Raw genomic sequence first — 72,089 nt, 5'->3', positions numbered from 1 at the left:
CCTTATTCGGTGTATAGATCAAGATGGCAAGGACCCGTAGCGGAAACGTGAATGCAAATAGGAACCGAGATCAACCCCCAGTGATTGAGCAAATACCGGTTGTGGTAGCCGCTGCTGAGCCAATAACGATGGCCGGAGTACAAGCAATGATCCAAGCGATGTTGGATCGTCAAATGGAGGAAACCAAACGTTTGCACCAGCAAAATCGAGAGGAAGCGACCATTCATGTCGAACAGCCCGAGCTGAACGAAGGGCAGACTGAGGAGGGAAACTACAGTGGGACTGTTGGTCAATCCAACCCACCGATAGTTAGGCAAAACCACCAGGATGGAGGAAATGATGGACGTGGATGCAAATACAAGGATTTCATGGCGTCCAAACCACCGAGTCTATCAGGAATCCCGACGCCGGTGGAGTCATGAACTGGATCTCTGAGATGGAGACGATGTTTGAGAGTTGCGAGTGTAGCAACAGGCAGAAGACCGCTCTCGCGGTTCCTCTATTGAAATCTGGAGTACTAAGGTGGTGGAAGCTACTGGCCGATTCAATGCACAAAGGTGAAGCAAGCAAGATGTCATGGGAGGATTTTCTAGTGCAGTTGAAGATGCAATACTGCTCTGAGCAGGATCTTCTGGAGATCAACAACGAATTCCAGAATCTGAAGAAGGGAAGAATGAGCGTTACTGAATACGCTACAAGCTTTACTGAGAAAATGAAGCTTGTTCCTCACCTCGTCCCAACTGAACTCTCCAAGGTTAACAAGTTTGCCCTCAGATTACCAGCGGACTTTGGTCCAATGGTCAAGCAAAATACCACTCTGAAAGCCACCATCTGGGCTGCTAAAAATGTGGAGACCCAGATGCGAGAGAAGGGTCTGGAGAGAGTAGAGGTGGGAGAGAAAAGGAAAATTGAAGGATCTTCAAAGTCCGACGAAAAGAGAAAATTCTCGAAGAAGTTTGAAAGAGGAGGAGGAAGTGAAGAAAGATGGTGCGAGAAGTGCAAAAAGAAACACTCTGGAAAATGCGGTGAGGAGGTGACTTGTTTCAAGTGTGGGAAGCATGGGCATTATGCCAACGAGTGTAAATTCAACAAAAGGGTGTGTTACGAATGTAATGAGGAAGGACACTTCAAGCAAGATTGCCCAAAGAGAGAAGGGGCAACAAAGCCAAATCTGCCGCCAAAACCAATGGCAAGAGCATTTCAAATGATCCTTGACGAAGCAGCTGACGATGCAAGGAATCAGGAGTAAGGATGGATATATAGAGATCGAGTTATGAAGAAGGCATATAGATAGTGTCATATGATGTAGCCTATGAGAGGCATAATCTAGGGTGAACTTGAAACACCCATGTAATAGTTTCAAGGAATAATAAAAACCTTCGTTTTGATATTTGATGTGTTAAGCTGTTATGTGATTTTCTTGTATGGTGACTTGGAAAGACTGCGGGACAATACTTGGGACGAGTATGAGTAGGTGTGAATGGTAGTAGAGGCCTATACTACCAGAAGCACAAGACTCACACTTGGATCAGGGAAAGTCACTAGGTTACCAAGAAGCTAGTAATTGATACCGTTTTATTCAATAATGTCGTTACCATCGTTTCGGTAAATGACTAAGAAGACGATTGTTATTCCGACCCTAGTGGTTATGTCACATTGAGTACGACTACGATGAATAGGTTACGTGGTTCAGAGAACCAAGTTTGATGTAGCGTCCGACTTAAACCAAACGATTGAAATCAAAGCAATCAATAGAAGTATCGCGCTCGTTGTTAAAGAAGTTGGTAGCTAGAAATGTTACATGTTAAAATGTGATTATATCACATTAGACCATGAAGGAAGGCATATTCCATTCCGGAATTTGAATCTAAAAGACCTGAGTCTAAACATGCATCGCATGATGGTAGGTCATAATTTGGAGTCTAACCTGAGGTAGAGAGCAGGTGCACGGTCGAGTACTGCTTACAGTCAATAAGTCTGAGAGATAGAATTGAAGGAATATAGAAGTTATAATTATTACCTAGGATGAAGAGATGACATATAGAGTCATCATACAAGCCCTGTTTCGTTGATGATTCTGGGACGTAATCATCCTAAGGGGGAGATAATTGTAACGCCCGTAGATCCAGGCTAGTCAATTTAGAGGCAATAGGAGTGGAAAACGACTTTTTGACAAAAGATTATTAAGAATAAATAATTTTAACCAAGTTTTAGAATATGTCACAAGGTTTCCGTACATATAAAGAACGCCGAAATCCGAGTTATAACGAAGAAGTTATGACCCGTCGAAGTTTCGCGACGGAACCGACACGACATTGGGAAGCGTAAATAGTGAATTCACGATAGAGCGAGATTTAGCCTTAGCAATCTAAACGAAAGTCGTAGAATATGTTAAACTAAGAACATCGATAAAAAGAACGCCCAAATCTGACATCGTATGAATAAGTTATGATTTTTCGAAGTTTCAGATTAGCAGTGTACAACCCGAAATTCGAATATTAGATAGAGCGGTTTTTAGCAGACACAACCTGAACAAGAATCGAAGATCTCGTTAAGGTTAGCGTAACGAGAAAAAGATGGGCGAAAGCGGATGTCGAATGAAGAAGTTATGAGAATTTAACGGACCAATCCTGTCCCGGCCTGTTAATAATATAAAAAATTTAAAATAGAATCAAAATTAGCCGACGGAGTCTAAACGAAAGTTGTAGAGTACGTTCCCACCTTCGCGTGGATATAAAGAACGTCGAAAACGGAGCTCGTAAGCAAAAGTTACGAATTTTTAAAGTTGGAAAGTGAATTTGCGAAACTGATGCATGGATCGATCACGTGGCGCGTTCTGAACCGTCCATCGCTGAAGAAAGCCTCGCTTCGGATCTTGACACGTAACCCTCGCTATTACGCCCTGCGTACGAAGAAGTTACGCCCCGCGTAACTCCTGTCTGATCCATCCGAGGGTGCGAGACAGCTGGCTTCGGCTGGCATTCTTATCCGAGGACAACGCCCCGCGTAGCCTCCCTACGCCCAGCGTAAAGACCGAAGTCTGGCACTATAAATACAGGTGTGAAGTGCTCTGAACTTCTCACACATTTCTCATATCTCTCTCTCTAAACTTTCTCTCTCTAGCTCATCTAAACCCCTCTAAGCCCTAAATAAAACCCCTTAGCTCCCAAGGGAAGCCCCGAGGCTCCCGGAGTCCCGAGAAAAAGTGTCCTTCGGTTTCGAAACACTGCTCAATTAAGTTCTGGTTTTCGATAAAACTCGCTGTAAGTGAGCTACGCTTACACAACTTTTAAAATAGCTTTCAAATAATTATAGTAATGTTATTATGTCCTTAAAATAATTATTTGGGCTATTATTATGAGTTATATTGAGTGTTATTTAACGCTTATATAATAATAATAATAGTCAGACTATTAATTTGTCGCGGTTATCGTTAGACTAAACCCTAGTGGTATTGGTACTAGGTTTTATCGAAAGAAATTTTTTTGAGAGTATCAGATCGTTGTCCGAGTACTGAGTCACCACCTTTCAGGTGAGTGCATAGTTACTTTCAGCTTACACATACATATGAAGTATTTCATATAAATTACATGCTATGTGTGCATATTATCTGAATACTTGTTATCTATGCTGGGTGAACGATTCTATACAGGTTATAAATGATTTAAACTGTATATGTATTTTATATCTACAAAAAAGTTGGGGTAAGACATGGGTAGATGTAATAGATGAAATATGAGGTTGATGATGAGTTGAGAGGTGAAATAGACCGTGAGGTGAGGGTGAGAGGTGGACGATGTATGAAGCCTTTTTCCCAAAAGATGGTCCCATCATTCAACAGAGTATGGATGACAACCACGGACTATTCTAGACAGTTCAGTGGAGCACTAGCAGGCTCGCAACCTGTAGGTGTTGTGAACGACGTGTTCACTGGTGTACTCTAAAAACCCATTGATATGTATTGCGAGTGGACTCTCAAAAACGATATTGTCAATAAAACCCGGCAGAAGCGCCTAAAGAACTCTACCGGCAGAAGCGCCTAATAGAGAACCTCATAATCCCGACAGATGCGCCTTAAGGACTATTCCGGCAGATGCGCCCCATAGAGAATGTCATAATTTTGGCAACTGCGCCTTAGTGACAGAACTAGTAGTTGTGCTTGACAGATGGGTCATTTACAATGATGGAATTCATACCTATTCCTTAGGATACTCCTTAGGAATGAACAAGAAATAGCTGATTCTTAGGGTAGATCCTTAAGAATAAAGAAGATAATGGGGATGGGTAATTGGGTTAACTGTTTGATGATTAAACATAATAATTATATTATTTTGGGTTGAAAACCCTATGTACTCACCAGGTTTCCCAACCTGACCCACTCAGTTTATTTATATCACAGGTGTCGATATGAAGTGACATTACACTGAGAGATTAAAGAGATGTAGATCACTAGTGTAAATAAATGTAAGTTTCGTTTATGCTTATGTTCCTGTATTGAGAATGACATCCCAAACGTTTTAAAATGAATAAAATACGTTTCTTCGAAAATGTTTTGATAACGTATTTATCGTATTTTTCTGGGAACAAATTCCGCAGTATTTTTATAAAAAGAAGTACTCTGATTTTTATAAAGCATAAACAAAATCAGTTTTTTCTGGCCGTGAAAATGGGGATGACACATATTATGAGAAAAATATATTAAAGGAATAATATTGTTATTTGATTAATATAAGTCATATATTAATTAAGAATTAATTTGGTGACTTAAAGAGGTTAATTGAATAAAGGGGCATAAACTGTCAAATGTGTGATAGTTGTGTTTTGGGCTATGTATCCTTATGGATATGAGGGTGGACGAAATTTAGGGTTTGGGAACCTTAAATTCCTCCTAGCCTAGTATCTAGGAGGATCTTGGATTGCTTAGGGCCTAAGTTATTTAATTAGGGTTAAAGGTGAAACCCTAGTAGCTCATAGTATAAATAGATCCCTAGGGTGAGGGAAATCGGCACTCATGCAAGGCAAGAAACCCTAGGGCTGATTTCTCACCCTCCTCCCTCTCTCTCAAGATCATCTTCTTGCTAGTTGGTGTTTGTAAGCCATTAGAGGAGTGACAATTGTGACTCTAAGCTCCAAGAAGAAGAAGTATCAAGCAAGTAATCCAAGGTATTGTTCTAGATCCAATTTCATATGATTAGATTCAATTATTTACATTAGATCTAGTATTATAAGCCTTGGATTCAATGCATGTTCAATTAGAGAAACCTAGATCCAAGCAATTAGGGTTTGCATGTGCACATAGGAAACTTCTTGTTGCTCAAACCCATCAAAAAATTCTATATCCAGACTTTTTTGTTTTTCCTCTTAAGCCCGTTACTTCTGCTCTCTTGATCTTTTTTTCACCTCCAACTTCTCCTTTTCAAAACTCAAATGACTCTGAAAATTCAAATGATAAATTTTCAAATTAGTGACAACTCTATGTACTTCATCCCTTCTTCCCATTCCCGATGTATTCGACAGCAAGTGCCTTTTTTACGTCATATTCCGACCCATCGGTCGAATTACCTCTTCAAGCTCAAGCTTCCACTTCATTCAAATCAACCTTAAAATGTGCATCCAATGAAGTAGTGTAACTCGTCTCGGAAACTTTGGTTCTTTTCTCACCTCCTTCTTTGTTACCATAATCGTTTATCCATTTTAGGGACTTAAATAAAAACCTTTAAACATCGACAAACTTGAACGGCTTCTTATTATTGTCAATGAGAAAAATTTTAAGCGTCATCTCTAAAATTTGTTCACCGCATTTCTGTTAAGTTAGCAAATTGTTGTAAATGTCGTTAAATTTAGTAACATATTGGTTCATCTCGTGAAACATGCTACTATACTAATCTTTAATGTGATGCTCGCCACGATCAATCACCATAAGAAATTGCTCCCGTATGTGTTGCAAAAAATGTTCACCTATTTGTGTGTTACCTTTCTTGGATTCCTCTGAAATATTGACCCATGATTGCGTTAAAATCAAATCTTTCTCCGAGTGCCATGGTTGAGACATCATCTTCACTAATTGTCACACCCCAAAACTGGAACGGTAGAATCGTTCTGGGGTGGAGGACGTCATGTACAATATCAAAACAATGTAATATAGTAAATCAAGAAACAACATCCATTGCGTTAAATAGTATAGTTAATACAAGTGTTCTTCGTAAAGTTTAAATGACACCAAAAATGAACATATTATCAAAAGAATAAGACGAGTCTTGAATAAGCTCCGTCTTCGCAAAACATGGCCATCTGTACCTGTATACTGGTGACCTGAGGATACAAGTTATTTTGAAAGAGTAGATCAGTATTTAAGCTAGTGAGTTCATAAGCATTTTAGTGTCAAATTTTTGTATTATTTTGATGAAAATGTTTGTAAGTGTTAGATGTAAAATGTTTGTATATTCCCTAGAAAATCCTATATTTTCTTCTTATAATGAAATGTGGTCATCTACCAAGACCCGACTGTTTTGTATGTTTGTTTGTTAGAAAAAATGTATGTTTTCCCAAGTTTATAACTATCTTTACTAGAAAATAGTATGTATTACCTTTTTATGTGAGAATATCACCATATGAATGTAATGGAAAAATGAAAGTGTGCGATAATATTGTATAAAATAACTACTGAAACACTAACTACCTTAAAACCAATTAGTTAAATTAAGGTAAAATGTGATAAGGTTGTAACCATGCTGATTGACTGTTGTAAACATGACGACCTTCTGGCGTCGAAACGATGTGACATTTGTCAACCCTTGGCCTTGCCGGCTACGACTGTAGTTAACATTCAGGGTGTGGGATTGTCTGTCCCATATAGATCTATACACACAATGTCCGCTCTCCCTCCAGGAGACTCTGGTTGCAAAACATGACACAACAAGTGTATTGTTTTGCCATGAAGTAGTATCTCACACTATTGTTATCTTGTTATAATTATAGTGTACATGATCCTTTTGTAAATATATAGGTTCCTTTTGTTCTTGTTATAGTATGAATGATCTGACTCATGTTATGAACTGACTCATGTAAGTTTCATTATTCTAGAATAGTAAATAGTAATCCTCTAAACTATACCTATTATAGTATACTGGCATGCTTGTTGTATAACTGACATGTTGAAAGACTCACTTCTTAATCATAAACGATTAAGTTGAGTATAACTTAAAAATGAGGTTTAATATTCATATAAGTATTTTATATGTATAAGTATAAGTTAATCGACAGTCGGACTAGTGAATCCTACCCTAAGCCCACAACCAAACAAGGAACAGGAGTCAAGGTTGTTAACATTAGTCCTAAGTCCATTATAGCATATTTGTACTTAAATATCTATATGAATATTATTTTTGAAAGTAAAAGGGTTTTATACGTAATTTAAAAAGGGTTTTGAAAATGAAGTTTAACAGTGTTTGAAGACAGTAAAGTTCTTATGTTTGCAAGATTTCAAATGTATAACCAAACACAATTCAATTGTGTTTCGACTTGTATCCCCCCTCCCTTAAAAGCATTTAAAATAAGTAAAAGGTTGATTGTAGGGGTATAAACTCACCTATAGTGAGTGGTTCGAATGAAGGATTGATATAAGATGCTAATATGCCTAGTGAAATCCTAAGCACAAACAGATCCTAATAACACATATATGTGTACAATTAGTGTACATAACAACTAATCACGTATGGAAAACACCCTTAGGAACTAGGAATCACTCATAATGGAGTGTATCAATCACATATGATTGGTAAAAGGGAGTTTACGACCACACTTATGAGTGTTTGTAGCCATGGGTGTGTTTACGGCCAAGAACACTTGAAGTGTTCATGGCCCAAGCTTGGTCTATGAGGGGTTTACGGTCATGTATGAAGGGTTCACATCCATCATGATCTCATGAAGGGTTTACGGCCACCATGAAGGGTTTACGGCCGTAAAATCTTGAAGATCATGAACAATATGTTTGATTCAAGGTTGGAAAGTAAGTATTTCTAATGGATATAAGGTGGTAGAAGAGATATTCAGGATTTTGGGTGCCTTTGGGGTGTTCACGGCCACCAAGAACAAGTGTGTGTTCTTGGTGTTCTTGGTGAAAAGGATGAAGGTTTTAAGATCTAATTCAAAAGAGTTGGATTCATGGATGAAATCAAATGGTTTCACTTGAATGTGAAAGATATCCACAACCAATGAAAGGAATACTTACAACTTTGAAGAGAAATGGAAGTGTTGTTGATGATATTTGAGAGAGAATTGAGTGTTCTTGACTTGAGGATCTGAGAAATGAAGGAAAATGAAGGAACTTCATACTAAAGGGAGGGGTTCACGGTTGGCCATGGGTTTACGGTCGTAAACCCTAGTTTGTGGTCGTGGACTCCTTGTGATGGAGTTTCCGGCTTGGTTTCAACTCAACGAACTTAAGTTAACACATCCTAACACACAAACCTTGAATGTACTAGGCTTTAGAACACTCAAACAGACTCTTAACTGTCAGAATCTTGAAGTGAATCTACTATCTCTATCAGAGATAATCAATATGGGAACACCATGTAGTCGTACAATTTCTCTAATGTAAGTCCTTGTTAGTTTCTCCATCTTGTCTGTCTATTTGATCGGTAGGAAGTGCACGGACTTAGTTAACTTGTCTACGATCACCCAAATGGTATCGAGACCACCCGTTGTCTTGGTCAACTTGATTATGAAGTCCATTGTGATCCGCTCCCACTTCCATTCGGGTATTTTCGGTTGTTGTAGTAAACCTTGGTGCAAGTAAGACACTTACTCACGAAGGTAGCAATCTCTACTTTCATGTTAGGCCACCAGTATAACTTTTTGAGGTTAAGATACATCTTATCTGAACTTGGGTGGACGGAATATTGAATGTTGTGTGCTTTGGTCATGACCGAGTCTCTGAACCCACCGTGCTTGGGTGTCCAGATCCGATCCATGAGATATAAGGCTCCGCCACCCTTGACTTCCAGGTTTTTATCATTCCCTCTCAGGGATTCACCGGCCACATTTTTAGGTTTCAAGGCTTCTAGCCAAGCCTCAATTTGTGTGGACAGATGTGAATGGATAGTCATAGTCAATGATTTGACTCTACGACCAGAGTATTCTTTCCGACTTAGGGCGTTAGCTACTATATTGGCTTTACCGGGATGATAACGAATTTCGCATTCATAGTCATTGAGTAGTTTGACCCACCGTCGTTGTCTCATATTGAGCTCCTTCTGGTTGAATATATGTTGGAGGCTTTTGTGGTTTGTAAAGATAGTGATCTTCGTACCATACAAATAGTGTCACCAAATCTTTAGATCAAATACCACTACTCCTAACTCAAGATTATGTGTGGTGTAGTTGACTTCGTGTGTCTTTAGCTATCTTGAGGCATAGGCGATGACCTTTCCTCGTTGCATAAGAACATAACCAAGCCCTTGGTTGGATGCATCGCAATAAACCACGAAGCCTTTTATCCCTTTTGGGAGGGATAGTATCGGTGCGCTGCATAAGGCTCGCTTCAGAGGTTGGAACGCCTTCTCTTGTTTCTCTTCCCAGTCAAAGGTCACACCTTTCTGGCTCAATGGAGTAAGTGGTTTCGCTATCCTAGTGAAGTTCTGAATAAACCTGCGATAGTAGCCAGCGAGACCTAGAAATTGACGAATTTTTGTAGGCATCGTTGGAGCTGACCAGTAATAAATGGCCTTAATTTTGGAAGGATCCACATGAATTCCTTCTTCACTAACCACGTTACCCAAAAATTCGACACTTCGAATCCAAATTTCGTACTTAGAGAACTTCACGTAGAGCTTCTCCAATCGTAGTGTTTCTAAGACCCGAAGCAAGTGTTGGCTATGCTCATCTTTACTACGAGAGTAGATAAGTATATCATCGATGAATACTATCACGAACTTATCTAAGTAAGAACGGCATACCCGGTTCATTAAATCCATGAACATTGCAGGCGCGTTTGTTAATCCAAAGGGCATTACTACGTACTCATAGTGACCATAGCGAGTTCGGAAGGCTGTTTGGTATCATCTTCCTCTAACACTCGTAACTAGTGATACATGGATCTTAAATAAAATTTTGAAAAGTAGCTCGATCCTTGGAGTTGATCGAACAAGTCGTTTATGCAAGGTAGAAGGTAAGGATTCTTGACAGTAAGCTTGTTTAGTTCTGTGTAGTCGATGCACATACGGAACAATCCGTTTTTCTTCTTCACGAACAAGACCGGTGCTCCTCAGGCTGAGAAGCTTGGTCTAATAAAGCCCTTGGTGAGAAGTTTCTTCAGTGGACTGGATAGTTCCCGCATCTCAGCTGGTGCTAAACGATAAGGCGATTTGGCTACTGGGGTAGCCCTTGGGACTAAGTCGATTCTGAACTCGACTTGACGTTGTGGTGGTAATCCTGGTAGTTCTTCTGGAAAGATGTCAGGGAGGTCGCGTACTTTTGGGATGTCCTTTATGTTTTTCGTCTCTTGGCTCATATCGACTACATAAGCAAGGAATGCATGACATTCCTTTCGTAAGTACTTCTAGGCTTACATACTTGAGATAATACGAAGGCTCGTGCCTGGTTTGTCGCCATAGACAACTAGGGTTTCGTTAGACGGTAGATTTAGACGGACGGCCTTCTCAAAGTACAGAATGTCAGCATAATGGAGACTTAACCACTCCATGCCAACAATAACATCAAAACTTTTAATTGATACAGGCATGAGGTCGATTGGAAATGAGTGGTTAGCTAGAGAGAGAGTACATCCTAAGAAAATTTTGCTAGATCAGTCTTTCCATTAGCCATTTCTATGAAGAATGTTTCTTTTAGTGCTTGCGGTGCTTCGTTAAGTAAATGTTTAAATCCTTGGTTCACGAAACTCCTCTCTACTCTACTATCGAATAGTATGCATGCATATGAGTTATTGAGGAGGAACGTACCAGTGACTACGGTGGGGTCCACCACTGCTTCCTGAAGACCGATAGAAAGAAGTCTTCCTGCTCCACCAGCATTCTTGGCCTTAGGGAAATCTATTTTGAAGTGCCCCATATCGCCACACCCGTAGTAGGCCTGGCTTGCTCATGTGCCAGGGACCTGGGTGATTGGCCTAGCTGGTGCTTTGCAGAAACGGGGAGGGGTTGTTGCAACATGAACAACCACAACCTATTGTTTCTTGGCAGAGGGTTGTGTTGCTTGGATTTTCTTCTTATCCTAAAACTTCCTCTTGTTATTACTTTTTTTAGCTGATTCTGGGACAGTAGAGGTAGTTGTGGTCACTTGTGGTGGGACTCCGTAGTCTATCAATCACTGTGCCAATTGTTTGGCACTGTCGAATGTAGCGGGGTTTGAAGCCAAGACATTCCCCTGAAACGGAGGTACCAGTCCCCAAATGTATCTTTCGATCTTCTTGCTCTCCGTGGGGACCATACCTGGACATAGGGCCACCAAGTCACTGAATCTTGCGTATAGGCCATTATGTCGGAACCTTTCATCTTAAGGCCCAATAGCTCTTGCTCGAGCTTCTGGACTTTGCCCCTTGGGCAGTACTCTGCTGACATAAGGTCCTTTAGTATATCCTAACCCATTTCGTTAGCCCTTCTAGGGTGAGTGACTTGACATGGCCATTCCACCACGTCAGGGCTCTATCAGAGAAGGTACAGGTGGCAAATTTTACTTTGCTAACCTCCGGGCAAGAGCAGATCTTAAAGATCGACTCTGTCTTTTCAATCCATTGTGATAAGGCAATGACTCCCCCAGTCCCATTAAAGGTATTGGGTTTGCAGTTGGTGAAGTCCTTGTAGGTACACTCCCGTGTACGCGCTTGGCTATCACCGTGGTTGAAGTTGGTGTTGGATAAGGTGTCTAAGTCCGTAACTATATTTGGTATGAAGTTGACCCGACCCGGCATAACCATTTGGGTTGCACTTCACCTAACAATTTGTATGGATATACAATTGACAATAAGATGTCTATGATATATTAATATATTTTAAGTTATAATATATTAATATGAAATCATATTATTTAATTGGTGTCGATCAAGAATTGATTTTGGAATTAATCCATGTTTTATATGGTGTAATGGTTATGCTAATCCATTTACAATGGCTAATTTCAAAATTCCATGTTTTATATGTGTTAATATGATTCTTGAAATTTAATATGAATGTTCATGTTCTTATGAGTTATCAAAAGAGGCTAATTAAATATGGACTCTTACATATATATATATATATATATATATATATATATATATATATATATATATATATATATATATATATGGATTAGGCTAAGATTTATTTAGGATGGGCTAAGAGTATACTGAAGTCCATGGATAGTCCGTGGAGCTTTTAACCCATGGATCCTAGGTAAATGAAGAGTCATGGGTATTAGGCTATAACCCTAATCCTCCATACTATATAAAGAGGTCCTTGGTTCGAGAATTGGCACTAGTGTGTGTGAGAAACAAGGGTGGGCCGATTTTAGTGAGCATCAAATTCTCTCAAGTATTTCCAAGTTGTTTAGGGTGATTTGTGACACCACTTGAGGCATCCACAACATTGGTGCTAGGCTCTAAAACTCCAAGAAATCAACTACAAAACGAAGGTATGTTATTCTACTTAAAGTTTTTTATTACAAGCACCCCACATGCTAGTTAGGTTGTAAACCTTGGAAATCAAATTTGCATGTATTTTAGAGAAAACATAGATTCAATGGTTATGCTAATCCATTTACAATGGCTAATTTCAAAATTCCATGTTTTATATGTGTTAACATGATTCTTGAAATTTTATATGAATGTTCATGTTCTTATGAGTTATTGTTAGATCACAAGAATTATTTGTTGAATTGTTTAATGTTTAGTTCTTGATCAATTATCTGTTTTAATGGAATCCATAATTTCCTCTAGTTATGGATTACAATGGCTAATTTCAAAATTCCATGTTTTATATGGTGTAATGGTTATGCTAATCCATTTACAATGGCTAATTTCAAAATTCCATGTTTTATATGTGTTAATATGATTCTTGAAATTTTATATGAATGTTCATGTTCTTATGAGTTATTGTTAGCTCACAGGAATTATTTGTTGAATTGTTTAATGTTTAGTTCTTGATCAATTATCTGTCTTAATGGAATCCATAATTTCCTCAAGTTATGGATTACCAAAAGTCACTCTTTTAAAGTTCATTTAAAAACACATAGGTTACATAAAAGGAAAAGTCTCTCATTTTAAAAAACCATTAACTCATAAGTTATGAAGTTGAAAAGTCTTAAATAGTGTAACATCCAAAATTTCAAACCAATTTAAACATTTTAAAACATGTCAAGTTCATCAAAACATTACAACTTTGTTTTCAAAATATTGATTATCAAAGTTTTTCCCATAAACATAAACACAACAGGAGGAGTTGTACGATCACGCCATGGCCTTGCCTCGATCCCCTGATGTACCTGAAACAATAAACTGAAACTGTAAGCCCGAAAGCTTAGTGAGTTACCCTCAAAATACCGATACACATACAGTCCATATAGCTATATCAACATTAACATATCATATCAATCAAAACAGAACAACATGCACTGGGTCCACAACTCTTCAAGCTGGACTACCCCCTGGGCCCTCAGTACGAGTCTGGAATGCCTACCGGTCCCTCAGCTCATATCTGGAATGCCATCGATCCCTCAGTACGAGACTGGAATGCCTACCGGGCCCTCAGCTCGTATCTGGAATGCTCCCGAGTCCTCAGTATGATTCTGGAATGCCTATCGGGCCCTCAGCTCATGTCTGGAATACTCTAGGGTTTGTTGGCTACCGCACGAAGCAGTACAAACTGAACCCATCCCACATAACATGTCGACATGTATCATGACTAATGCACATACAGATAATCATACAGTATCATAGGCAGTCCTACAGATCTACCTGACTAGCATATCAACTGGCATTCATCACTAACTCATCTCAAAATATTAATAACTACTCGGATGTCAATCCAATGGGCCAGCCTTGGTGCCTTAGACCCCTTAGCATAATGAGGATAACTCACCTCGTAGATGTCAGCTCGGTAAATAAATCACAGCTCTCCGATCACTTGTCAAAGACTCCACCACCTATTACCATAATACGAAAATGCTCATAAGTCTTCATCCTCACAGAGTACTTCATTACCCAACTAGTTAACCCTGGTCAAAGTCAAAGTCCTTAGTCAAGGTCAACAGTCCATCTCGGCTACTTGCCGAGTTCCTTGAAATCCTTACCCACTCGCCGAGTCACCGGGGTGACTCGTTGAGTTCCCACGATTCTCGATTGAGGCCCTATGGCCACCCGTCGAGTTTCCTTCTAGTAACACCTCGATACACACGCAATCCTAACTTGGGGAAAAATCATCCGACTCGCCGAGTTGTTCATGCAACTCGTCGAGTCTATGGCAATCTTCATCGGACTCGCCGAGTTGTTCATCCAACTCGTCGAGCCCACAACTATCTTCATATGAATCGCCGAGTCACCCTTGCAACTCACCGAGTTCCTTTAGTCCTTAAGCCATACAGACCCATTTTTAGCCATGCAATGGATCCAAATTAAAGATCCAAGCTCCCAGGGCATGCCTTTCACGTAAAGTTGCAAGCTTTACGTGCATGCATGGCTAGAAGGTTCTTAATGCCAAAACTAAGCTCTTAATGGGTTTCATGCACAAGGGGGGGCCTCATTCACAACCAAGACAGGAACTTTATGAATCTAGAACTTGGGAAAGGTCCAAATCTGAAGTTACAACTTCAAATCTAGCTCATGTCTTGCAATATCACCTTACTCAAACCATAAAACCCTAGATTTCCACCAAATGAGATCTAGAAGGAAAAGAGATAAAGATGTCGACTTGATACCTTTAATGGGTGCTAATTGAGGCGGATTTCAGATTTCCCACTCCTTCCTTGCTCCTATCCCCTTGTTCTCCAAGTTCTTCCTCCCAGAAGCCCCCTTCCAAGCTTACAGTGCACAAGAAAGACACAATACACGGTTAGGGTTTTCTATGAGCTCTTACTGATTGCAAAGAGGCCAAATGAGGCTTATGCCTCCTTAAATAGAGGGCAGAATCTGTGACTTAAGGTTTCTTCTGCCAGCTCCTACTCGTCGAGTCCCTTCATGGACTCGGCGAGTAGATCACTAACTTCGCGGTCCCGCGTCGACGCTACTCGACGAGTAGGGCATCCTTTACTCGTCGAGTGGGGCTTAAAACTAAAGAAATTCTTAATTAATTTAATACCTGGGAATCGGGACGTTACAACTCTCCCCCACTTGAACTAGACTTCGTCCTTGAAGTCCTCTGGAATAAACAATGCTGGGTAGTGCTTGCGCATCTCTGCCTCCGGTTCCCATGTCCACTCAAATCCCTTCCGGTGTTCCCACTGCACCTTCACCAAAGGTATTTCCTTGTTCCGCAAAATCTTCTTCTTCTTTTCTAAGATGGCCATCATCCTCTCCACATAGTTCAGGCACTCATCGACCTGTATATCATCCAGCAATACTACCGCCTCCTGGTCCGTGATGCACTTCCGTAACTGCGAAACATGGAACGTGTTGTGAATCCGGCTAAGCTCTTCACAAAGCTCAAGCCTATAAGCTACCTTGCCAACCATGGAAATGATCCTGAATGGCCCAATATACCGAGGGCCCAATTTTCCCCTCTTCCTGAAGTGGATCACAGCCTTCCAGGGCAAGACCTTCAGAAGCACCATGTCACCTACCTAGAATTCCAACTCGGATCGGCGTCTGTCAGAGTAACTTTTCTGCCGACTCTGAGCTGTCTGCAGCCGCTGTCTGATTTGCTGAATCTTCTCGGTAGTCTGCAAGACCACCTCCATCCGACCCATCACCCTGTGACCCACCTCGCCCCAACAAACTGGGGTGTGACACCTCTGCCCATACAACAACTCGAATGGCAGGGCGCTAAGACTAGAATGATAGTTGTTGTTGTAGGCGAACTCCGCAAGTGGTAGGTGAGAATTCCAACTCCCACCGAAGTCGATGACACACGCCCTCAACATATCCTCGAGGGTCTGAATAGTCCGCTCGCTCTGGCCGTCTGTCTGCAGGTGGAATGTTGTGCTGAAGTGCAATCGCGTGCCCAGTTCCTCGTGAAACTTTTGCCAGAAACGGGAGGTAAACCTGACATCCTGATCAGAGACAATGGAAACGGGAATCCCATGGCGAGACACGATCTCGCGAACGTACACTTCGGCCAGCTTCTCGGCCAACGAACTCTCCCATATGTCCAAGAAATGGGCATTCTTGGTCAATTGATCCACGATGACCCAAATGGCATCAAACCCCTTCGTCGTCCTTGGTAGCTTTGTGATAAATTCCATCGTGGTTTGTTCCCATTTCCACATCGAAATCTCCAGGGGCTGCAGCTTGCCATGCGGCCTCTGATGCTCGGCCTTGACCATCCTACATGTCAAGCACCTCTCGACGTACCAAGCAATCTCGCGCTTCATACACGGCCACCAATAACTCAAACTTAAATCCCGGTACATCTTGGTGGCCCCCGGGTGAATAGAGAAGCGAGACTTATGAGCCTCCTCCATAACCATCTGCCTAACCCCACCAGACACTGGAACCCAAACCCGACCGCATCGGGTCAGTAACCCCCAACTATCCTGCACGAACCTGGTATTCTCACCCTTGATCCTCTCCAACTTCCAATTCTCCGGTCATATGCCCTCTACCTGGGCATCTCTAATCAAAGTCACAAGCGGAGAACCCACCGCTATCCTCATACATACTGCGGGGGTAGAAGATCCAGCCGACTTGCGGCTCAAAGCATCCACAACCACATTAGCTTTACCAGGGTGCTAAAGGATCTCACAATCGTAGTCCTTGACCACATCTAGCCACCTGCGTTGCCTCATGTTCAGGTTCGGCTGATCCATGATATGTCTCAAGCTCTTGTGATCCATGTAAATGGTACAGCGGACCCCAAAAAGGTAATGTCTCCATATCTTGAGCGCGAACACCACCGCCCCCAGCTCCAAGTCATGCGTAGGGTATCTCGTCTCATGCGGCTTCAGCTACCGCGATGCGTAGGCTATCACTCGTCCTCTCTGCATGAGGACCGCCCCTAAACCTGTGGTGGATGCATCACAGAACACCACAAAATCCTCAACCCCCTCCGGGAGTGTCAAGACTGGTGCCTCACACAAACGCTGACGGAGGGTCTCAAACGCCCTTTGCTACTCGGGGCCCCACCGGAAATCCACCCCTTTCCTCGTCAGGCGAGTAAGGGGTACTGCAATCTTGGAGAAATCTCGTATGAATCTCCGGTAGTATCCTGCCAATCCCAGAAAGCTCCTAATATCTGAAGGAGATTTCAGGACCTCCCACTGCATAACCGCCTCGATTTTGGCCGGATCGACCAAAATCCCCTCCTGGTTAACGAGATATCCGAGGAACTGAACCTCTCGCAACCAAAACTCACACTTCGAGAACTTGGCGTACAGCCGTTCCCGTCTCAGGACTCCCAGCAGCTCTCACTGATGCTCCTCATGCTGCTCTCGGGTCTTGGAATACACCAAGATATCATCTATAAACACTATGACCGAGCGGTCAAGCATCGGTCTGCAGACCCGATTCATCAAATCCATAAATATTGCTGGCACGTTGGTGAGCCCAAACTGCATCACCACGAACTCGTAATGTCCATAACGAGTTTGGAACGCGATCTTCTCCACATCTTCCTCTCTGACCCTAACCTGATGATACCCAAATCTCAAATCTATCTTGGAGAACCAAGATGCACCCTGAAACTGATCGAGGACATCATCTATCCTCGGGAGTGGGTAACGGTTCTTCACCGTTAGCTTGTTTAATTCTCGGTAATCAATGCACATCCGGTGCGAACCGTCCTTCTTCTGGACAAAAAGAATCGACGCTCCCCATGGAGAACTGCTAGGTCGAATGAACTGCTTGCCCAACAATTCCTGTAGCTACGACGATATCTCCTGCATCTCTGGTGGTGCTAATCGGTACGGTGCCTTAGCGATAGGGGTCGCACCTGGCACCAGGTCATCCTGAACTCGACCTGCCTCTCCGGAGGTATCCCTAGCAACTCTTCCGGAAACACATCTGCAAACTCCCTGACCACTGGTACATCGGAAACCGAGGTCTGGTCCCTGATTCGCATATCTACCACATACGCTAGATAACCCATACACCCATGTTGAATGTACTGCCGAGCCCTTGCAGCTGAACAAAACCCTGATCCTACTCTGGTGCCCTCACCAAATATAACCAGCTCTCCCCCACTTGGGGTTTGAACCACCACTCGTTGGCCCTCACAATCAATCATAGCAACGAACCGACTGAGCCAATCCATGCCCACAATCACGCACACCTCCCCCATGGGGATCGGAATCAAATCTATCGGAAAAGACACCCCGAAAATCTCCAACTCACATCCTCGATAAACTAAGGAAGTAGAAACCCCGAGTTCGTTGGCAATAGACAATCGCAACAGACACTCTAACTCGCCCACTAGCGCACGAAACTCCCTACTAAAAGACTGAGACACGAAGGACCGACTCGCCCCCGAGTCAAATAAGACCAAAGCAGGCAAAGATTTGACCAAAAACGTACCTAATCACAGGTTCAAAAGATAACCATACAACCGATAAATAAAACGAGATGAGGATAGAAACATACCAGCAACCACATCTGGTGCTGCGCTGGCCTCCTCCGCCGTGAGCTGGAAAGCACAACCCTGAGCCTTCAGAGGCTCTGCCCTAACTGGTCTCCCATTCATGATCCTAAAAGTAGTCGGCGCTACCGCCTGCACCGGCTTGGCAGCAAGTAGTGGACAGTTGGCCCTCATGTGACCAACCTGATCGCAGTGATAACATAACCTCATATCCTGAGTTGGGGCGGCCTGGCGACAATCCTTCGCGTAATGCCCCTCCTTGCCACACTTGTGGCACCCACTAACAACCCGACATACACCAGAATGACCCTTGCCACACTTCCCACAAGTGTGGCCCTGCTGACCTCCGGTCATAGTATCAGCGGTCTTAGACCGCTTCGGCGCCGACTGTGACAGTGTCGGGGCCGGCCACTACTCCCTTAGTTGCAGCTCAATCTCTAACTCCCGCCGTCTAGCGGCCTCCTGCAACTCCAGAAGAGTATCACATCGTTGGGTAGATACAAACTATCGGATATCAGTCTTGAGCATACTTAGATAACGGGTCATCTGAGACTGCTTGGAAGCAAACTCTGGGTAGAACATCGCCCGCTCGGTGAACATATGGGTGATCTCTGTCACCGACTCTCCATCTTGTCTCAATTTCAGAAAGTCCTGTGCCAAACGTTCCTGCTCAACCCTCGGAATGTAACGGGCGCGGAACATATCCGTGAACTGCTCCCAAGTAACAGCAGCTCTCTGATCATCAGTGTAAGCCCCAGTCGTAAGTCTCCACCAGTCCTTGGCCCCGAACCTAAGCAGGTTCAGAGCACACCTGACCTTCTGGTCAACAGGACACGAGCAGGTGAAGAAACACCCCTCCACATCTGAAATCCATCTCATAGCCTTGATGGGATCCCACATCCCATCAAAAGTGGGGGGCTTCGTGTTATCGAAGTCCCTATACTAAAAACCCCTACCAACTCCTCCCCTTGCCGTAGATACAACTGATGCAGCTGCTGCGGCGGCTGTCTGCGCAAGGGCTGCGTAGCACTCATCAAAATACTCCACTATGGTGGTCTTAATTGACCCGAACATTTCCGGCAACTCGGCCCGGAACAACGCAGCAACCTCATCGTGCAGGATCTCTCGGATCCTTTCATCCATCTCATCTGGCCTCATCCGGCCAATAGTCTCGGGTGCTGTCAGCTCCCCGTGTCCGCCCTCTCCTGATCTCGAACCGGATCCAGTCACAAAGTGTCTGGACATCACCATTCTGAAACATAACACAAGGTATCAAATAACTCATACAAATAACTAGGTACCAACCCCCGACAAAACCCCACGGGTTGTGACTTCCTTGTTACGCGTATGGGTCATGTGCTTTCAGTAGTACGAGCCCATACAACCTTCCACAACTACCCATATTTGTCCCAAGTATCATCACAAGGCCCTAACAATACACATAATCATATCGATCACTCAAGCCTCACTCCTAAAGGAAGGCTAAATTCCTCGAACTCGGCGGACTCCTCCCAAACAACCAACCCACCCACGAAACTTCCACCAACCCTGCAGCACTAGTGTACGCTAGCCATACATAACGTTGGACCCTATGGACTTTCGAATATTCAATCCTACCCTAAGCTCCCAATCAAACAAGAATAGAACATAAGGCTAAATCAAACATTATCAGACTATAAGATCTTAATTATGTACAACCGTGATGCCTACACTAGATAACTACACTAATGATGTCAATTTCATATAAGGAAAACCCTAGGCTAGCAGGCATCATGTATCAGGCAATTCTATCATGCAATTCCTGAAGATTCCTAGCCTAGTACTAGCATGTTGTTCTAACATATCACATAATTAAATAACTATATGGTATTTTGGGGTTTACTTACTGGCTCCGGCTGATCGTACACCCTGCATCCTCCTTTATCTATTTTGAAAATCAATTTCTTAAAACATTTGTGAAAACCTTTCCTTGATTTGAGACTGGATTCACACAAATGTTCCTCTAATTCACTCAAACCAAGGCTCTGATACCAACTTGTAACATCCTAGATTTCAAACCAATTTAAACTTTTTAAAACATGCCAAGTGCATCAAAACATTACAGCTTTGTTTTCAAAATATTGATTATCAGAGTTTTTCCCAGAAACATAAAAACAATAGGAGGAGTTGTACGATCACACCTTGGCCTTGCCTCGATCCTCTAATGTACCTGAAACAATAAACTGAAACTGTAAGCCCGAAAGCTTAGTGAGTTATCCCCAAAATACCGATACACATACAGTCCACATAGCAATATCAACATTAACATAGCATATCAATCAAAACAGAACAGCATGCACTGGGTCCACAGCTCTTCAAGCTGGACTACCCCCTGGGCCCTCAGTACGAGTCTGGAATGCCTACCGGGCCCTCAGCTCGTATCTGGAATGCCATCGAGCCCTCAGTACGAGTCTGGAATGCCTACCGGTCCCTCAGCTCATATCTGGAATGCCATCGATCCCTCAGTACGAGACTGGAATGCCTACCGGGCCCTCAGCTCGTATCTGGAATGCTCCCGAGTCCTCAGTATGATTCTGGAATGCCTATCGGGCCCTCAGCTCATGTCTGGAATACTCTAGGGTTTGTTGGCTACCGCACGAAGCAGTACAAACTGAACCCATCCCACATAACATGTCGACATGTATCATGACTAATACACATACAGATAATCATACAGTATCACAGGCAGTCTTACAGATCTACCCGACTAGCATATCAACAGGCATTCATCACTAACTCAACTCAACATATCAATAACTACTAGGATGTCAAATCGAATGGGCCGGCCTTGGTGCCTTAGACCCCTTAGCATAGTGAGGATAACTCACCTCGTAGATGTCAGCTCGGTAAATAAATCACAGCTCTCCGATCACTCGTCAAAGACTCCACCACCTATTACCATAATACGAACATGCTCATAAGTCTTCATCCTCACAGAGTACTTCATAACCCAACTAGTTAACCCTGGTCAAAGTCAAAGTCCTTAGTCAAGGTCAACAGTCCATGTTGACCTTAACTCGTCGAGTACCCTCGGCTACTTGCCGAGTTCCTTGAAATCCTTACCCACTCGCCGAGTCACCGAGGTGACTCGTCGAGTTCCCACGATTCTCGATTGAGGCCCTATGGCCACCCGTCGAGTTTCCTTCTAGTAACACGTCGATACACACGCATCCCTAACTTGGGGAAAACTCATCCGACTTGCCGAGTTGTTCATGCAACTCGTCGAGTCTATGGAAATCTTCATCGGACTCGTCGAGTTGTTCATCCAACTCTTGGAGCCCACGGCTATCTTCATATGACTCGCCGAGTCGCCCTTGCGACTCGATGAGTTCCTTCGGTCCTTAAGCCATACAGACCCATTTTAAGCCATGCAATGGCTCCAAATTACAGATCCAAGCTCCCAGGGCATGCCTATCACGTAAAGTTGCAAGCTTTACGTGCATGCATGGCTAAAAGGTTCTTAATGCCAAAACTAAGCTCTTAATGGGTTTCATGCACAAGGGGGGGCCTCATTCACGACCAAGAACAGAACTTTATGAATCTAGAACTCGGGAAATGTCCAGATCTAAAGTTACAACTTCAGATCTAGCTCATGTCTTGCAATATCACCTTACTCAAACCACAAAACCCTAGATTTCCACCATATGAGATATAGAAGGAAAATAGATAAAGATGTCGACTTGATACCTTCAATGGATGCTAACTGAGGCAGATTTCGGATTTCTCACTCCTTCCTTGCTCCTATCCCCTTGTTCTCCAAGTTCTTCCTCCCACAAGCCCCCTTCCAAGCTTACAATGCACAAGAAAGACACAATACACGGTTAGGGTTCTCTATGAGCTCTTACTGACTGCAAGGAGGCCAAATGAGGCTTATGCCTCCTTAAATAGGGGGCAGAATCTGAGACTTAGGGTTTCTTCTGCCAGCTCCTACTCGTCGAGTCCATTCATGGACTCGGCGAGTAGATCACTAACTTCGCGGTCCCGCGTCAACACTACTCGACGAGTAGGGCATACTCGTCGAGTAGGGCTTAAAACTAAAGAAATTCTTAATTAATTTAGTACCTGGGAATCGGGGCGTTACAAATAGTTTCAAAACTTGCCCTCAAGTTTGGAATTTGTAAAGTCTCACACGTTAATACTTTAATTCCAAATTGAACCTTAGAATTTTAAAAGTTTAAAATTCAACCCTTATACTTCTATAGTATTAAAACTTTAATTATTATATATGTGTATAAGAATAAGTCAGTCTTACCATTCGTATGCCTCATTCACGAAGCCGGACTATAAGGGGGGTATAAGGTTACTGCCTATAAAATGGTGGTTTAATGGGTGTCCACTCTCACCCACCGCTTCCTTGACTGGTAGAGGGTCCATAGTCGAACGGGTAGGATAGGACCTTAATCCTCATTAAAAGTATAATGAAATTATAAAGTAACTAAACCTTTATTAATTTCCAATCTTAGTTACTTTAGGAAAATGTGAAATAGGTGCTAACCCATGAAATTACACTGTGTACCTTACCAAGTTGTTAGTGGAGCGTGTGTCGTTAACCGACACACTAACAAGGAATAGTAAAAGTGGCAAAGGGTGACTTAAGTTTATCATAGATCGGTGGAGTGTGTGTGGTTAAGCGGCACAATGACTGGGTGATAAAATTAACGGTACCAAGTCAATTTGCATGGTTATTCACACCTTGTTTTTGATCCTCGGCATCCCAGTCACAAATTTGAGAGGGCACAATCGAGATTTAAACATGTCATTGAAAGTTCAATGTATCTCAAAAGATCTAGGAGTTTCAAATCTAATTAAAACTTAATAATTTATTTTGTTTATAATAGTGAAAATTGGTAAATCGTCATTTACCTACCTTGAAATTTTTTATAGCTTGGATTACGGCATCCCTCTTCCAAGTTATGAAATAGTTTGTAGGACCCTAGCCTTAATATTTCATTTGGGTGACTTATTAAGGACTCTTTATCTAATTAAAAGTTGTCTTTCTTTTCTTTCAGATGTCTTCCAACACTGTTGTTGGCTCAAACCCTACAGGCTCTTTTTCCCTCATGAACTTGTGTGGGAAGGTCACTTTTGATGGTTTTAATTTCAATGAATGGATTAGGAACATCAAAATGATTACCCGCTACGAGGACAAGGAATATGTTTGTGACAAAGAGCTTAAGGTTATCAATGATTCCACTGCTACTCCTGAGGAGATTGCAGAGTTTGCTGCACATGAGAGGGATGCTACTAAAGTGTTCTGCATTATGTTGGCTACTATGAATCCCGATCTCCAGAAATCCTATGAAGATTTCTACCCCTATGAGATGCACCAGGATCTGATGGAAAGGTACCATCAGAGCGTGCGTCAAGAGAGGTATGAAATCATCTCCTCCATGATAACAACCAGGGTGAAGGATGGTGAACCCATCACTGGTCACTTGCAAAAAATGCAAAGGTTCGTGGACCGGTTGCTAAAGCTTAATGTGGACTTCCCTAAGGACATGGCGATTGATATCATTCTCCATTCCTTACCTCCAAGGTATGATCAGTTTCGTATGACTTATCATATGAACAAGGAGGAAGTCACACTTATCAAACTTCAAGGACTTTTAAGGACTGCTGAAAGTGGCCTTAAAGGTAAATCGGTTGTTACTTCTACTCCTACTCCTACAACAGCTAGTGTTCTGGAAATTGGGCAGGGACAGGGGAAGAAGAGGAAGACCCCTTCGAAGGGTACCAAACGAAATTCTCTTGATGGCTCCTCTTCAAGTGGTACTAAGAAAGGTCCCATTCCTCCTTCATCAAACCCAAAGGAAGCACAATGCTTCTACTGCCACGAAAAGGGGCACTGGAAGGGAAGTTGCCCTAAGTACTTGCAGGATGTAAATGATGGGAAAGTTAAACCCACCCATGTAGGTATTTATACCATATTGTCTAATAACTCATTGCATACTAACTCTTGGGTGTTTGATACAGGCTGTGGGATTCATATTGTACTGATTTGTAGGGCCTAAGAAGTAGTGAGGAAGTGTAGCACCGGAAGATAAACTTAATCATGGGCAATAGGAAAGCATCACCTATGACCAAGATTGGAGTTTATTCTTTATTGCTTAATAATGGGTTAACTTTAGATTTGAATAAATGTTGTTACTCGTCAGAAATGGCGAGAAATATTATTTCCTTTCATAGTTTGTTCAAGGAAGGATTCACATTTTCATTTGATCATAAAATTGGTGTTATCGATGCTTTTTATGATGATGTGTTTTATTTTAAAGCATTACCTTGTGATGGTGTATATGAAACTGTGTCGATTGTAGACAACTTAGGAAATAATGTTTTTCATATTGATTCTCCAATTACCTTGGATAAAGCATCCTTGTGGAATTGTCGTCTTGGACATGTCAACAAGAAGCGCATAGGCCAACTCCAAAAGGCTGGAGTTTTGGAATCATTTGACCTAAAATCAGATGATAGTTGCAAGTCTTGTTTACTTGGAAAATGACAAAGTCACCCTTCACTTGTACTTGTGAGAGGGTTGAAGGTTTGTTGAACCTCATACACACAGATGTGTGTGGACCCTTCAAAACCGCCACTAGGGATGCTAATCGCTACTATGTGACTTTTACTGATGATTACAGTAGATATGGATATATCTACTTAACCAAGCATAAGTCAGAAACCTTTGAAAAGTTCAAAGAGTTCAAGCAGGAAGTGGAGAATCAACTGGGTAGGAACATCAAGATGCTCCGATCCGATCGGGGAGGAGAGTATCATAGTATTGAGTTCCTTGACTATCTTAAGTAATGTGGGATTATCTCACAATTGACACCTCCTAGGACACCACAGCTGAATGGTGTGGCTGAGAGGTGCAATCGAACCTTGTTAGACATGGTTCGTTCCATGATGAGTCGAGCTTCGTTACCAATCTCATTCTGGGGGTATGCCTTAGAGACTGCTGCCCATATCCTTAATCTAGTCCCTACCAAAAAGGTTGCTAAAACACCTCACAAGATGTGGACTGGGAAAGTTCCTAATTTAAACCACATCGAGATTTGGGGTTGCGATCCCTTCGTGAGGCGCGATTCTCACGACAAGCTCGAACCTCGAAGTTATAGGTGTATTTTCATCAGCTACCCACAGAAATCCTTTGGTTACCTCTTCTACAGACCTAGTGAGAATGTGGTCTTTGTGGCAAGGAGAGAGAATTTATGAGAGAGAATTTATAAGCCAAGGAGACAGTGGGAGGAAAATTGACCTTGAAGAACTTCAAGCCAAGGAGTCTTTCATGAGAGAGAATTTATAAGCCAAGGAGACAGTGGGAGGAAAATTGGCCTTGAAGAACTTCAAGAGTCAAGCAGTGAAGGAACCTCAAACATTAGCAACCAACCTGAGAAGGAAACTCATGTTGAGCTGATCGATGAGTCCGTACCTCCGATGCGTTCCACTAGAGTTAGGAACACACCTGATTTTTATTATGGTTATCACATCACTACTGAAGGTGATACATTTATCGGTGACAGTACACTAATAGATTTGGATGAACCTAATAATTACAGGGAAGCCATGGCAGGCCCCGAGTCTACTAAATGGAAGGTGGCTATGGACAACGAGATTCAGTCCATGTATGACAATCAAGTTTCGAACTTGGTTGACAATGTACTAGGTCGTAGGATAGTTGGGTCCAAATGGATCTTCAAGAAGAAGATCGACATGGATGGGAAGGTGCACACTTACAAAGCGCGACTGGTGGCGAAGAGCTTTACTCAAACTTCGGGAGTTGACTATGATGAGACCTTCTCACCAATAGCGAAGATTAAGTCCTTTAGGGTTCTGCTAGCCATAGTTGCATTTCATGATTATGAAATATGGCAAATGGATGTCAAAACCGCTTTCCTTAATGGAAAGTTGGCTGAGTATGTTTACATGAATCAGTCAGAGGGATTTGTCGATGCTAAGTACCCTAATAGAGTGTGTAAGCTTGATAAATCCATTTATGGATTGAAATAAGCATCTCGCAGATGGAATCTTTGATTTGATGAGAAAGTCAAAGAGTTTGGATTTTCGAGGAGTGAGGATGAGTCATGTGTATATGTTAGGGCTAGTGGTGCTGGGTTTTGAGCATTCTAACACTCCTAAGTGTACATGCAACCCTAAATACCTTGGATCTATGTTTTCTCTATTATACATGCAAATATGAATTTCCAAGGTATTGTTCTAACTAGCATAATATAAAGTACAAATAATATAAAATCTAGTAGAATTACATACCTCTTTGTTGGTGCTTGATTCCATGTAGCTCGAGAGCCTAGTGCTCCAAGTGTGACACCTCAAATGGTTCACACAACACCATAAGCACTTGGAATAACTTAGAGAGAAATTGGATCACTTCTAAAATCGGCTTCCCTTCTCACATACTCTAGTCACTGATTTTGAAAAGAGTAAGGTGTTTATATAGTGTGCCATAATTAGGGTAAACCCTAATTGTCATGGCTTTCCATTTCCTTGGATCCATGGGTTCAAATACACCATGGAGCATCTTATGGGTTTTATCCCAACTTGATAATCCATGGAGCATTAGCCCACTATATAAGTATGGATGATTTACACAATCAACCCATATATTTAATTAGTCTTCTTTTGATCACTTAATTAATTCTAAATTAATTCTTGATCAATACTAATTAAATAATCTTATTAATATATTAGAACTTATAATATATTAATAAACCTTAAGTGTTATTTCTCTCATTTAAGTCTATCCAAGTGCATGATGCCATGCAACCCAAATGGACCATGTCGGGTTGGGTCAAGTCTTACCAATTATAGTTATGGACTTAGACATTAATCCAACAGTCTCCCACTTGGATAAGTCTAAAACTATTATTACAAGTATGACTTCATAACCTGACCAGCAATCGTAGCTCTCAAAAGCTGCTGCCGAACTCTAAACAAATCAATGACCCAAATGGATCATTCTCTCTGTCCATTTGTTGTTTCCCGATGTCTGATTTATGACGATAGACTAATTGAACAAATCAAATCAGTCCAGGATTGGCCAAGCACTTAGGGGTGTCATCACTAAATCATCGAGGGGCCCACATATATCGCTCTTATCCCTTTAAGGGTAAAAGGAATGGATAAAATTTGACTCATATGCTTGTTGTACTACTTGCTGAATCATACACAAAGGCACGTTTTATAACATCGTGTTACCAATGCGTTTTCGTGCAATCAATGTATAACCAACTCATAGTCAACAACTCATATCTCTAGGTTTGAAGAATATAAGATATTATCGTCTCATGATTCACTCGTGATAAAATCCATGAAGTGAATCCAAATGAGCATGGGTTGAATCCAATACTCAGAACTTATGAGCACTCATCAATGTTGTAGCAACCATTGCTATGTCTAATGCACCTTAGACAAATCTTACAACCCAAATTCATGACAGTCTTGATTCATATCTACTTCCAACATATGACTGACTGTGGATGGTTTGAATAACTTAGTCATTCGGGAAGAACGACCTAGTTATCCTGGAAGTCAAAACATGCAAAGTGAAACACAAAAATAATACTAATCTCGTATGGCCTCAACACTTGAGAGTAAATAAAACCCTTTTATCTAAGCACCATATGGATTACTCATTATTCATGTTTCGATTAATCAACTTAATACTTGAATTAAAACTGTAGTGACGCCATGCTCTAAGCATGCACACTATGTTTGTCTAAACAATAGCTATTCCATACTCCAAGTATGCACACCATGTTTACATATGGTCCTATCTTTGTGAAACAGATCGATTGACAACCTTTCAATGATCCTCATTTCACAATTCCAATCCTTATTATAAATGTAAGAATACTGAACTCTTGCCATTTACTATAGTTTGTTAGATTCTAAACTCATATGCAATGATCCCTTTGTAATGACTATGCCCAGAAGTCACAAAGGCTTGGCAACAGACATTACAGAGTATTCCATGAAGTCTCAAATTCAAAGTACATTCCTTTGAATATCCTTCTTTGCATTAAGTTCTTTAATCTTACACAGTATCAAAGAATAACTTCCACCTATGGAAACAATACCATATTCCCATTTTGAACAAGAGTTGCCTCTTTTCAAAATATGTCAATATGGTCTTTACTCTATACTTCCAATTGTCCATGAGCAACCAATCTTTGGTAAACCTCATATTGTCCTTGACAATTTGCTTAATCATTTTAGTCATTTCCAGTTCTCTTCCTTTTTCCATCTTAATGCCCTAGGCATTTGGAAAATTTAGACCGGATTATAGCACATGTAATTGAACCTATACCCGAAGCATATAGGACACGATTCATGCTATAAATTTTTATTTGCCATATTCTCACAATTCGAACTATGAAGAGGTATGTCGTAATCATAATTAAATTTTGAGAACGCAACATATATAGAATTTCCTTATGTTGAACCATTCCAACATAACATTCATATATATCCTTGACTAAAGTTGATTAAAATCTCAATCTAAGCTTGTAGAATTGGAATGATGTATAAAATCCTCTCCCTTAATTATAGCAAAATAACTTTTCAGAGCGGGTTGAAACTTTTGTTTTCTATAATTAACATTGGTAACTTGCAAATTTTAACATAATAATCATGCTCCCACTTGCATGATGATTATTATCTTACTAGCATAACACTTATGCTCCCACTAGCTTTGACATGTACCTAGAAATCAACTGGACTTCTAAAAATCAATACTTTATTGACTTTCTTACCAAAGTTCATATTTCTGATACTAGATTGCTTTGATAAGACTTTATCAAAAACATACACCTTTCCTTAGATAGCTCACATGTTTGTCTAGACCTTTTGCAATTCTCAGTAGTTAGTGTGCTGGTTAACCACACACGCTCCACTAACTATATGAGAATGCAAATGTCACAACCGTTATCTGCTTAAAATCTTCTTAGTGAAAGCGTTTCCTCACCAACATTCTCATGAATCGGAGAGAAACTTTATGACACTTAGATTTTATGGTGTATAAGTTCCTATCCATGTGCATTTGTCAAAACCATAATCACAAGACAAGGTAAGTGGCAAATCCAAACACATATTGACTGAATTTGTTCAATCTTAATTTCTTGCCACCCGGCAGCACAAGGGCCTACCATTGCTTCCAGGTTATGCAAACAGTTGAGAACTCATAGAACTCACAAGCATAACCAACTTTAACTGGAATGGCATAGAAACAAGAATAAGTCAACACGATAGGTTATAAACCTTAAGTCGTGGACGAGTGATTAACAAAACTCTTGATTAGTTCTTGAAACTATCTCATGACTCCCACTGTCCTCTTGACATATAAGATTCTCTTTTGTCAAGAACCATTCCTTGACAAAACAAATATTCAAGAGTTAGTGCGGATTCTTATCAAGTTAAACACTTCTCACAATTAGTCTTAGTTGGTCTTTGTTTTATCCAAAACATCACAACTTACAAATCTCAAATGTACAAGAATAGGAAACATCTTACTCTACATTTGACAAGTGTTAAAAACTTTTCTAAAGACCATGTCACTCAAGTTACAATCTTGGAGTATACCTCCAGGATTTGTTTTTGGAACGAAGTATGATTTATCTTTTGATTTAACCATTTCAACAATTCACGATTCCTCTCCTTAGGAAAACAAATGCACTAAGGTGTCCTTAGAGGATCAATTGTGATATGGTTCCATAATCACTAAGATAATCATAAAACAAGATACACAAGTACTCTCACATCTCTTCAGATTGGAGAAACTTTTATCTTTCTGCCTTATTTGATTCTTCTTACTCATTCTGTCTATCATTGAAACTTCTCCAATGATCCAGAATTATACTTAAACTTGTAAGTATAACCATATTTACTAAACTTTAGTAAATCATAATGAATAATCTTATCAACTTTTGTGGTGGACCAGCACACAACCAAGTGTACCCAATCCTTTAGTCCTTCACTTGACTCACATGTACATGTGAAAAAGGAATTAGTCTTAATTTCCCAAAGATGAAAAATTCTCATTCATCATACAATACAAGTCGCATGATTCCAAGTTTCTATCCAATTGAAACTTGGGTGATGAGAATCTTTCCTTATTTGGTAAATTTAGACACTACCACAAATGAGAGAATCAAATCCATCTTCCATAATTGCTATCAATGGAATCATGTAAGCAACAATTTTTCATAAATGCCATTGTAAGGATACTTAAAATAAATAAAATCAAAAATTTCCTTTTATTTTAAAACTTTGCGGAAAAACTTATCCTTACAATCCATATAAAAACCTTGTTGATACCTATTCTTAAGCAATCTGTTACAACTCTTTAAGTAACAGCTCAAAATTCTGATCACCAAACCATGCGATCGAAATCCATCTTCGAGATCAGAATCAGCATGTACTTCCTTTAAGTTTCTTCACTTTTCTTTGATTCTTAAAACATCAACATGTGACCCAGTCACATCATGCAATTAGAATCTCATAATAGAAACTTAATAGAGTTAGACAATGGACTTTACCTGAAGTAGAGTCAAACTTATTGACTTTACCATCCTTAAGATCTCTCAGGTAAATTTAGCAACTTCGCAACCAATGTCCCTTCCTTTGGCATTAGAAACATATGGACTCTTTGATAATGATACACGGGACTATCTCAGACTTAGTCTTTCTCTTTACCATTTGGTCAACCGAGTTGACTATGGCCGATCCCTTTCCATTGGGAAGAGAAAGCCTTTTTTAGACTTCCAATGTCACCATTTTCAATGTCCAAATAGGTTTGGGAAGTAGATCTTCCAATCCAATTTGCTTTACCGATGCTCCAAATCATTGTTGATTCAGCATCATCAAGCAAATAGGTGAGATCATTAAGGGTCATGTCGTGATCTGTCATCAGGAAGTGACTGAAGAACCAAGTCAACAGCCAGCTACCTCGAGACTTCGACACCCAACTCTCCCGGCTTGTCAATATGTGACTTAACCTCTAAGATATAAGCACATATAGACTTTTCTTGCCAACAGGGATTGAGTGACTTAGAACTTATCAAGTCTTGAAACTTGTGGGATAGAGAGATTTATTGGAGGAGGTGGAGGAAGTGAAGTATGATTTCTAGTCCCACTAATGCACAATAAACGGATTGATCTTTCACCTTGATTGCCATTTGGGATATCATATTCATTAGGAAGCTTGTTCCTAAAGATTTGGGAAGACCATAGTTATCTGAGGGAGAAATTCAAGTTAGTTGATTTAAAGTCCTTAATATGACACCCAATATGAAATATTAAGGCTAGGATCCAACAACCTATTTATAACTGGAAGAGGGATGTCGTAATCCAAGTTATAAAATAGTTGAAGGTAGGTAAATGACGATTTACCAATTTCCACCAGGAAAAACGAAATATAATTAAGTTTTAATTGGATTTGAAACTCCTAGATCTTTTGAGATACATTGAACTTTCAATGGCATGTTTGAATCTCGATTGTGCCCTCTCATGTTTGTGACTGGGATGTCGAGGATCACAAACAAAGTGTGAATAACCATGCAAATTGACTTGGTACCCTTAACTTTATCACCTAATTGATGTGTCGGTTAACCACACACGCTCCATCGATCTATAATAAAGTCAAGTCGCCCTTTTCCACTCTTACTAGTCCTTGTTAGTGTGACGGTTAACCACACACGCTCCACTAACGACTTGGTAAGGTACAAAGTGTAATTTCATGGGTTAGCACCTATTTCACATTTTCCTAAGTAACTAAGATTGGGAATTTATAAGTGTTTAGTTACTTAGTATTTATCATTATACTTTTAATGAAGGTAGAATTATAGTCATTTCCTACCCGTTCGGCTAACGACCCTCCACCAGTCAAGGAAGCGGTGGGTGAGAGTGGACACCCATTAAACTGCCATTTTATAGGCAGTAACCATATACCCCCACCCCCTTATAGACCGGTTTCGTGAATGAGGCCTACTAACGGTAAGATTGACTTTATCTTATACATATCTATATAATTGAAATTATAATAATAGTATAAGGGTGTATTTTAAACATTTAAAATACTTGGTGGTTTAATCAATTAATTAAACTATACTCTTAATTTAATTAAACTTAAACCATGTCATTATGGAATTATTAACTCTTTTAATTAAACACTTTAATAATTTAATAAAGTCCATAAAGTTTGAATTTTAACTATTAAAATTCTAGAGTTTGGAATTAAAGCATTAATGTGTGTGAGACTTTACAAATTCCAAAACTTGAGGGCAAGTTTTGAAACTATTCAAAACCTTTCATTTCATAACTTATGAGTTTAATGGTTCATTAAAAATGAAGACTCTTCATTTTAATGTAACCCCTTATTCTTTAATAACATTTTTAATGAAGTGACTTTTCAACATCCATAACTTGAAGACAAGTTATGGAGTCATTAAGCAATTTAATGGAAAAACTCTTCACTTTTATGTAACCTACAACACTTTTATGAGTTTTAAGATTCATAAATATGACTTTTCACATAACTTGAAGACAAGTTACAAAAACATATTTATGAACTTCTTTTAGATTAATATGGATTGAAATCAACAAAACATAATTTTTTTCATCAATCTAAACTAAATCATAAATCAAGGAAACATAAAACTCTTGGAAATTCATAACTTGAGGACAAGTTATGAACTCCATACAATTTTCATCAAGATCATGAATTATACTAACAAACAATTTGCACATAATTCCTATGATCTAACAAAACTCATAAGCATGAACATTCATAATCAACAATTTTCAAGAATAACATAAACACATATAAACTTGAAACTTTGATTATAGCATTGAAATTGGTTTAACACAATCATTACCACATAAAAACAGGTTTTATAGGTCCAAAACAGTCATAGGTAATGATTCTAGACCAATTCCAGCACTAAAACTCGAAGATATGCTGTTTGGGGGTCCAACTCGTCGAGTGCATGAACAAACTTGGCGAGTTGGATGAGTTTTTCCTTGGACTCGTCGAGTCCCTTTATGGACTCATCGAGTCCCCTGTCCAGACAGCACAAAACTTCGTTTTTTCAAGCCAATTTTGCAAGTATAAGTGAAAACAAGCCTAGGCTCTGATACCACTGTTGGGTTTTGAGCATTCTAACACTCCTAAGTGTACATGCAACCCTAAATACCTTGGATCTATGTTTTCTCTATTATACATGCAAATATGAATTTCCAAGGTATTGTTCTAACTAGCATAATATAAAGTACAAATAATATAAAATCTAGTAGAATTACATACCTCTTTGTTGGTGCTTGATTCCATGTAGCTCGAGAGCCTAGTGCTCCAAGTGTGACACCTCAAATGGTTCACACAACACCATAAGCACTTGGAATAACTTAGAGAGAAATTGGATCACTTCTAAAATCGGCTTGCCCTTCTCACACACTCTAGTCATCGATTTTGACAAGAGTAAGGTGTTTATATAGTGTGTCATAATTAGGGTAAACCCTAATTGTCATGGCTTTCCATTTCCTTGGATCCATGGGTTCAAATACACCATGGAGCATCCATGGAGCATCCATGGAGCATCTTATGGGTTTTATCTCAACTTGATAATCCATGGAGCATTAGCCCACTATATAAGTATGGATGATTTACACAATCAACCCATATATTTAATTAGTCTTCTTTTGATCACTTAATTAATTCTAAATTAATTCTTGATCAATACTAATTAAATAATCTTATTAATATATTAGAACTTATAATATATTAATAAACCTTAAGTGTTATTTCTCTCATTTTAGTCTATCCAAGTGCATGATGTCATGCAACCCAAATGGACCATGTCGGGTCGGGTCAAGTCTTACCAATTATAGTTATGGACTTAGACAGTGGGAGTATAGTTAGTTTTTTGGTACTGTATGTGAATGACATACTACTCATAGGAAATGGCATCCCAACTTTGCAGGAGGTTAAGTCCCAGCTTGGGAAGTGTTTCGCTATGAAGGACCTTGGAGAAGTTGCCTATATCTTAGGGATAAGAATACTGAGAGAAAGGAGTAAAAGACTAATTGGACTTAGTCAGAGTACCTACTTGGATAAAGTGTTGAAGAGGTTCAACATGGAGAATTCCAAGAAAGGAGACTTACCAATCCAGCACAATGTTAGACTGAGTAAGAATTGGAGTCCAAGTTCAGAGGCTGAGATAGTTGAGATGAGTTGATTACCATATGCTTCCGCTATTGGCTCGATCATGTATGCTATGACGTGTACTCGTCCTGATGTGGCCTTTGCCTTGAGCATGGTCAGCAGATATCAAGGAAACCTTGGCAAGGCTCATTGGACTATGGTAAAGAATATTCTCAAGTACCTGCGGAGGACTAAGGACTGGGTTCTTACCCTCAGTGGGAGTGATGACTTGAGTGTAGTATGGTATAGCGATGCTAGTTTTCAGACTGATAGGGATAATTTCCACTCTCAGTCAGGCTGGGTCTTTATAGTGAATGGAGGAGCAATTACTTGGAAAAGTTCTAAGCAGGAGATAGTAACTGATTCTACTTGTGAATCAGAGTAAATAGCAGCAAGTGAAGCAGAAAAGGAGACGATATGGATGAAGAACTTCATTGGAGACCTTGGAGTTGTACCAGCTATACAGGAGCTTATGGAGATTTTTTGTGACAGCAATAGTGTGGTTGCCTTAGCCAAGAAACCAAGAGATCATGGTAGATCCAGTCACATTGACAAAAAATATCACTTCATAAGACACAAGATAGAAGAAAGACTCCTCGTGGCAAAGAGGGTATCGTCAAAAGAGAACCCTACAGATCCTCTCACCAAGGGACTGACTAGGGTTAGACATTTGCAGCATGCGAGGAGCATCGGGCTGAGAGACGATATTATTTTTAATAATTAGATAGCTATTTGTGAAACTTGTCAAATGTAATTGACATTTGATGATTAAATAAAAGTTGTCATTTATTTATAAGAAAGGTGTTGCTATTTTATGTTAATTGTTTACTATTGTTTCAATTTTGCATGTTTTGACTTCCAGAATAATTATTTTATTCAAAACTCTCCACAGTCGGTCATATGTTGGAAGTAGGTATTGAATTAAGACTGTCATGAATTTGGCTTGTAATATTTGTCTAAGGTGCATTAGACATGGCAATGGTTACTACAACATTCATGAGTGCTCATAAGGTCTGAGTATTGGATTAAACCCACGCTCACCTGTATCACTTCATGGAATTTATCTCGAGTGATCGTGAGACAGTAATATCATATATATATATATATATATATATATATATATATATATATATATATATCTTCAAACCTAGAAATATGAGTTGTTGACTATGAGTTGGTTATCCATTGATTGTACGAAAACGCATCAGTTGTTGGATTAGTGTCTAAGTCCATAACTATTTTGGTATGTACTTGACCCGATGGTGCATGGTCCTTTTGGGTTGCCTTCACCAAAGCAACTTGATAGGATAAATTATGGAGAGAAAGGATTAAATATGATTTATTAATATATTATGAGAATAATATATTAAAGGAGAAATCATATTGTTTAATTAATATTAGTCAATAATTAATTGGTAATTAGTTTTGTGACTAAAAGAGATTAATTAAACTTAAGGGACTGGAATTGTAATTATAAGATAATTGCAATTTGGGCCATGGATTGCCTTGAATCAAGGGGTGGACGAATTCTATGGGGAAACCCATAAGAAAATTGTCCATGGGCTTGATTAAAGGAGTCTATGGGTTGCTTAGGGCTTAAGCAACCAAATTAGGGTTTCCTTGTTAGATAACCCTAATAGCCTCACTATATATAGAACCCTTAAGGCTCAAAAACGTGGGGGAACTTCTTTTCTAGGGTTAGAACACGTTTTAGGCAGCCTCTAACCTCTCTCCTCTTCATCCTCTTGCTTATGGTGTTTGTGAGCCATTAGAGGAGTGACACTTGTGACTCTAAGCCTTCCAAAGTCAATTCAAGGAGGAATTGGGATTGTTATTGCTACATAACAATCAAGGTACTATCTTAAACCTAATTATATGTTAATATTGATTTCCATATGCTAGAATTAGGGTTTATAGTCTTGGATTCAAAGCATGTACAATAGAGAAACCTAGATCCAAGCATTAGGGTTTGTATGAGCACATAGGATGTCTTATGACCAAAACCCATCATCAGTAACTTGATGTCATAAAACGTGCTTTTGTGCATAATTCAACTAGTAGTTAGTACAAGCATATGAGTCGAAGTTTATATGTTCCTTCTAGCATTAGAAGCGATATTTGGGCCCCTCGATGATTTGTTTTTGACTTGTGTGTCGGGCCCCGACAGAACCTAATTGATGTGTTCAATTTAGTTCTATGTCAAACAAATAAGAGACGGAGAAACAATTGTTGGACAATAAGTACGACATTGTTCCATGTATTTGTCCGGCTGATATCTTGAGAACAGATGATTATATGATCACTTATCTAAAATGGGGCTTCATAGTTCAATAGAGTTTTAAAGACCTACGATTGTTGGTTGGCTCTTGAATTTATACTTGTAACTATAGTTATTAGACTTATCCAAGTGGGAGACTGTTGGATAAGGTGTCTAAGTCCGTAACTATATTTGGTATGAAGTTGACCCGACCCGACATGGTCCATTTGGGTTGCACTTCACCTAACAATTTGTATGGATATACTTTTGAGAGTAAGATGTCTATGATCTATTAATATATTATAAGTTATAATATATTAATATTAAATCATATTATTTAATTAGTGTTGATCAAGAATTGATTTTGGAATTAATTTAATGATCAAAAGAGGCTAATTAAATATGGACTCTTACATAGGGCTAAGATTATTTAGGATGGGCTAAGAGTATATGGAAGTCCATGGATAGTCCATGGAGCTTCTAACCCATGGATCCTAGGTAAATGAAGAGTCATGGGTATTAGGGTGTAACCCTAATCCTCCATACTATATAAAGAGATCCTTGGTTCTAGAATTAGCACTAGTATGTGTGAGAAACAAGGCTGGGCCGATTTTAGTGAGCATCATATTCTCTCAAGTATTTCCAAGTTGTTTTAGGTGATTTGTGACACCACTTCAGGCATCCACACTATTGGTGCTAGGCTCTAAAACTCCAAGCAATCAACTCCAAAACAAAGGTATGTTATTCTACTTAAATTTTTGTATTACAAGTACCCCATAACATGCTAGTTAGGTTGTAAACCTTGGAAATCAAATTTGTATGTATTTTAGAGAAAACATAGATCTAAGGTTTCTAAGGTTGCATGTACACCTAGTATGATACTGATCCTAGTATGAATGCTTTTATGTATACTTTTAGTAAAATACTTGTATATATTTATAAAAGTATAACTCTTGGTCAGAGTGTTTTAATCCCATTGTGTTTATAGTTATATATCTTTTATGGGTTGATATACTTTATTCGCGATAAACAATGCTCTGATACCAATCTATCACACCCCAAAACCGGAACGGTGGAATCGTTCTGGGGTGGAGGTAGTCATGTATAGTCTCATAACAATGCAATATAGTAAATCAAGCAACGACATCCATTGCATTAAATAGTATAGTTAATACAAGTGTTCTTTGTAAAGTTTAAATGACACCAAAAATGAACATATTATCAAAAGAATAAGACGAGTCTTGAATAAGCTCTGTCTTCGCAAAACATGGCAATCTGTACCTGTCTACTGGTGACCTGAGGATACAAGTTATTTTGAAAGAGTAGATCAGCATACAATCTGGTGATTTAATAAGCATTTTAGTGTCAAATGTTTGTATTAGTTTGATGAAAATGTTGGTAAGTGTTAGATGTAAAATGTTTGTATATTCCCTAGAAAATCCTATATTTTTTGCTTATAATTACATGTGGTCATCTACCAAGACCCAACTGTTTTGTATGTTTGTTTGTTAGAAAAAATGTATGTTTTCCCAAGTTTATAACTATCTTTACTAGAAAATAGTATGTATTACCTTTTTATGTGAGAATATCACCATATGAATGTAATGGAAAAATGAAAGTGTGCGGGAATATTGTATAAAATAACTACTGAAACACTAACTACCTTAAAACCAATTAGTTAAATTAAGGTAAAATGTGATAAGCTTGTAACCATGTTGATTGACTGTTGTAAACATGACGACCTTCTGACGTCGAAACAATGTGACATTTGTCACCCCTTAGCCTTGCCGGCTGGAACTGTAGTTAACAGTCGAGGTGTTGGATTGTCTGTCCCGTATAGATCTATACACACAATGCCCGCTCTCCCTCCAGGAGACTCTGGTTACAAAACGTGACACAGCAAGTGTATTGTTGTGCCATTAAGTAGTATCTCACATTATTGTTATCTTGTTCTAGTTATAGTGTATATGTTCCTTTTGTAAATATATAGGTTCCTTTTGTTCTTGTTATAGTATGAATGATCTGACTCATGTAAGTTTCATTGTTCTAGAATAGTAAATAGTAATCCTCTAAACTATACCTATTATAGTATACTAGCATGCTTGTTGTATAACTGACATGTTGAAAGACTCACTTGTTAATCATAAACGATTAAGTTGAGTATAACTTAAAAATGAGGTTTAATATTCATATAAGTATTTAATATGTATAAGTATAAGTTAATCGACAGTCGGACTAGTGAATCCTACCCTAAGCCCACAACCAAACAAGGAATAGGAGTCAAGGTTGTTAACATTAGTCCTAAGTCTATTAAAGCATATTTGTACTTAAATATCTATATGAATATTATTTTTGAAAGTAAAAGGGTTTTATAAGTAATTTAAAAAGGGTTTTGAAAATGAAGTTTAACAGTGTTTGAAGACAGTAAAGTTCTTATGTTTGCAAGAATTCAAATGTATAACCAAACACAATTCAGTTGTGTCTCAACTTGTATCCCCCCCCCCCCCCTAAAAGCATTTAAAACAAGTAAAAGGTTGATTATAGGGGTATGAACTCACCTGTAGTGAGTGGTTTGAATGAAGGATTGATATAAGATTCTAAGTATGCCAAGTGAAATCCCGAGCACAAACAGATCCTAATAAACATATAATAACACATATATGTGTACAATTAGTGTACATAACAACTAATCATGTATGGAAGACACCCTTAGGAACTAGGAATCACTCATAATGGAGTGTTCAATCACATATGATTGGTAAAAGGGAGTTTACGGCCACACTTATGAGTGTGTACGGCCATGGGTGTGTTTACGGCCAAGAACACTTGAAGTGTTCACGACCCAAGCTTGGTCTATGAGGGGTTTACGACCATGTATGAAGGGTTCACGACCATCATGATCTCATGAAGGGTTTACGGCCACCATGAAAGGTTTACGGCCGTAAACTCTTGAAAATCATGAACAATATGTTTGATTCAAGGTTGGAAAGTAAGTATTTCTATTGGATATAAGGTGGTAGAAAAGATACTCACGATTTTGGGAGCCTTTGGGGTGTTCACGGCCACCAAGAACAAGTTTGTGTTCTTGGTGAAAAGGATGAAGGTTTGAAGATCTAAGTCAAAAGAGTTGGATTCATGGATGAAATCAAAAGGTGTCACTTGAATGTGAAAGATATCAACAACCAATGAAAGGAATACTTAGAACTTTGAAGAGAAATGGAAGTGTTCTTGATGATACTTGAGAGAGAATTGAGTGTTATTGACTTGAGGATGTGAGAAAGGAACAAAAATGAAGGAACTTCATACTAAAGGGAGGGGTTCATGGCTGGCCATGGGTTTACGGTCGTAAACCTTACTTTGTTGTCGTGAACTCCTTGTGATGGAGTTTCCGGCTTGATTTCAACTCAATGAACTTAAGTTAACACATCCTAACACACAAACCTTGAATGTATTAGGCTTTAGAACACTCAAACAGACTCTTAACAATACTAAAAGATAGCAGAAACGAGTCTGACTTTTGATTGAATCGATCGACTATACAAGATAGAAATTTCGGTTTGTCACACTTTTTGAACGAGTGCTTTTCCTTTTTTAGATTTTTTGGGGTTGGAAAGTTCGGGTTAGGTTTCCCGAACAATTTTGGGTTCGGGCTCGTCAACTGATTCAGGAGCGGGTTGAGTTTCCCATATATATTTTAATTATGGTGATGGAACATATTCCGCCAGGGGGAGGGGGTTGAAAAGTTGTTGGCCTAAGAGGTTGTTTCGTGTCAAATTGTTGTGGTATTTCTTGATATAAAAAATGTTGGGCTTGGGGTCGAAATGAAATCAAAGACGAATCCATTTATGGTCGGTAAACTTACGTTTCAATTTGACAAACATTTGCACGCGATTTGATACGAGCAATAAATTGAGGGTTGTCTGGATTAATTTTTGGATTGCAAAGATTTCAAATATTGTATAAAGTGAAAATGTTGTGTGTAAAAACTATAGAAGAAGATAATTTTTTATAGTGGTTTTTGAATATATATATATATATATATATATATATATATATATATATATATATATATATATATATAGTCATCGCCAAAGGCTACAAAGGGCAAACGGTAACATTTTTGGTGCGGAGAAAGTATCACACGTGGTATACATACCACACAATCTAATATAGGGTCGGTAGGGTGTGTACCGCATACCACACTCTACCATGGTATGTGTGACAACCGTCATTATTGATTCGACCACAGTCAACAAAGTCAACAAGTCAAGTCGACTAGTATTAGGGTTGTAGGACAAACGCTATGTTTTCCTAATGTTCCTAATGTATAACTTACACAGATTAATACAAAGTACCTCTCTTTTATCAAAATTATCAAATATAAACTCTGATAAGGGTTAGTAACTTAACAAACTTGATAATTCATATATATATTATTTGGGGCTCAATGATATTCGCAACCTAATGTAGTAGGGTTTACAAACCTAACACTACGGGGCAAAACCCTACTACAAACACAAGTCGTGGTGTAGGTTTGACCGCTGAGGCCGACTTTAAAAACAACCGCATTCAAAGTGTAATGAAAGTCACTACTCTGACCCTTGGTGGGTAAGTATCCTGTCTTACCTGATGCATGAAGGTTCTATGAAAACTATTATCTTCAACATGAAATACCAGCTCTCAAATCTCTCTCAAATCACTCCCAAATCTTTCCTGGTAACAAGAACCACACTTCTAACCTATCCCTTAAACACCCATACCATCCCAACCCTTCAAATTATTGAAAACCACTCGAAAAGTATGATATCCTAGACCCAAAGCTTTAGTACACTAAAAATGAAAATGCTCGATGAAGGAAAAAGAGTAAATTACCTTTTTTTTCTTGAAGTAAATGTGTTTTTTGAATTTTGGTCCTATAAAGTCTTTCTTGCAATTTTGATCCTTTCTTATAATATATTGGCCCCAACTCCAAAACAATAATTTATTTTAGAAAGATAAATTATTGTTTTGATTTAATACAAAAATATTTTTATTGCAATTCTAGTCCTTATTTGAGTTTTTTTAAAACTCTTTTCTATCTTTGTTCCAAATAAAATGACTATCTTTTTAGACCAATTTTACAAAATTCAGTTTTATTCGTGAAAAAATAGTCACTTGACTTGAATAGAAGTGCTAAAACTCTATAAGAACATCAAATAAAGATCACAATTATGAAAAGAAAAAAAGCCTTTGAGACCAAATTACATAAACCAATACTCGAAGGTCAAATATGTAATTTACTCTATAGTCATTTTACTTGGATTATGAACCAAAAAATATTAGAAAGACATCAAAAAGCTATTGAGACCAAAAATTTTCTTATAAAAAGAATTATACTAAAAACCAGCATGTAGTTTTCAAAAAAAAAAAAAGTAAAATACCTTTTTAAGTTTAATGATTTTACGATTTTAGTCCCAAAAAAGATTAATATAACACTTTTGGTCCTTATTTAATGTTTCATAACAATTTTGCTCCCTATTCCAACTAAATTAACTATTTTATCCCAATGTTATTCGTGTTATGACTCTGATACCACTTGTTAGGATCATTACTAGCCCAACAATTCCAACATAAAAGAACAATGAGGTTCAATTTTCTAAAGATAATTGGTGATTGAAGGGATTACCCATTGCCTTATATGTTAGCATCTAATTTTTCTTTTTGCCGATGTGGGATTGGGTTTGCACCCAACAATTTCATTCGTGGTTTCTTATAGAGGGGTTTGAGAATATTGATGTGGAGTCTTGGGGTAATGATATCGTCAGTAACTCAAATGTTATGGTGGCTCTAAAAATTAAACTATAATTCATAAAGGGTAAACTTCATTTTTGGGTTCAAATTATGAAGGAGGAAAAAATTATGCTAAGTTGAAGATGCTTTCAGCCCTAGCTGATATTGATGTTCTTTTTAGACTGGGGTGACGGTAGGGAGTCGATAATTGAAGACAAATCGACTTTACTCAAGTCCCTGTCTAATGTTGAGAAGTTTGATGCTCTTGATTTAGCTCAGAAAGCTAAAGTGTAATGGGCTATTAAGGGAGATGAAAACTAGAAATATTTTCATAGGATCTTAAATAAAAGGCGCATCCAACTTGTTATCTGTGGTGTTTTTTTTCGTATGGTGATTGGATAGATGAGCCAAATACAGTTAAAAAGAAATTTTTTTCCTTTTCAACCACGTATTCTTCTAGGTGATATTTTTATGAAGAGACTTCCAGATTTTCAACGAAAGTGGTTAGAAGATAATATTTTGACAGATGAGATAAAGAGGGCAGTGTAGGATTGTGATTCTGATAAATCCCCAGGTCTGGATGTATTCACATTTGAAGTTTTTTCATAAATTTTGGCATATTGTGGGCCCTAATGTAGTTAGTGCAATTCTTGAGTTCTTTTCCTCGGCCAAGTTCCCGACCGACTGTAATCCCTCTTTTATTGCCCTCATTCCTAAGGTGGCGGATGCCAAGTTTGTTAAAGATTTTCTTCCTATTAGCTTGATTGGTTACCAGTATAAGATTGTAGGGAAAATCCTTGCTAATAAACTGAGTTTTGTGGTGGGTGACTTAGTGAGTGTTGAGCAGTCTACTTTTGTCCGAGGACGTCAGATTCTTGATGGTCTTATGATTCTAAAGGAGTTAATTTCTTGGTGTAACAACAAGAAAAAGAAGGCGATGCTTTTTAAAGTAGATTTTGAAAAAGCGTATGATTTGGTAAAATGGAATTTTATTGATAATTTTCTTCATGGGTTCGGATTTAGGGAGCGTTGGAGGAAGTGGATTACAAGGTGTCTCTCTTCTTCTAGGGGTTTTGTTCTAGTTAATGGTATCCCCACATAAGAGTTTTAGTTTTTTCGAGGGATTAAACAAGGAGATCCTTTGTCTCCTTTTTTTTCTTGGTTATCCAGACTCTTCACTTATCTTTTTCTCGGTCTAAGGAACAAGGGCTTTTCTCTGCTATTTTTGTTGGGTCCTCTTCTTCGGTCCAGGTGTCTCATCTGTTTTACCTAGATGATGTATTTTTTATTGGAGAGTGGAAAGATTCTAAGCATCGCCATATAGTTCTGATTTTATAATGTTTTTTATGGCTTCGGGTCTTAAAATCAATCTACGAAAATGTAGGTTATTAGGGATTGAAGTTCCATCCCCAGAAGTGGAATCAGCAGCGGCTATGATTGGTTGTATGGCGAGCAAAACACATTTTCTTATCTTGGAGTCATGATTGGTGGCTCTATGTCAAAGTTGGCTTCTTGGTCTGATATGTTAAAGAAGGTGGTAGAGCGGTTATCCAGGTGGAAGGTTAAAACTCTTTCTGTTGGGGGTAGGCTTACTTTACTAAAGTCTGTTTTGGGCTCCATTCCAACTTATTATATGGCAATTTATAGGGGTCCTTACTGGTATTTTGGCTAAATTGGAGGCTTTAAGAAGGAATTTATTTAATGGTGTTGATAAGGATGAAAGGAATATAGTTGGTAAGCTAGGAGAAGGTGTTAGCTGCCAAAGACAAGGGTGGTTTAAGGGTTGGTAACTATTTTGCTTTGAATCGTGCTTTGTTATTTAAATGGGTTTAGAGGTTTATTTCTCAACCAAAGGCGTTTAGGGTGGAGGTGGTTAAAAGTATTCATGGCCCTAATAGTTTCTTAGATATATCGACTCCGATTAATAAACATTTGGCTTGGATCGACATTATACGCACATGTGAAAAAACAAAAAACTCATCTTCCCAACATCATCATCTATTATATCAATTTAGGACAAATAGACAGATGGTTTTCAGATACTTACAAAGAAAACCTCATTACATAAATCCTACTCTACACTCTTAACAAAACACTCATCCTAATCTATTGATTAAGAACAGACGGAGAACAATTAGGTTATACAAACCCTAACGTCTTATTACACACAAAGAGAATTAAGAGACAAACAAAGAAATATCTAGTGAATAATGAAGAATCAGTCTTCCATCCAACAACATATACTCCGGGTAAACGGATATTATGACCTGCGTGTTAACCCGTATGATTAATAAGAAGAACCTTCAACCTTAGTCAACAACTTCCATTAATTAACACTATCAACCCATATACTCTAAATTCATATCAAATCTTATCTATATAACTTCCACATGACACTCTGCACAATCTCAAATGACAAGTTTGTAACACTGATTGTAATATTGACAATATTTAACACCCCTCCTCAAACTTGACATTTGAGGAAAAATATTAACTCTATTTAAAAGGATTAATTAAGCCAATTTCATCTATCAAAAAATTATGTTTTGAAACACTTAAAAACTTTGTTAAAATATCAGCTCTTTGTTTTGAAGAAATTATTTTTTTCAACTTTAAAAAACCCCTTGTAATTTTTTCCCTAACAAAATGCAAATCAATTTCAAAATGTTTTGTTTTTTCATGAAATACAGGATTTAAAGCCAGCTTAATAGCATATTCATTATCACAAAAATCTGGTACAGGTATCAAACTTTTAATTCCCAAATCAAACAACAATTTTAAAATCCAAATATTTCACATGTAATAGATCCTAAAACTCTATGTTCACACTCTGTTGAAGATCTGGATACAGTAGCTTGTTTTTTACTTTTTTAGGAAATTAGAGAATTTCCAAAATAAATTAAATATCCAGTAACTGACTTTCTTGAATTAAGACACTTAGCCCAATCAGCATTTACATAACCCATTAAGTCATAATTTCTTGATTTTACAATTGAAATACCTTTACCAGGACTACTTTTCAAATATCTAAGTAACCTGAATGCAACATTTAAGTGTGACTTATGTGGTTTATGCATAAACTAACTAAGAATTTGAACACAATAAGATATATCTGGTCTTGTAATGGTTAGATATATAAGTTTTTCAACTAATTTCTGAAATTTAGTTACATTTTCAAGTAAAGGATCACTATCATCACAACTCCTTTTGGGAACAAAATTTGCCTCTAAAGGAGTTGAAGCAGGCTTACAGCCTAACATACCAAACTCATGTGAAAGTTCAAGACAATATTTCCTTTGGTTTAAACATACTCCTTTATTAGTATTTAATACTTCAATTCCAAGAAAATAGCTTAATTTCCCTAAATCTTTGATTAAAAATTTTGAGTTTAGGAAAGATTTAACATTCTAAATTTCAAACTCATTACTTCCTGTAAGAATAATATCATCCACATAAACCAACAAAATAACAATTGAATTGCGGTCTTGTTTAACAAACAAGGAGTAATCATTTTCACTTCGAGTAAAACCATAGCTAAACAATTCAAAACATAACTTTTCATTCCATTTTCTAGGAGCTTGTTTTAATCCATATAATGACTTAACCGGTTTACATACTCTTGTATGACCTTTAGTAAGATACCCTTGAGGTAAACTCATATACAGATCCTCAGTTAAGTCTCCATAAAGAAATGCTTTATTAATGTCTAATTGATACAGAGGCCAAGATTTATTCACAGACAATGCAATAACTATACGAACTGTAACTATTTTCACTACAGGAGAAAAAGTTTCCTGATAATCAACCCCTTCTCTTTGGTTATACCCCTTAGTTATAAGAAGAGCCTTATACCTTTCTACTTCCCCATTGGGTTTATACTTAATTCTATAAACCCACTTACAACCTATTGGTTTTCCTTTTTTTAGGAAGTTCTACAATACCCCATGTATGATTACGATATAAAGCTTCCATTTCATTATTCATTGCTTCAATCCAGTTTGGATCTACACATGCTTCTTCAAAACTTTTTGATTCAATAGTGTTATTTAAATTACAATGAAAACATTTATTTTCAGCACTAAGAACACAATAATTCATTGTATGTTCAATTCCATATCTATGCCTCCCTTCAACAATATAATCATTGAATTTCACAGGCATTCGAGACTCTCTTCTAGACCTAGATGCCCCTATTGAATGTCCTAGAGAAGGCAATGAATCTAAATGACTATTTTCCTCAGTTGAATCTGAATGACTTGGCATAGTCCTATCAGATGAAGGTTCAGATACCTCGTTAGTCTGGTTGTTATTAACAAAAGTAGTACCAAACTAAGTTTCATCCAGATTCTGAGCTGTATTAGAGCTATCCATTTGATGGTTAACACTCAAGTCATTTAGATCTATTAAATCACTCACATATTCAAAATTATTGTGATCATGATAATAAAAAGGGTCTACTGAATTACTAAAATCAAATTGATTATCAACAGTTGTTGACTTCATCTTAAATGGGAAAACTGACTCATAAAACTTCACATCCATGGAAACAAAAATAGAATTTGTATCAAGACTTAAAAGTTTATAACCCTTTTTTTTCAGAAGAATATCCTAACAAAACACACTTTTCAGCACGCTCAGAAAACATATCAAGATTATTAAGTTTTGTAGCAAAACACAGACTGCCAAAAACTCTTAAGTGATCAAAAATAGGCATTTTCTTAAACACTAATTCATAAGGAGATTGTCCTTTTAAAACTGAAGTTGGCATTCTATTTATCAAAAAAATTGAAGTTAGAATAGCCTCTCCCAAATATTTTATAGGAAGACTAGACTGAAAAAGCAAAGATCCAGCAACATTAAGAATATGTTTCCTTTCAATAATACCCTTTTGCTGGGGTGTATAAACATAGGTAGTTTGATGAATAATACCATTAATTTTAAAAAAATCTCCATCTTATGATTTAAAAACTCAGTTCCATTATCAGAACGAACTGTTTCAATTTTAGAATCAAACTGATTTACCAAAATATTAAAAAATGAAGTACAGCTAGCATAAACTTCATCTTTACTTTTTAAAAGATAAACCAAAGTAGCCCTTGTGAAATCATCCACAATAGTCAAGAAAAATTTATAGCCTTCTCTAGTAGACACTCTATAAGGACCCCATACATCTAAATGAATTAGTTCTCCAAGTTTAGATGAACTATGAACACTATGAGGAAAAGACTCACGAGTTTGTTTTACTTTGTGACAAACATCACAAGGAGGAAGACAAGAATTATCAAAGTTAAGAGTATCTTTTAAAGAATTTAAAGCTTGTTCAGTAGGATGACCTAATCTACTATGCCATGTAAGCTTAGAAACACAACACTTAACAGAATTACAAGAACTAATACCTTAGGAAAAGCATCTAGATAATACAATCCCCCAGACTCTCTACCATTCTCCACAAAATTTCTTTGATTGTAAACTCTGAATTTTACAACAATTTTCATTAAAAACAACTTCACAATTTGTGTCTTTGCATAACTTGTGAACAGAAAGAAGATTTACATTAAAACCAGGAACAGCAAAGACATCAAAAAAGTGTTAGTTTTTCAAAAAATTGTAAATTTCCAATTTTTTCAATTTTAGTAGAAGAACCATTAGGGTGATTAACAAGAAGATTCAATTTAGAAACATCAATAGTATCTTGCAACAAAGACTAAGATGAAGTCATATGTTGATTTGCACCTGAGTCAACAATCCACTTTTGATGATTGACAGTAGAGTGATAAACATTAAAAGAAGGAATACCGATCATATTAGCATTGACAGAAGTATCCTCAAAAGTTGAGGATCTTTCATTGATAAGACTCAAGAGCTTATGATATTGTTCACTTGTGAAACAATATGATCCATCATTTCCAGAGACACTAGAAATAACACCAGAAGAAGAGGCACTACTAGAAGGAACAGAACAAGAATTAACAGAAAAAGTCTTATTCTAATTTCTTTGATTATCACTAATAGACTCATTTCTAGGTTTAAAATATGTTGGATAACCAATCAGTTTATAACATCTGTCAATAAGATGTCCCTTAAGACCACAATTCTTACATTGCAAATTTTGATTTCTATCTCTATTAGAATTAGAACTCTTTTTATCATTAAATCTACTATTAAATGCAGATGATTGAGTTTTAGACACATTAGACAAAGAAGTCAAAATTCCACTCTTTTGATGAGACTCCTCTCTAGAAACAATTGAGAAAGCAGTTTTAACATTTGGAAGAGGTTCCAATAAAAGAATATGACTCTTTACTTGATTAAAAGAGTCATCAAGACCATTTAAAAACTGCATTAGCTTCATAAGTTTTGAATGATCATTATACTTAGTAGCAGCTTCACAAGTACACTCAGCAAGATTAGTAAGACCATCAAACTCTTTCCAAAGTGTATCTAGTTTGTTAAAGTATTCAGACAGAGAAGATCCATCTTGTTTAAGTGAATTAATTCGTTGATGTATATTGAAAATAACAAACCCATCAGCCTTATTATAAGTTTCAAAAAGTTCATTCCAAATGTCTACAGCAGATTCAGAATAAGCATGCCCAGAATAGATTGACTCGGACAAAGACCCAAGGATCCAAGAACACACTACAACATTAGCAGGTTCCCATTTTGAATACTTGAGTTCATCCTTAGAATCATTTATTACAGTTGCTTCTACAAACCCTAGTTTATTTCTAGCCTTAAGGCTCTTTATCATAGAGCTACGCCATACACAAAAATTAACGGTCCCAGTCAATTTAAAACTCACAACTGTAGTTACAGTATTATCATACGGATGTATATAAAGAGGATCATCGTAGTTCACATAATCAACCTTTGAACTACTACCAGTCTCAGGAAGAGAATCAGTCATATTCACACAAAATTAAGCCAAACAGAAGAGAACAAAGACTACTATGGTCCTTATATGTCCAAAGGGTCACCACAGTATGTCGGGGCCCAAGACAAGAATCATAGAGTAAAAAAACAACCACAGAGAATCAAGAAATAATAACTGGCGTACACAAGACAACCAGGAGCTATAAAATCTATAGCTAGAATAAGAATTAAAGGGAACAAGAAAACTCTCACAGAGCTATAAGCTGATCAGATGAAACGGATCGACTCCTATTGCTTCGTTCTCTTTTACGGGATAACGGTGATGAAATCCGTTATCAAGAGTTATTTCAGAGAATAGGATTAATCGACCAAAGAATGATGAATCAACTTGTCGATCAAGGATCTCCACTCGACGATGACAACAATCACTCAAGGATCTCCACTTGAAGACAAACCTGCAAGATTACAAAGAAACTCGCAGTACCAGAATCTCAAAAAAACTAGAAGATGATCCAGCTGATCAAACCGATGATCATCCAGATCAACAACAGAAACCACACTACAAACCCAACAATGAAGATCTACAAGGATCTAACCAAGAAAAAACACTAAAAAAAACAATAATACCTTTACGAAGATGATCATCAAGCAGAAATCGAAGCCCTAAAGCTCTGATACCATGTGAAAAAACAAAAAATCATCTTCCTTACATCATCATCTATTATATCAATTTAGGACAAATAGACAGATGGTTTTCAGATACTTACAAAGAAAACCTCACTACATAAATCCTACTCCACACTCTTAACAAAACTCTCATCCTAATCTATTGATTAAGAACAGACGAAGAACAATTAGGTTATACAAACCCTAACGTCTTATTACACACAGAGAGAACTAAGAGACTAACAAAGAAATATCTAGTGAATAATGACGAATCAGTCTTCAATCCATCAACTGTGACAACCCAAAATTTTCATTTGTACAAACTCTACAGTCAAACACTTCAATTAAAAGTCAAATTCATTTCTGCTAATTTGTAGCTCGGTTTAAAGTCCGTTTGGGGTATTTTTAAATATTTATTCTTTGAAAGAATAAACGAAAGGAAGTATACTTTAGGATTAGTGGTACAACATTTAAGTCACAAAACTCCAAGACTTAGGATTTTTCGGCCCAAATAGTGTTTGGACCGAAAACCCTAAAGGGTATATAAATGACACTTAGTCATTTTTACCATTCTTTTCCATTTCCAAGTCAAGAACAATCTCCCTCAAGTATCATCCAAAGATTTTTCGAGATCTTCAAGATTGTAAGTGTTTCCTTCCATGTTTAGTTGATCTCTTCCATTATCTAGTGATCTTACATGATTTCATCTGTGAAATCATTCCATTTTCTTAGATCTTCAAGTGTTCTTCAAGAACACCAAGAACACACACTAGTGTTTTAGTGCAGAAACAACTCTATAAGCCTCTAAATCGTAAGTATTACTCTCCTATACTTGTTATCTAGTTAAAACTCTTGATTTAGGACTTGAAATCGGCACTTATCCATGAAAAAATGGAGTTTTCGGTTTAGTGTATCTCCTTAGACCGAGAACCCTCATGAAGGGTGTAATATGACTCTAAACCTTTCCTAAGGCTAAGCATGAACCCTAGAAACCGACCCCATTGAGCATGACTCTTGAAAAGCATCATTTTTACAAGAGTTGATGAGTTTCGGTTGAATCTCCTTATACCGAGAACTCTATGACCGAAAGGTCATATGGATCGAGAATTCCATGACCAAAAGGTCATTTGGACCGAGAACTCATTTGGACAGAGGACCCTAAGAACCGAATACCACTTGGACCGAAAGCTCCATTTGGTAGCTATACACTCCTTTTATGCAATCCTAAGAGATTGTAACACTTCTATTTAAGAAATTCTCAGTCCTAAAGGAGTAATACTTTACTTAATTAGTTGTATAAACACTAATTACATACATATATGTGTCTTTATATGCTAAATAGGATCCGTGGGTGCTTAAGTATTCACTTGACACTTAGCATCTTTATTCTGATCTTACATTCGCATCACTCACTACAGGTGAGTTCATACCCCCTTAATCAACCTTTTAAATGATTTTAAATGCTCTTATGGGGGGATACAAGTTGAATATCATAGTTATTATATCAATCACATGTGATTAATAACTATCAGTCGATGGATTTAATATACTTTCAAACTGTTTTACCAAACATACGACTTCATACTGCTTATCAAACTATGTTACATGTTAAACTCCTTATCAAATTCACTTTTGTATACCAAACCTTTCTTTTACAGTTTTCAAACTTATATATTGTTAAAACCATGTCTACTACATATATAGTTATATAAATAAGGTTTGAAGGACTTAGGACTGATAACTCACTTTACTTCATGTTCCTTGTTTGGTTGTGGACTTAGAGTACCCAATTGTTTGTCCAAGTGTTGTTGAATCCTTAGGGCTGTTTGGTAGCATCTGAAGTATTCATATCTGGATGATGTAGAGACCTGGATGATGCAGAGGCTCTGTATGAATCAGTATCTTAATGATAAATTGATGTTTGGTCAGTCATCTGAACGTTTGTCTCTTAATGATGAAAATGACCATTTTAACCCTCTAAACTATTTGTTGTTGTTTGACATGACATTTAAACGCCTCTATTGAACGATACCGAATTTGTAAAAAAATATAAATAAAATACAAAACGATATATAAAATCCAAATTAAACATTAAAAAAATCCAAATTAAAATTTACAACATCTAAAATTGTATTATGTTTTCAACCTTTGCTAAATTCTTCCACCAGTTCGCTTTCAAACTACTCCCTTCAGGTCCATAAGCTATAATTTCTTAAATACAAGCTTCAAGAAATGTCACACCTTCTATCTGTTTCCAATTAATTCTAGACATTTTTTGTGCCATTGTGCCCTCCCTAGTATTCAAAATCCAGCAGGTTTCAGCATGCAATTTTGAACAGGTTTCAACCATTTTGAACTTTTTATTCATAACAACAAAACCCAACAACAACAGAGCAGCAAAAATCGAGCAAGAACATAACAGATTTCGAGCTTGAAAATTTGAACAACAACATAGCAAAAATCGAGCAAGAACAACAGAGCAAGCAAGAACATAAACCTAATTTCACACAAGTTTCAACAAAGAAAGAAGAAACCTCAGCAAAAACAGATCAGAAACAAGCTTCAAGTTGACCAAAAGTATGCTTAAAATATCGATTTAACAGATTTAGGACATGAAACAATCAATTTCACAGAAATCGATTAGCCAAAGATAAGAACACAATGAACAAGAGATAGAGATAGAGAGAGAGAGAGAGAGAGAGAGAGATAGGGGGAACATACCAGCGAGGAGGGAGGTGACGAGGACGGAGGCGGAGGTGGATTGGCATTGTTGCAAGTCCGATGGCAACGTGAGAATCACCAAGAAACAGAGAACGATGTCGATGGGAGAAGAGGGGGAAAGAAAAAACAAAAAAGAGGCGAACGTTTCTTTTCTTTAGGGTTAAGGGTATAAGATGGAAAAAATTTCATCCAGACTTGTTATCACATCTAACCGATCAAAACCACTTTTACTTATGTCTGACCGATTAAGAGGCTGAGAAAACTCCAACCAAACGCTCTGAATCTGAATGATTCAGATCTAGCCTCTTTATGATATCATTAAGAGGCCAAACAAACAGCCCCTTAGTTATATATTATGTATATATGTATAGATTATAAAGACTTTTATCTCATTTCAATACATTCAGTCATACAAACAAGTCTACTAGTAAACTATAATAGGTATAGTTTAGGGTTATACACTTACTACTTCTAGTCCAATGAAGCATACAAAGAGTCAGTTCATTCATGAGTCACTACTTACTATTATGAGAAACTATACAACGATACTATTATGAGAAACTATACAACGATACTATGATGAGAAACAATACATTCACTACACAAGTACATACATTACATATACAAGTATACTATAACATAAATGTGATCCACTGTATCGGAGCACGTCTTCATTGCCATGGCCCGAGTTGTATCCAGAATCTCCTGGAGGGAGAGCGTGAGTTTGCGTATAGATCTATACTGGATTGACTATCCTACACCTTGTTGCTAGCTACAGTGGGACCTGTAGGTCTTCGGGTGCCAAATGTCATTTCTTTTGACGACTTACATTGTCGTGTTCATAGTCGATAGTATGGTACAATTAATCACATAATACCTTGATATAAATCCGGTTTAAGGTAGTTAGTACAGCAGTAGTTATTATAATACAACACTACAGTACTACATTAATTTACCCTTTACATTTATTGGGTGATCACTTCACTTAAACGTTAATGTACAAACTATATTTTGAAAATGATAGTTACACTTAGGAAAATTATACACTTTTACAAGAAACAAACATACATAACAGTTGTGCCTTGGTAGAAGGCTACTTTTAGTAGAAAATATACGATTTTCTAGGAGTTACAAACTTTTACAAACATTTACATACTTTTACTACAAACGTTTACAAACTCGTACTTCAAACATTGTTTCAAACATTTTGATACAATCATAGACACTAAATACTTATGAATTCACTAGCTTTAATGTTGATAAACTCTTTCAAAATAACTTGTATTCTTAGGTCATCAATAGACAGGTACCGATGCCAGCTGTTGAGAAGATGGAGCGCATACAAGACCCATCTTTTATTTTGATTCATATTTTGGTGTCTCATAAACTACAGAACACACTTGTATTAAGATTATATATTTAATGTAATGGATGATGTTGTTTACTTGTTTACTAGTATACTGTGTTGTGATACTATACATGACGTCCTCCGCCCCAGAACGTTTCCTCCGTTCTTGGTTTTGGGGTGTGACAACAACATATACTCCGGGTAAACGGATAATATGACCCGCGTGTTAACCCGTATGATTAATAAGCAGAACCTTCAACCTTAGTCCACAACTTATATTAATTAACACTATCAATCAATATACTCTAAATTCATATCAAATCTTATCCATATAACTTCCACATAACACCCTGCACAATCTCAAATGACAAGTTTGTAACATTGATTGTAATATTGACAATATTTAACAGCACGGTGTCTCAATTGAAGGGTAAGGGAGTGAAGCTTAAATATATTTGTAAAATGAGAGTTGGTAATGGTAAAAAAAACTAGATTTTGGAAAGATGTGTGGTTGGGAGAAGCTTCCTTTTGTGTCTCTTTTCCAAGATTATACTTGCTAGAGTGTCATAAAGACGTGTCTAGTGTTGAAAAAATGATTTACCCTTTAGTTCAGTTTCCGCAGGAGTCCGAGGGGAGGGGCGAGAGTGTTCAAGAGTAAGCTCTTGGCTTTATTCAGTTTCTTTATCTTCGACGAAGGATAGGTGGGTCTAGTTTTCTAATAATCCAGGCAATCTCTTGGTTGCTTCAGCCCATTCCTTGGTTAATGGTCTATTGTTACATGCTTCTTCGGTTCTTACTAAATGGTGCGTCTTCTTCCCATCAAAGTTAATGTTTTTGCTTGGAAGTTGGTATTAGACAAGCTTTGTACTCATCCTAACCTTTCGAAGAGAGGTTTGGATATTTCGAGCTTATGCTGCCTGATTTGTAGTAATAACGTGGAATCAGTTAGGGTATATTTGGTTGTGGAAAATTTTCCAGTTTTCTAGGAAAATTTTCCAAAAAAACGGAAATTTTAAAACGCATGGTTGGTTCAGTTTTCTAAGAAAATGAAAATTTTCAGCTTTCCAATTTGTATGTAAATTAGAAAAGTGATTTTTATAGTTTTTCAAAGTTTTCCAAATTTCTAATATGGAAAATGAAAACTCCACCGGTTCCAACCAAACGCATTTTTTAAAATTTTCATTGAAAACTGAAAATGAGAACGCAATTTCATTTTCTAGAAAACATTTTCTTAAAAAATGAAAACAATTTTCCACAACCAAACACACCCTTAATATGTTCTTTTTCTTGTCCGTTGGTGTTGGCTCTTTTGGAGAAAACAATGAGATGGTGGGGTTTAAATTGTCCCATGAACTTTTCCCATGGTGATTGGCTTGTCTGGTTCGGGAATCTGCGTCTTCAAGCAGTTTTCTTGGTTATGTGGTGGCATATTTGGAGTTTTAGGAACAAGTTACTTTTTGATAAGGTCATTCCTAAAAAAAGCCTTGTTTTTTAGAATATAGTTAGGCAGCTTATACTTCATGTCATAGTAGGTGGAAGGATTCATTTACTTGAGTTTGTTGGTTGCAAAACTCATCTCTTGTTGTCATGTGAAGTTGTGTTTTTTTCTAGTTTCTTATTAGTTTTGTTTTTTATAAAATCTTCGTTGTTCTAAAAAAAATGAACTCACAACTTTACTAAGGTCTACTAGATGCTTTTTCTCCGGCTATCAAATTTTAGAAAAACAAACTATTGTTTTTAGGGCTGTAAACGAACTGAACATTCAGCGAACTGTTCGTTAACCGTTCGGCGGGAAGTTCGTTTATTTAATAAATGAACGAACATAAACACAAATTCTCGTTCGTTTAGTTAAACGAACGAACATGAACAATGATCTTGTTCGTTCAATTATGTTGTTCGTTTACATTTGTTTATGTTCGTTCGTATATGTTTTTTCAATGTTCATATATGCTTAATTGTATTTGATTTCATTACTATATTATATGTTCATTTATGTTCATATATGTTTGAATTATGTTTGTTTATCTTTATTCATTTGTATTCGTTCATTTATGTTCGTTTAGCATGTGCACGAACATAAACAAACAAAAATGAACAATGCAATTTGTTAACCGGACGAACATGAACAACAAAACTCGTTCGTTTATCAGTTCGCATTCGTTCATTTGTTTGGCTAACTTAAACGAACGAATATGAACAAGCCATGTTCGTGTTCGTTCGGTTCGTTTACAGCCTTAATTGTTTTGATTTGATTTTATAACTCTATTCACTTTATAGTTAGTAATCAGATAATATAAGGTTTTTTTTTAAAAAAAATTATTATCGAAAGTATCTTAAGAAGAGGCCATTTAAAAGTTCTTGGTGAACTGTTTTTCAGCAACCCAAACCCGTTGCGAGTGTCATCGGTGGAAGAGTTTTGTGCGACTCATGTTAGTGGAAAGGGAATATCGTAACGACTATTTACATATTTAGTCCTTTAAGTCTAGAGGTGTTACTTATTTCGGTCCAAGGGCAAGAAAGTCTTTTTACATTGGACTCAACAGAAACGATATTAGCCAAAATTACCAAAGTAGATGAGCTATGAAATCACAACCATTGTTTGTGCTAAATCTCAAGACTTACACTAAAACTATGATAAAGTATCAACCAGTGAGACCAAATACTATGAGAATAATATTAAAGAAAATTAATCCAAAATACTCCATGGTAGTCCAAAATTTCATAAGAGCGATATCAAAAAGATTAATACATTGAAGTCCATAATACTCCATCACAGTCCCTAGATTTCATGATTAGTGCTCAAGTATGTCCGATTTAATTGAGGTGGCAAAATAAAAGCAAAAAAATATGATTATCGAAACGGGTTATCAATAATACCACCTAAGACAAGTTTTAATAACAAACTAAAAACGTAATTTAAGAAATATTAATCAATGTCTTGTAATTGTTGCACGTTTCTTGGTGGATGTTTCTAAAATTTCAAAATCAATACTAATTTCAGTTGAAGATAAAACATTGTCTATATTTTATATTTGTTTGTTTCGAGAATCATCTCAATGTGTGTACAAACCATAAAAGATATGTCAACCTAAAAATTATCATATACTATTCAAATAAATAAATAAATAATCTCCAGTAAGGTGTGTCTATAGACACATGTTTTTGTTATGTGGACTCTCACTTGATCAAAACAATATGTGTTCAAGATTATGAGAAATTAAATATTCTATTATATTTTATTCCTATTAATCTTCCAATCTATTTAAATGATGACATGTGTCATATTAGTATGCTAAAATATCATTAAATTTTATTAAATGAACATTAAATGTTACATATTTTACTATTTTATTGGGTATGAGGATATATAGAAACAAAAAGTAGGATGATATTTAATTTCTCCAAGATTATATATTGATTGAGTAGTTGCAAAGTGGTTGCACGGTTAAAGACAACAATCAGATGAATTTCATTTATGATCTTAACTTCTCTAATATATATTTAGGTGTTTTTTTTTAACTTTCCTTTAATATAAAATATCTCCTATCGAAAAGTATGATATTCTAGACCTAAAGCTTTAGTACACTAAAAATGAAAATGCTCGATGAAGGAAAAAGAGTAAATTACTTTTTTTTTGTTTATAAAGTGAAGATGTTTTATGAATTTTGGTCCTAAAAAATCTTTCTTGCAATTTTGATCATTTCTTATAATATATTGGTCTCAACTCCAAAACAACAGTTTATTTTAGAAAAATAGATTATTGTTTTGATTTGATACCAAAATATTTTTATTGCAATTCTAGTCCTTATTTGAATTTTTTAAAACTATCTTTGTTCCAAATAAAATGACTATCTTTTTGGACCAAATTTATAAAATTCAGTTTTATTCGTGAAAAAATAGTCACTTGACTTGAAGAGAAGTGCTATAACTCTATTAGAACATCAAATAGAGATCACACTTATGAAAAGAAAAAACGTTTTCGAGACCAAATTGCATAAACCAATATCGAAGGCCAAATATGTAATTTACTCTATAGTCATTTTACTTGGAATATGAACCAACAAAAAAAAATATCAAAAAGCTATTGAGACCAAAAGTTTTCTTAAAAATAGAATTATACTAAAAAACCAGCATGAAATTTTCAAAAAAAAAAAAAAAAAAAGAGTAAAATACCTTTTTGGCCTCTAAGTTTATTGATTTTACGATTTTGGTCCCAAAAAAATTAATATAATACTTTTGGTCCTTATTTGATGTTTCATAACAATTTTGCTCCGTATTCCAACTAAATTAACTATTTTATCCATCAATATTTTTTAAAAGTATACAGTTATTTATTTTAGGGTTAATTTTGTATTTATACGATAACATTTCATATTTTTCACGCTTTATGAAATGGTGTTGTTTTTTATACAAAAGATGAAAAGGTATTTCTAAAGAAAACCAAATCACATGACCACTTAACTTGAAAACCGTTAGATATATGGCATGTTTTTAGGTTAAGGGTGGGAGAAGATGAGGTGGAGCACTTTGAGTGAGAAAAAACGATAATATGGCTTAGACATCACCAATTCAAAAAGCTTCACAGACGCTCAGTGTTGTAAAACTCACCGAGTTGGCCGATTACTCTTCAGAGTACTCGTTACTCGATCCCTTACCAAGACAAGTTGCAAAATCCCGAGTACTCCCCGATCGACCCCTTACTGAACTCAGCAATGTTATAAAATCCGGTCAACTCGGTGATTAATATGTATAATATAATTAATGATTTATTATTTAATACACTCACATGTGATTATTACTACATATATATCTTAAATGTTCAGTAATTATTTACGAAATGAGACCATTAGGTGTTTTTTAATTTTTGTGTATTCACATGTATCTAATTTTGTTGTATATTTCTTTCAACTTTTGATTTTGACTTTTGATTTTGATATATATAATGTCCCTAAAAATATTTCTACATGAATTGCCGAATCCGAGTACTCCCGAGTACTCACTACTCGGTAGTCGGTCGAACAGGTATCAAGTAACAAATTCTACAACCTTGCATACACTCACTTTAAGTCTAACAATCATAACATGTGGCTTTGAGGATCCATATATAGGTTTCACAATCATATAAACAAGCTCAATAAAAGTATATTTAACTGATAAATAAATAAATAAAATAATATTTACTTGAGCTTGTTAATTCCATGAGAACACCTTCTCCAATAAATAAAAAGCTCCTATTATGGATGCTTATGAATTTTAGTAACTTTGATGCGTTAATTTCATCAAGTTGCAAAAGGTTTTTTTTATTAGTAAGCTAAAATTTTGTAGGGGTTCACTAGCAAAAAGTATGATCCAGGAGACCAAGTAATTAGATTAAAGCGAAAATAAAATTGCAAAGTTTAAGTTGGATTCATGTACAAACACAGTTGTAATTTTATTTAAGTTCCCTTCGTTTATGGTTAATTCTCTACAATATGTGCCTCTATTCCTTTATGATTATATGTACATAGGATTGATTCATCATCTACAAACACAACATTTACCATTGATTCCCTAGAAGTAGAAGCAACAAGTAAACTATTCTTGAATTTCAGGATGCCCATTATTATTATGTGAATTACGCGTGTTGTTGGGGTTAAAATGTGACTTCAATCCAATCCAACATTGGTAATAATCATGATCCACATACGATGATTCAAGAGCCCATGGGCAAATACGTGGCATTAGACATGATTCAAACATGAAGGCCATTGTGTCCCTTATTCTATGTGGCCCAACATTATCACCACCCGCAATTGTCGCCTATAGACAATATAAAAAAAACTAGATACCATGAAATGTCAAAGTATAATTATAAAAAAAAATATATTTAATTTTTTAAAAAAAATATTTAATTTAAGAGTATATGAATAAAAGTAATTTAATTCCAAGAAGCTTACCTCGTAGGTTTTTGTGTCGGGACCATGAGGAGTCATACAACTATGAAGACTCGCACCACCAGGGAGAAATCCGTCCGCTTTTGCCTGAAAATGTCATTTCTTTAGTTACTATCAAAACAAGACGGGACAACGACTCACTCTCTGATCTTTTTTCTGTACAAAAAGACGTAAATACCCTCATCATCAATCATATCCCTACAAAGTTTGTCCAGTCATGTCCTGAACTGTCATGACGTCATGTCCAGTCTAGTCGAGTCATGACGTCATGTCTAGTCTAGTCGAGTCATGACCTGAACTGTCATGACGTCATGTTGTGAACTGTCATGACGTCATGTTGTGAACTGTCATGACGTCATGTCGTGAGCCTATCTTGTCCAGTCATGTCATGTATTGATCTGTCATGTCATGTCTTGATCTGTCATGTCATGTCATGTGTAACAAATGTAGTGGAAGAGTACCTCGTATCCTCCATGGATAAGACCCATAAATTCACTCATACAATTGCGGTGGTAGTAAGGAGGTCTAAAAGTATGCTCCGCCACCAACCACCGTGGAGGAAATATCACAAAATCAAGCAATGCAACCCCAGGTTTATCAGTCGGTGCGGTCAACACTGCATTAAAATTTACAAAATGAATCCTTTATTATATCATCATCAAAATACATTGCTATTTCTTACACTTAACCCATATCATAAAACATATAAATCAATCTTGTAAATGAACAAAAATTATCTCATTTACTAAAAGAAGATCACACTCACCCGTGTTTATTGATGGATCACCATGGTCAACCAAAACCGTATTATACGGGCAAAACTTGCTTAGATCATACTGCAAACAAAATACATGTAAATCTTTATATATATACTTAGATATAGAGTAAATTACAAGTTTGGTCCCTGAGTATTGTTGAATTTTGCAATTATCATCTCTCTTGAGGTTCTTGCGACATTTTTGGTTCATATTCCAAGTATAATGACTATGGTCCTTGGATATAGGCTATATAAAAATCAATTTACTTGATACAGGGACTAAAAGCGTTATAAAAACTTCAAATAAGGAGCAAAATTGTACGAGAAAACTCATTGGGACCAAAATGGAGAAAAGAAGCTATACTCGGGGACCAAAAATGTAATTTACTCATGATTGTAAATCAAACATACATAAGAAACTATAATGAAAAAAATGTGTACCTTATAAGGGACATAATTGCCATGCCAAGCAACAACATTGAATGGTGAAAAATCTTGTCTAGCAGTAAAAAGTTCACCACCAAATTTCTGTATAATTGTATAACCTGGACGAGATTCCTGTTCAAATGAAGCTGTGGGGACAAAAAAATCCTTTGGGGAAGCAAGCCCATTTGCACCTAAAAGCAACACCAAGTTAAAAAAGACAAAAATACCCTTATAGAGATACAAGGGATAGTTCATAGTAGTAGGTTAATTACCTATTGGCCCAAGATCAGGGAGTTGGAAATGAGTACCAAAAACTTCAGCAACATAACCACGTGAAGGGCCATCTGGTAAATCAATAGTAAATCGGAATCCTTGAGGGAGGATTACAATTTCACCAGGTGAAACTTGTAGTTTTCCACATTCTGTAGTGACCCACAACCCTAAAAATAAAAATGTTTTATTATAATTTATAAATTTATAATCACAAGTTCCATAATCATGAAGGGTAAAAAGATGCGTTGAAAATGTGGACACTTACTTCCAGTTTGAGGAACTATCAAGAAGTCGCCATCTGCATTGCAGAAAGCAGAGTTTTCCATAGATATGTTTGCAGTGTACCTACATGATCATGAAGACAACACTTAATGCAGTAAACGAATGCCAGATTGTATAAGGTACAACATTTGAAGCATATGTTACATGTGAATGGCGAAACCATGTCTAAGGAATGAACTACCAGCTCCACATACAGAATAGAGCCCATCAACAAAGTCTGTTGGTTCATCAGGAATATCAACAGGTTTCCATCGAATTTGTGTGGGGTTAATTGCACTGTTGACCTGGCTGAATTCACTTAGTAGCTTCTCATGTTTGGGAGCTCTTGGTTTAAATGGTTCGTGTGTGACTGAAGGTTTGATCCGATATAGCCAACTGTTGAAACAGAAATAGCATGAACATGTGAAAAAATTGGATGTTGCGAAAATCATAAACCAAATCTTATATGAATCAAAATACTGTGAGATGTAACAATTAGGCGCCAGTATTCATGTATTTTGAGTTTAGTATTCAGCAATTAGTATGTATATGATTATATGAATCCGATGCAAATTGGAAGTTGGTTGAATTTGTAGAAGGCATACTCTTACAGAACTTAAATCGAAACTAAATTTAAACGAATAACGGTCGATTAGATTGATCAAGCATAATGAACCAATGATCTACGATTATCAGACTAGTGAACCAAGTTATTTTAACAATTTACATCTTACACGACTCTTCAGATATACTTCCCGACCAAAAAACTAAGTCACAGAACAAAGAGTTGTTCACTCGAATTTGCATAAGCAATACCTAGAATCGCAAAAGATCGAATAGCAACTTCATGTACAACGATTAACTAAAATCGGTATGGATAATTGTGAATATTAACTTCAAAAAACAGGAAAACAGTAGAAGAAGCAGAAGCGTGATTTAATGGAACTCTTCCAATACTAGAAAAGTTGTTTAAACAAAAATATAAAATGATGCGTATAAAGTGAGTAAGTACTGGACCTTCGTTGATTGAGCTTGCGAGGAGCGGTGAAAGAGGTGCCGGAGATCTGTTCGGCGTAGAGACCAAGGGGGCAAACCAGTGGACTGTTTTGACCTTGAGGGAGAGCTCCGGCTATCGCCTCCGATGAGAAGTGGTTTCCGAAGCCGGACTGGTAGTCGGAATCTGCAGAAGGGAAGTCGGAAGATTTGGGAGCCATCGAGAACAGGAATCAGAAGAAATGAGGGAAAAATAAGATTCAGTTCATTATAAACGAACTAAAGGTGTCACGTTGGGAGGGAGATGCAGATATATACTGACGTGTAGTCGATAGTCTTCGCCGTCAATAAATGTTATACCGAGTAGAAACGGCTAATCACATCACATATCAAAATAAAAAGGAAATTAAGTTTTTTTTTGAACGGCAAATGCATTAAAGATTCCAATTAAACCACGAGATAGAATTAAACTTCGATCTATTTTTAATCCAATTGAAAGCAAGAATTTGAATATCATCTGTCGTCTTGAGATGCGAACATCTCTTCTTCTTAAAAACAAAGTCATTGCGAGTTCTCCATATACACCACAACACCGACTATGTTAACATCAACCTGAGCTTCAGTCTCTTCTTATTAATGCCCGAGGAAATCAAAACAGTATTTTTAAGCTCATCATAATTATTGGGAATGCTAGGCAGTAAGTCACTCCAATTACTAAACCAAGACCATATCTTCTTTGAGAACGAGCACTGTGAAAAAATATGCTCAACTGATTCCTCTATTTCCCTGTAGAAGTGACAAGTAACAGAATCCAACAAAATTCCTTTTTCCACAAGCTTGCAAGCCACCGGAATTCTATTGCAAAGCAGCCTCCAAACGAAACAATTCACTTTAATTGGAACCTATTTCACCCCATGAAAATCTCACATATGATTATGGATATCCAAATTATAGAGAAAATATTGGAAATTAAGTAATCTCACCATTTTTTGTGGTTTCTTTTTTTTTTAAATAATCATTTAGATTTTTTTTTAAATGACCTTTTTGTTCGGAATGTATTCTTGATTTGAATTTTGAAATTGGTTAACAAGTAAAATGATTCAATTCGGTAACGTGGTCCTCCTATATATAACACTAGACGAATTCCCGCGCGTTGCGCGACAAAGATTAAAAATATATTGTTAAAATATTGAAAAATATATGTTTAAAATGATTATGTTATTGTCATTAACTTTAAGATAATATTTTTACACTAATATATATATATATATATATATATATATATATATATATATATATAATTTTTAATAATAATATTCATTGACATCAATTCACATTCCTCATTAATAGAATTAAATATAATTATCTATTTAGTATTATATTTAACAATTATTATTATTGATTAATTATATTTTTACTTATGCGATCATTTTCTAATTTCAATAATGATGTTCATTTAAAATACAATTTATTTATAGCTAAATGTAATTTATAATTTGATGTTATTATCATTTAAAATTGTTATTCATTAATTTTAAACCACTTATTATTAATAATAAGTTAAAGAAGTCTTTTAAGAAACACTTAATATTATTATTAAAATGTGAAACATACACTAAATAATAAAGTGTTAAGATAGACAATTTGCATTTCAAAAGAGTCTTGCATGGATAATATGACATATCTATGTAATTTGATTTTATTATTTATAATTATTGCTTATTAATTTTAAAACCACCTGTTATTATTAATAAGTGAAAGAAACTTTTAAAAAACACTTATTATTATAATTAAAATGTTAAACATATACTAAAAAGGTGATAAGATAGACAATTTGCATTTTAAAAAATGCTTACATGGATAATATGGATAATATGACATATCCATGATTTTTAATTAATTATTGTTTTGAAGCAACATGAACATACAAACATGTATACAATAGTTAATTAAATATTATATATATTACCTTTCATAACATATGATCGATAATATGAATCTAATCTAATTTACATTAAAATTTCAACCATAACATACAATGATATTTTGAAAAGAATACTTAAATCAAGAAAAATCAAAAAAGAATTAGTATATAACAAATTTATAAATTAAAAACTTCAACATAATAACATGGCTCGAAAAATTGTTCAAAGCCCTCAAACCAATACAAAAAACTTTAAACTTGTTTTCTTTGTGAATTTTGTATGTGATTTGTATTTGTGTGTCTACTTAAAAATATTGACATTTTTATAGTAGAGTATCCATCAATTATTTATTAAATATATTATATAAGTTATAAAACCTTTGAGTTGTTAATTATTATTAAGAGACTTTTGAGTGGTATTTATTAAAATATGAGATTTCAAATGCATGAGGTGTTTGTAAATTTTTATGGGGGTTTCAAATGCATGAGGTTCAAGGAAAAATGTTAGCTTTATAAGTATGTATGATATCAGATCATGGGTTTGAAATTGGTGTTTTGGACTTCATTTTAAACTTATTGTTTCGGACTACGTCAAATTCATAGAATGTCTTTTTCTAGCAGTGAAGAAATTCATTTTTTTGGTATATGTTGATTCTTTTTATGATTATATGTTTTTATTTGTAAGCTTTCGTTTTTCATATGAATTGATGTGATTACATAGCTATAAATCATTTTCCTACGAATTTTTGTTATTGTTAGGCTTTTGTGTGATTATATGTGGGTATATTTGTGCACTAAAAACAATTCTTTTTTTTTAAATCTAGTTTTGAATATGTTCGGAAAAACTTCGAAATAGTGGTTTGGGATGCAGCCTCGAACATAGTCATTATAGTCCAAAATGTAGTCTGGAACTTAGTTATTTTTACTCTGGAGCATATAGTTATGGTTGTAAACGAATCGAACGATCACGAACAAGGGCTTGTTCATTTTTGTTCGTTTAAGTTAGCCGAACAAATAAACGAACACGAACGGATAAACGAACGATTTTTCTTGTTCATGTTTGTTCGTTTATGTTCGTGAACATGCTAAACGAACATAAACAAATGAACAAAGATAAACAAACATAATTGAACCTATATGAACATATAATATAGTAATGTAATCAAACACAATTAAGCATATATGAACATAAAAAGAACTTATATAAACGAATAGCATAAACGAACGTTCACGAACATAATCGAACGAACGAGACCATTGTTCATGTTTGTTCGTTTAACTAAATGAACGAGAATTTGTGTTCATATGTGTTCATTTATTAAATAAACAACCATAAACGAACTTCCCGCCGAACGGTTCACGAACAGTTCGTTGAACGTTCAGTTCGTTTATAGCCCTACATATAGTAAATGACTAATTAAAATTCATTTCATTATGGCATGACAGAACTGATGGGTTTTCTAGATTACAAAATAAAATTAATCAAATATGATTTGTAAAGCGAAATTTCACATAAACAATTACGGGCACATGCAACCTGGAAATTTATGGTTTTTTTTCATAATAACAACATACTTTGAAAAACTAAATAACCATAGCTAAAATCGAAAATCACACAGTTTAGTTCACATACATTTTGTTATTTTCGAAAATAATAACCAACTTGGAAGAACCCTTCTTTGGAATGCTAGTCCCAATAATTTGAAAGCCTCTAATGTGTCACACCCAATAATTGAAAATCAAGTGTGTGTGTGTGTGTATAATAGCAGTAAATTGAATATGATAAGAATATAGAAAATTTTATTTACTTGTGAGGATATCACTATGGCAGGGATGAAGATTGAAGACTTGAATGGCTTGAGGATTATGCAAAATTTCTTATACGTGATGTTTTTTCTTGGTATACATTATCCGTTTATATAGTGATATGAGGGTAATTGTGTAAACTTCAAAAAAAGTAAAATGCAATACGATTGACTTCTCTCCAAATCTCTCCAATTTTGGAGGAAGATTAGGAGGGAAGATCTTCCCTTATCGCCTCTTTTTTTCTTTCGAAATCATCCCAAAAAAATCGAGGAACAAGATCTTATCATCCTTTCCTTTCAATTCCTACCAATTACCTCCCCTTCCCTCCTTAAATGAGACTTGAGAGCGAGGTGTTATAAAGCAAAGCAACAACGGGAGTTTCAGATTATTGATTTGGATCTGGCGACTTGCAAATCCTCCATGCTTTGAAACTAAGTTGATTCAGCCCTAAATATACTCTCTTTGTTCGTTTAAGGTCTCCATCTCCTCCCTTGAGCCTAGAACCGACGGAATTGAGAGAGAAATAGGAGGTATCAATCTAGGGTTTTTTAGAATAGGAGTTTGAGTTGATTTCTTCGACTTGCAGGACATCTCCAATGTATGTCTCGATTATACTTGGTCCCTAGAGTCCATCCTAAATTCTTTTCAGTGTTGTGGTGGCCGAAGCAGCCTTTGGTTGCCCTCAATAGCCGTGAAGCCCTTTATTTTGAAATTTTCTCATTTTAAGCTTTGGTTGTCGAGTTTAGCTAAGTTCTAAACATTTTAATCACTCCTAAAGATATATATATATATATATATATATATATATATATATATATATATATATATATGTTCCCTTGACACTTAGAAACAAGTATATATGATTGGATCTAAAGAAAAGCACCAAAAACACATAAAAACCTCTATATGCTCTCCATTTTAGCAGGATTTCCATTTTAATTTATTATGTCGAGTTCAATGGGCTTTATTATGGTTAAGGCTGTTTCTAGGTCCCTTGGACACCTAGAAACAAGACCGTGCTTCAGGAAAAAAGATTGATCAACTCAAAATGCCTCGAAACCTCCTCGTGAACTCATATGTCGGGATTTTGTTAATGTGTGATTTTGGTTCCTATTTAAGGTTATGGATATGTGTTAAACTTTGCTTAGGTTTATAGGGCTATTACTAGGCTCCCTTAATTCATTTGGAATTGTGTTGATGTATTAAGTCAACAAACATCTTTTTATACATGATTTTTGTCCTGAAAACCCATAAATCGTATAGCTTCACTTTGTAAATAATTTTGTGATGGGTTTTACATGTAATTATGTGGAAAAATCATATACTCTTAAGGGGACATGCAACCTACTTTGATCTATGATGGGTGGATTTAGTTGTATGGGTGGTGTTTCATAAATCTCTTGGCGAGGGTTGAGACTAGATTTGGGTTATAGTTTAGTTTCGGTGTCACTAGAGGAAGCGGTTTCAACCTCCAGATCCACACTAGGGTTAGAAGTTTGACCACATTTTATTCTCCTTTTCCTTTGCCAAATGCCTTGCTTCTTTTTCAATTTCTGGATTGTAGACTAAAGTACATGTACGATGAGATCTATAGGGGAACAAATTGATTAAAAATATACTAATTCTCAGTAATGGAGCCAAAATTTGGTGGTTGTTGAGGCCAACAAATATAAATACCTTAAATATTACACACTAAAGTAATGTACAATGATAAGGGAATCAAATCCACTAGAATTGATTCAATTTTATAAATCTATAATAATCTTGTTGTACAAACACTTATAAAATAACAATAAAAATAAAATGGGGGTTTTAATGTTTAAAGGTTTTTAAAGAAACTAAGTTTATACTAAGGTTTGAAAAATGTAAATAAACAAGTAGAAGATTTGATTTTTAAATCATTGAGAGACATATGGTTGACATTAGACTTTCATTACTTGAATATTTGGTTAAATAATCATTAAAGTACCAATGTGCAATACTTGTGTTTACAATCTTACTTGGCTATAGCAATTTACAATCATAACTTGCCTCAACTCTTCTTTTGTATTTAAATGACTAGAGGAGCTCATAACATGTTTCCTAAATCAAAGTCACAAAACTAATGAGGCATGTAATTTTGTGAAAATCAATTAGCATTAGGTTTTAAGACTCATCAACTCCAAAGAGTAATCCATGGCTTTCATTACCACTATGTAGAAAATATTTCATTAGTCTAAATAAAATGAAAACAAACATTTAAACTAATTGTTGCTTGTTAAATTGAAGACCCATTACTTAGCAAAAAATTTAACCAACAAAAATAACATTCATATACCAATATTCATGACTAAAGATACATAAACATAAAGAAAGTTTTGATAGAAAATATGATCACAGATATTCAACACAAGTTTATGATATTCTTCAAAACAATCAAATCATCCAAGCAATAATATTCAAGTCAACCAAAGATTGTTTAGCCTAGCATGGCTAAACTCATGAAAACAAGATGAGAGTTAAAAAATATCAATCATTTAACAAGATAAAATAGGAAACTTCCACAATTATTCAAGTGTTCTTGAGAGCAAAGTGTCTTCTTCTTCCCAAAAGGTTATCCTCCTTTTGCTCCAAAAGTGCAATAAATAACATTCAAAATCGGATCTAAAACATGACCAAAAAAGCATCTCACCAATCTTCCTAAAATAGAGGCAAAGGCTAAAATTTTAGATCCTTCAAAGATCAACACACATGGACCGTTTGGGACACTCATACGGACCGTGTGAATGTCGCTGAGTGGATCATTGGACCCAATTAAGTGGTCTTCACCTCTCCAACACTCTTGTTTATGATCCAGCCCAAATGCAAGTTCTTGATAGCCCATTTTTGTCTTCTAAGATCCTCTAAACTAGCCCACAACATTTTTTGATCATCCAAAGCTTCATTTGTCTTCGCATCTTCATCCATTCATCATCCGAGATTAAGCCTGATTGGGTCACTTCCGCAATCTCGCAATTCTCCATATTCAAAAGTTTTCGAGAAATCTTGCAATTATGTTCAAAAGACTAGAAAGTACCAGATAAAGATGAAAAATAACAAAAAGAGAATATATACGTGAAGACTAATTAAAATGAGACAAAATGAACTAAAATAAACTATAAAATGAGACAAAATAAACTAAAATAAACTAGAAAAAAAACTATCAATTAACCTTTTTATTAAATGGCATTAGCAATATATAAAAAGTTGTAATGTGAGCTAAATTAACCGGGCGACAATACAAATACATAGAACTGACTATACATCAATAATACTACATACTAGAAAATCAACAAAAAATGACTAACTAAATAATAAAAAACGTTATGGTTTTTTTCAGTAAATTTTTTCACAAAATGACCTTTTGAATCACTCATGCATAATATACAAACTTCTCTGTATATTAATATGTTAGATTTTTCTATATTTGTCTAAATTTAAAACTTTAAAAGACATAAATGATAAGTCCCACATCATAATTATTACATCATTCACGTGAATAGAATATCATGTATGGGCCCCATACTGTCAAGTTCCTAAGAGCCCAACCTGATGACCAGCTTAACTTAAGACGAAATTGATCTATATTTATGATTTATGTATTCGATTTTCGTATTTAAAATAATATTTACTACTACTCAAATATGTGTTGATAGAATAAATAGATACGGAAAATATTAATAAAGTTTTACAAAAATCATTGATAAAATAATATTGCATTTCATGACAAAGTACAAATCACTTCGTTGTCTTTAGATATACTATACAAAATAATATAAGAATGGTAAAAAAAGAAGACACTTCCCAATTCAATGTACATGTGAAGCTACGATAATTGTGGTTGTGTTACTTGTGTAGTTGTGCACGCTTGGTGCACAAATAAGGAGGGTGATGGTACAATAAAAGCTTCCGGGCCACCGGATTTACTCAGTTATTGGTGATTCTGGTAAACGGAATTATAAATCATTTTCAATATTCATGTAATTATCTTTTTAATTAACATAATTACAAAAAATTCAGAAATATTTTTTAGTGTTTGGGATTATGGAGTGAAAACATAATGGATTGGACAGAAATATACTAGTTCTTTAACTAGTGAGTTATGTATTTGATAAAAACTAGTATTTAAGTCACCTCGAGCGTCGCGGTGGAAAACTTGTTTGCAAGTAATAAAAACGAAAAGTATAAAAGAAAATATATGTAAATGAGTGAAACGTAACTTTCATGCGTGTTGTAACTCATTTGAAGTCTATATATAAAATATGATTTACAAATGTCAACAATTAACATATAGCACGAGTATAACATATAAAGTAACGAGTATAACATATAAAGTAGACAACAAAAGTATTAAAATAAAGTTTCAATTCAAACAATTATGTATGAAAGAGATGGGCAAAGAAAAAACTTTAAAGTGTATATCAATGTAAATAAATAACGTAAATGATTATAACGTTTAAATAAGTGTCACATTAAGAAAAACAAAAAATATAAAAAAAATTATGTACATGACTAAAAATGTAAGTTTATAATATAATAAAGGATCGAGATCATAAATTATAAAATACTAATGATTTAAGCGTAGCGTGAAAAATGTTTGTTCAAAATTTATTTGAGAAAAAGAAAGTATAAATATAAAATATGCTATAATCAAATATTAAATTTTTATTTCTAGAAACTTTTATTCTTAATTTTGTATTAAATACTTTACAATATATATAACTTGATTCGGCTCACTTTGCTGAATCTAATACATCAATCCAACTGTTGATCCTCCGACAGGACATTCAGTTCGCTTTCACCCAAGACATGCACTAATGACCGAAGTCGTAAGACCAACTCATTCAGATACACTCCAATCATGACTCTCGGTATACAAAATGACATATGATGATCTTTCGATAATAATAACTAGGCAACCTGTAACAGCCCGAAAATTTAGATAAAAAATTTCATTTAATATTCAGAAATCATAACCATATTTGTTTTCCCAAAGTTACATTACATAAACTTATGTTCATAAGATCAGAGTATCCAAAACAAGAAATGCGGAATACTGGAGAGTGTTTGTTGCGTCATCAAGTCGGGCTCATGCCCTTAGA

The 72,089-nt window shown here is 36.4% G+C and overlaps 2 protein-coding genes across 2 annotated transcripts; both read right to left on the bottom strand.

Moving 5' to 3' along the window:
- Positions 1-19,658: 19,658 nt before the first annotated feature.
- On the bottom strand, positions 19,659-49,895 carry LOC145076315 (uncharacterized). Its single transcript, XM_079022239.1, has 6 exons — positions 49,177-49,895; positions 48,385-48,460; positions 47,918-48,343; positions 47,405-47,518; positions 46,890-47,287; positions 19,659-19,968 (listed from the first exon to the last, which is right to left on the bottom strand). Exons 1-6 carry the CDS (start codon positions 49,893-49,895, stop codon positions 19,659-19,661), a joined length of 2,043 nt encoding a protein of 680 aa, XP_078878365.1.
- A 10,111-nt stretch (positions 49,896-60,006) lies between these two features.
- On the bottom strand, positions 60,007-63,534 carry HGO (homogentisate 1,2-dioxygenase). The gene is made up of 9 exons (XM_079020819.1): positions 63,264-63,534; positions 62,412-62,642; positions 62,251-62,330; positions 61,985-62,152; positions 61,728-61,903; positions 61,296-61,365; positions 60,991-61,145; positions 60,533-60,616; positions 60,007-60,395 (listed from the first exon to the last, which is right to left on the bottom strand). Exons 1-9 carry the CDS (start codon positions 63,458-63,460, stop codon positions 60,171-60,173), a joined length of 1,386 nt encoding a protein of 461 aa, XP_078876945.1. The 5' UTR covers positions 63,461-63,534; the 3' UTR covers positions 60,007-60,170.
- Between the last annotated feature and the right edge of the window lie 8,555 nt (positions 63,535-72,089).

The sequence above is a fragment of the Lactuca serriola genome, chromosome 9 (genome assembly GCF_051521515.1).
Source record: "Lactuca serriola cultivar US96UC23 chromosome 9, Lser_US96UC23_V15, whole genome shotgun sequence".
NCBI classification, from domain to species: Eukaryota; Viridiplantae; Streptophyta; class Magnoliopsida; order Asterales; family Asteraceae; genus Lactuca; species Lactuca serriola.
This window is presented reverse-complemented; position numbering and strand designations above follow the sequence as displayed.

Excerpts from the sequence above, each read along its gene's own strand:
- LOC145076315 (XM_079022239.1), bottom strand. The coding sequence starts at position 49,895 with ATGACTGATTCTCTTCCTGAGACTGGTAGTAGTTCAAAGGTTGATTAT. Across the intron at positions 47,519-47,917 it reads AGATTTTTTTAAAATTAATG|TTTTATGAGTCAGTTTTCCC; the intron begins GTATTATTCATC and ends ATGGATGTGAAG. Across the intron at positions 47,288-47,404 it reads ATCACAATAATTTTGAATAT|ACTAACGAGGTATCTGAACC; the intron begins GTGAGTGATTTA and ends AATAACAACCAG.
- HGO (XM_079020819.1), bottom strand. The coding sequence starts at position 63,460 with ATGGCTCCCAAATCTTCCGACTTCCCTTCTGCAGATTCCGACTACCAG. Across the intron at positions 62,643-63,263 it reads CGCAAGCTCAATCAACGAAG|TTGGCTATATCGGATCAAAC; the intron begins GTCCAGTACTTA and ends CTGTTTCAACAG. Across the intron at positions 60,396-60,532 it reads CCGACACAAAAACCTACGAG|GCGACAATTGCGGGTGGTGA; the intron begins GTAAGCTTCTTG and ends TATTGTCTATAG.